This window comes from Saccostrea echinata, unplaced genomic scaffold, assembly GCF_033153115.1.
Source record: "Saccostrea echinata isolate AGI-Se365-2 ecotype Australia unplaced genomic scaffold, CSIRO_AGI_Sech_v1 ptg000002l, whole genome shotgun sequence".
Lineage (NCBI taxonomy): Eukaryota > Metazoa > Mollusca > Bivalvia > Ostreida > Ostreidae > Saccostrea > Saccostrea echinata.
Genome location: NW_026889751.1, coordinates 18,716,235 through 18,788,323, shown reverse-complemented (window position 1 = coordinate 18,788,323; position 72,089 = coordinate 18,716,235). Strand labels below are relative to the sequence as shown.

Below are 72,089 nucleotides of genomic sequence, written 5' to 3'. Positions count from 1 at the left end.
AACAAAATTAAAAAACAAAAAGAAAGCGTCCGCCTAAAAAGGAATGTGATCGTTTATATTTATACACATTTGAAAAATATACGAGATATATGTATGTGATATGCTGCTCAATCAGTTGGAAGACACAAACATGCTGGTCTTAGCTTTGTGTAAAGATGGAGGTCTGCATGGGTTCTGTACTAACCATTGATTTCCTTGTGAGCATCTGCCGCTACACGCTTGTATCATGAATGTATTGATTAGGGCTGAGACGATATATCGAGATATCGATAATATCGATTCTGTGTGAGGACGATACGCATATCGATACATATGAAGAAATATCGAAATATCGCAAAAAAAATTCTGACCTATGTTTTTCTTTATTTACGTAACATTTTGGGTTTAATATATAAAATAAAAATGCTAAATATAAATATTAATATGAGATACGTAATAATTAACACCACTTGTGTAAAACAATTTAGTTTAACAACAGATAAACAAGTAAAACAACTTCTTTGAATAAATCATTCTTATTTGTGATGAAACATTTTGTTCATTTCAATACAAAATAAAAATTTTATAACCAATTAAACATATCGTGATACATATCGTATCCTGGCTCAAATATCGTGATACGTATCGATATAGAAAAAGTTGTATCGTCCCAGCCCTAGTATTGATGAGCAGTTAATTTCAAAAGTTATTGTTTATAGGTCAAATGCAGTTCGGGGCTACAAAAGGACAACTTCTGTCCAAAAACGTGCGTTGAGTGAAGTCATTCAAGGTAATAAAGAAGAAAACAAAAATAGTCCAAAGTGCTCTAAAGCTGATGAACAGATACATGTTCATGCTGTGACCAAGTCAGAACTTACTCTGGACTATCGCTTTATTTATAGTTTGTTTAATACATGTAACATCATTTGAAATATCACTGGAATTGGTAGACGGGGAAAGATACACATTATAATCAGTTCACAGTACTCTTCGGTGATTTAATTTTTATCACATTAAAGATATACAGGACGGGTTTTACCATGAAATGCTGTATAAACAGTACAATAATTGTTGAAATCAACATTTCTTACGCAACCTGACCAAGTATCCCAGAGAACACTAATTAAATAGAAGTGTGAATTCGCTAACTTATCAATGTTTAGTCTAGGTTTTTTTTTAAATTTACTTTCAAGGAAATTTCGTTCAAATTTTACCGTATTTTAATTTTTTCGACTAACCGATTAAGCTTTACTAGCCTATTATCATTATTCGGACCGAGTTACCAGTTTACCGGTTACATGTCATCCTTTAAAATATATTGATTAACATATTAATTCATTTGTTCAAAAATATCCAATGGACATTGTTATCCAAAGAAGTGTGTTTAAGAAAAAAAAAGAACAATAGCAAAAAGAAGAAAATTAAAAACTATCAATGAATCATGTAATTAAAGATTTATTTATTTTGTTTATACATACCTAAAGAACGTTTTATGTCCATGTATCTATTAGAATAATAATAGTGATATCTTGTGTTTCGTCCACAGGCGATAACAGCCACGTTTTCGTCAATATCGGGATGGTTCGCGTATTCTGAAACACAACAAATAAATGAATTATGAAATTCAATCCTTTCAAAATATAACTACAGTCGTTTAACCGACACACATGTATTTTGCGCTAAGAAATAAAGTTTTTTCATACCATCAAGGATTAGACTAAATGTGCTCTTCATTTGTCTGAATCCTTCCTCTCCAATGCTTGAAGAGGTATCAAGGATGAAGATATTACATGGTCCCCTGCCTTGCTGATATCGTGACTCACAATCTTAAATAGTATTGCATTTTTTTGAATAGTTATTACTCAAAAGACTTCGCTATGTAAAAAATAATATAAAAATTTGCTGTATATTACATGGATCTTTGCAATCCCTTCATTTGTTCAGTTGTAAAATTAATCAAAGACAGAGAATTTCAAAGATAAGTCTGCTGACATTTTGCTATTTCTCTGTGTTTTTATCTTGTACTTTCTTCAGCAACAAATCATTTAGCAGGTAAGACTGAGCAATGACTATCAATAAAAAGGAAGAATTTTTGAACATGGTATACTTTTGATATAGATATAAAGTTAGATTGGGATATGCATTTTAGGATATCTTAGCTTATACCCTGTATGAAAGAATCATTGATTGATAAAAATCACATATTTAATGATACGTTGAATAGAGAAACTATCATATATTATATATGTTGCAGTTAAACTGCATTACTGATGTTCAGTGTTTATTGATCAATCCAAAACAAGAATTACAGGCAGTTAAAATTCAGTTCAATACTGGAAATTTCAAAGTCAAGAAACTCTTCATTTACTCTTGAAAAAGTACCATATGCAATCTGGAGTTTATATATTAAGGACTTGATGGGTTAACTGAGCAATCCCTCCCCCTACCCTCCAAAAACAAAACAAAAAAAATAGAAAAACAAACAAAGCAAAAGCAAAAAAAAAAAAAAAAAAGAATAACAAACAAGCCACAAAACCCAAATGACATTTGAAAAAAAGAAAATGAGAACTGGGTTGGGTGATATGTTTATGTTCTGACAAACGTCTATTAGCATAGATGTAGCTTTTTGTTGTATTAAGTGTACACATATCTCGATTAAGTACTATTAATTACAAAAGCTATGTATGTAGTTGATAGACTGAAAATCAAAATTAAGCTTTTAAACATCGTTAGATACAAAAAGGATATATGTATTTTTAACTCACTTTTCTGAGCATCGACAGTTGCTTGTGCAAGCCATATTTCCTGTGCTTTTTTGAATCCCAACTCCATTCAAGAAGTCCCTGCAAAAAAGGTATATAAATAAATTAATTTTCAATTCATTTTTAGCATACCATAATACTATGACTAATCTATTTGCCTATGCATGTATTTCATACAAGACGACCAAACGATTACTGCTTATTATGAAATACAGCACTGGTAGATGTAATATAAGGAAAATAGATCAAGTTTTCTCTGCATAGTTTACCCGTTTTATCCTTAAGTCATCTAAACCGCGATTAAAATTTTATAGAAGAAAAAATATCGTTTAACTATTTTTCAACCATGTTCTTCCTTATTTTTAATTTCCTCCTATCTGTCTCATGCTGGTTATGTGAGTGTAGTTATTTACAGGATATTGCTAATTATGTTTCATAAACACTCCTCCCATGAACACAAATTCTCAAAAAATCATTAAAACAGCTAAGGTCACGTTATGCATAAAATGGCCGGTTTAAGATCGGTAACACAAATGTTACTTTACAAAAAAAAAATATTTTGGTTGACTGTTAAAGTTTCAACATAATGCCTTATGTAAATTAAAAAATAAAATAAAATTGAGACCATGATGTTCTCCTTTAATGACATTCGTAGAATCAGAATCGATAACGGTAATGTAGGAAGGACCGTTGTGCAGAATCTTTACTATATTGCAGAAATCCTCCATTTGCGAGTATATAGCAATTTATCCTGGGTGATTCTTTGCTATGGGGGAAAATGTGACCCTACAACACTGTTAACTGCATTATTGAATTGTTCACCTGTAACAAGAAGTTACCGCACGAGCCCTTCAAATGATAAATTGTCGCCATGTTATGCATATTAAAAATATATCACCATAGTCAGTATATGCGGTCTTTTCGCCTATTCCTTAACAAGCTAAGGCGGGTTTTATATTTTTTGATATCAAGAACTTAAGTTTGTATTTGCACATGTTCAGAAAGTGTTAAACAGCCGCAATGTTTGGCATGCTATAACAGCTGTTACGTATACTTGCAATTTATGATGTGGTGACGCTTCCGTGTGAAAATTTTAATTTGTATGTCCTAGAAAAAGCATAAAATTGCAATTATATCTTTTCACATGCTTATTATATATATTATATAACTGGACATATCAGAATGCCCAGAATTTGTGGACGTGTTTTCACATGCTCAACAGACATTGTCACTTATTGCTTGCCCGGAAAATGCCTGAGCATACTCAGTGCTTAGCGTCACTCAATATATCCATGGAGTAATAAGTTGAAAATAGATTGAACGAGGATATTTTGAATTTAATATAACTAACTGTGGCCTTTGTAATTTTGAAAAATGTTCATTTTCCCTCCATAAATATTATTACACTGTAGATGAAATTTGAACCTCAATGTTGTTGCTTCTTTCGATGATGATGACCAGTAATGTTCTAGAAGAATAATTTTAGTTTGAAATATATGCCAGTGTTGTTGAACCTTAGTGTTGACTATATTGTATACTGGAATGCTTGCTCATTTGAAAAATGGTCCTTCTGTTCTAGATAGATATACTATATGTTGAGAAAAAAATCTTTAAAATACTTTTTGCAAGAACAGTTTTCAAGGTAGATCGATTAATTTGATAGCATCCCAATGTTGTGAAGATTCAATGGCCTCTATGGCTAGTGTTTGTGTCACTGAGAAATTCTTCTACATAAAAAAGAAGACCCTTGCTGTGGCTTTCACATTCAATATTTTCATATCCAATGTATATAAATTAACAAATAAGATTACTTGATTTCAAACAAAGAGTCTGTATTAATTTTTGGACACCTTACTACATACGAATTGGGATACTCAATATGAGGATGCCCCTGCAGAATTTAATTTAGCAAGCAGCAACAATTTTTTTCTGCCTTGAAAATTTTTCAATCAAAAATGCTGTCAATATTAGTGAAATGTCTCCGTTAAAAAAGCAAAAGAAGAGAAAAGCGCTGACTGGTTTGCCAGCAAGAGCGATGGGGACTAAAACTCGGCGTACAAGAATCCTCGCGGTACTGACACAGTCCCCTAAGGAGATTCCACTACCTAATTGCAAGGTTCTTCCTGTTGATGTATACACAACGTTTGGCCCCTTGGTGGACCAGATTTTACGAGATGCACCAGAGACTGGTGGATCACACCACCAGCACACTACATTTGTAATGTTGAGAGAAGGAAGCATCAAGACTGTTTTATAGATCCTTGGATCATAATACTCGCCAGGTTTATAACACTGCACTTACAAAGTTCAAAAAATCTTTCATCTATGCTTTGGCACCAACATGACCTGTTTTTTAATTCGTGACCATCATGATCAGCTGTTACAATTCATTGCTTACATTTCAAAATAACCTCACACACAGGACCATATTTTTAGTGCAATATCTTAGTAAACTATTATAAAATTCATGAGCTTCAAGACAAAACATTTCATTTTTACAAAATCCGTCTCAGGTGTGCGGAGTTTAGTGGGTATAAATAAAGACATTCGACTCACTATACCATTCCAGCTGTTTGTGAAAATTACAGAAGACACTTACATCAGTATATCGCTCACCATTTCTAGCCTTGTGCACTACAGACATACATCTCTCCAAATAAATTTGGTCATTTTTTTTCTTAGAAATAAACTGATCTAAAGCCGATCAAATGGGCAATTTTTTTTTAAATAAAAAAGTTGCTTGACATGCTATTCTGCCCAACATCAAAAATCGAGTTAACTTACATTCAATGCCCCTCAATACAGAATCATTGTTAGTTCAATGGCACAGTTTTGCACGTCTTTCTCATTCCTTCGAGTGGCAGGTCACTGTAGACCCATAAATCGAAGGTCTTTGTAATGCTTGGATCTGTAGCTTTAGTTTGTCTATCGAATTTTCTTAACCAGAGAGCCACAGTTATGCAGCTAAGGTCACTATATGTCTCACAGTGTCCGCACTAGCATGGCCACAGAATTGGCAGATCGGGTTATTCCAGATACAAGTATTCAGAAAATGGAGATACTGAGATCTAACTCCTTCTTTACCTCTCGTCCGCCCGCAATAGATCAAAAGACATATTAGCACGCGATATTGCATTCAACACACTTTAAAGAAACATTATAAGCAACTTATATTATCCCCCATATACAGAATAACCCTCAAGTAAGCTTGCCCTAGCATTTCAGATAAAATGCTGTATTAGGCCAAAAATATGGCAGGTAATTGTCCGGGAGGAACCAAGCCGAACCTCCAGGTACAAAATACCATTCAATGGAAAGTTATTCGAAGACTTGTGTGGGAGACGTTTGAAAAATCACTAACTCCAATGACCAAAAACCAGACAGTCCCGGAATTTCTCCTCATTCTTTTAGTTTGATAATTAATTAATTGAATTTAATTTTTGAAATCAATCATTAAAAACTCAAATTAAAAGGTTAATTAAACTGCATCATATAATACTATAAAATCACATATTTTAGTGGGATCATATTTTCTTGGTTGGAAGAAAAAATACGGTTTCCTGGGGATTTGATTCCGTGGATGAAGAATTGTTGAGTAGTAAATTCGTGGATCTCTTAATAGCTCAAAAACAACGAGAATTAAACCCTCACGAAAATTAGTGATTTTACAGCATATATTATGTAATATAAAATATATGCAATTTATTGTTTACAACGATATGTTTCTAATTCTAGTCCAGTTGACTTATGGATACCCGATGATTTGTGGAACGTTGACATCAAATAAAGATTAAAATATGTTCCTCCTTTGTATTTTTTAAAGAGACTCATGGACAACATGCATACCTAATGGGTGTATTGCTATGGCGTTTTTCTTATTAATATAGAATTCCAACCCTGTTTCCAGGGTAAATTTGAGAAGCCGGTACTAGAACCAAGCACAATAAGCTGCCGTATTAATTTTATAAACTTAAGCTGAAAATGTTGGAACTCTATACTTTCTGGTATTACTGATTTCACTATCAAGGTAATGAAATAGTAAGTTTAAAATCAAAATTTGCTCTCAAATTCATATAATTTGTCAAAAAGTAAAGATCTTAATCTTGTTATTTGCTTTCGTGATAAGGTCATAGACAACTGCCTTTAAAATTTTGACATGGATTGGCTTGCAGATCTTTTATAAACCGTTCTGATCATTTATCGTCCGAATCGCAGGGAAATAGATGTCAGATAGCTGGCCTTGAGGAAAATGAAGAAATTCATAATGTTCAAAACATGCACAGATTAATGGGTTAATTCTTAGATAACTGGCAGATTGTAGACCTGGCAGTTCCTAGTATCTAGCGTAGAATTTTCTGCTCAAATAATTACTTAGTCAGGTCCAGTGTGTAAAGTGTTACACGGAAATACAAAATAGTCTTTGTTAGAAACTTTGGGCGTTTTTAATTAAAAACAAAAACGTTTTGTTGTATCAACAGAAAGCAAACCATTGTTTGATTTTGAAGGTAATGAATTTATTTTTATTGAAAACTCATGTTATCAGACGTTTAAAAATGTTGATATTTAAAGTTTTCAAAATTTTCAAAACTAGATGAAATAGATAGATACTTGCTTCCTTTCGATCCTGCTGGAATCCACTCTAAAATATTTGTGTTTCCAAACGATTTAATTATATTCAAAGTATTTTGATATTACAATGTACATTTAAAATTAGTAGGAAAGAGTACAGATAAACGAAATCTTAATGATAATATTAAAGTATACATCAGCGGTAAATCAGGAGAGCAAATTGCAATACATATTCCAGAGTAACATTTTGAAAGTTGATAATTTAATCATTGTTGTATACTTAATGAAAGGGAATATGGAATTAGGAAGAATATGCATGGTTTTATAAATGTGACAGATGTGATTCAATTGTCTTTCTTCTATAGATTGATGTAAACATGAAGAAGTGACTTTATGATTGTCCAAGTTTGTCAAACTTAATCTCCTTTTAAATTATACATTTACTTATCTATTTTCTGAACAAGAGGCACTTGTAGATTGCTTATTTTACTGGAGTACTTAATATCCCGAAATGATTAGCAGACGTCAATTCACGAGAACTTGAATTCCCTATTGGATTGCTTATTATGTGTTTTTACATGTTTTACAGCAATATAAAAATAAAACTGTCAAATGTTATTTTGCGGATGATGAAATAAGGCGATAACAAATTCCTCGCGTAATTTTAGAAATCTACAATAAGTGAACCCCCCCCCCCACACACACACACACACACGGGTAGACATTACTAGTCCAGAAAATCCTTATCAAAATTAATATCAAGTTTTGTTTCTCCTGGAACCTGGAAGGAAGTTAGTATTCAGGCATATTTATTGATTGTTTTATCGTAAACATTATATATCATCATCAAAGAGGCATTTTACAATCTCATAGCTTAAAAGAGGAAGAAACTCTTATTCACCTTCCATAAGTGTGCAAAAGAAACTTTGACCAGAGTTTAAATTGGATGGAAAGAGGAAACAAAATAAATCATTTAATCTGATAAATAAATATTCTTATCAGACAAATAATTATGGAAATTCCTACTAAGAGAAATGAAAGATTAGAAAAATATCATAGATGGTATGAGAATAATCAAAACACCATTTCAAATGAGAGATTTTGGACAAGACATGCAGGTTTGTTTTCATAAACCTAAGATTTTCTTAGTTGATACTACTTATGAAAAAGAAGTCAAACATTTGCTTTTCTTTTTTTTTCAGAGTTTAATGCTGATTTTAATCTGCAATTTTGCATTTCTCTATGGTCACGATAAACAGTTTAACTGCTCGACAGAAAGAAACTGTCTCTGCATTAGGCGGGGGAAAATCGTGTTAGCTGATTGCAGTAGATTAAATTTGAAAAGATCACCAAACTTTACAAACGATGTTACACGTATAGACCTTGGATACAATCTCTTGGAGGATATACCTTCTAATTTGCCTTTTCGCTTGACACATTTAAATGTTACAAAAAATCTGCCATTGAAAAGAATTCGAAAGGATACATTGAGGGAAAATTTGCATCTTCAGCATCTTGTTCTGTCTTACTGCAATCTTAAAGAAATCGAAAGGGGGACATTTGAGCAAAATGGTCAACTCGAACACCTGGATTTATCGAACAATCCGGAACTTACACTCTCTGTAATGACAAACATTACGTTTGATTTGCAGAATTCCAAAATCAAAACTCTTCTGTTAGATAAGCTTCATTGTACCTATGGTGTGACTAACATTTTTCGCTATGAGTACACAAAGTATCTTTCAAAAACAAATCTGAAAACACTATCTTTGGCGTCCAACAGAATATCTTTCTTTGAAAACCAAATTTTTAAACATTTGCCGGACTCTCTAGAAGTTTTGAATGTTGGAGATAACACTTTAAGTTTTGGGATATATCTATTTTTATTACATGAATTAAAAGGTTTAAAAATTCTTAACGCAAGTTTTCAAGACTCATTTCATTTGCAAGATACCATAATGTACAATTGCAATGATTCTGGGTATAGACAGCAATGCCTCAACATCGATCATGAAATAAATACAACAGTGTCATATGGTAACCTTTGGAACGTGGAAAATTCGCATCACAGTACTTCTAGTGGCGCTTATATTATTGTGTATTTGCCACCAAACATAGAAAAAATATATTTTCATGATAATATGTTTAAAATGGAATTGCACAGATACGATTTCAATGTAACTAACAGAAAACTTACTCACCTATTTCTTCAAAACAACATTTTCTACAAATTTATTGGTCCCCTAAAAGGTCTTCAAAGTGTCCAATATCTAGATCTATCGAACAATTTATGTACAGATATTTCGCCAACATTCTTCGTAGAACTAAACGGAATCTTATACCTCAATGTATCGCAAAATTTGTTAGGTAGCTCACTTCAGAATGATTACAATGGTGATATTTTTCAAAATTTAACTGCTTTGAAAGTTTTGGATTTGTCCGAAAACAGACTGAGAAATCTGCCAAGAAAGATCTTCAGAAATATGTGTTGCTTATCTGTATTGTATCTTAACAATAACGCATTGGAAACATTTATTGTTGAACTATCTCACATGAATAATCTTTCAAAAGTGGATCTGTCGAACAATCAAATTTCCACGATAGGTGCCAGTGTGAGGAGTATTGTAAGTAAAATGGTTGGAAAAAATAGACATTTTGAATTCAATTTGCTACAGAACCCAATCCACTGTACTTGCGAAAATTTGGATTTTCTAGAGTGGATGTTAAAGTCAAAAGTTATTTTCCCCAAATTATCAGAGTATAAATGCGTTTTTGCAAATGCTTCGGACACTACTCTGCAGGACTTAGCAAAAACGGTAAAAAATATGAGAGTCACTTGTGATACATATCTAACGCTTATTGTCATTACGACTCTTGTATTATTCACTGTACTAACTATCATAACAACTGCTATTTTAAACCGGTACCGATGGAGACTTCGGTATCTATTCTATCTTGCTAAAAGACGCTACACGGAGGTCCAGTATGTGTCCAAGGAAGCTGATAAATTATTCAGATATGATGCTTTTATTTCATATGCCGAAGAGGATAAAAAATTCATTTTTTCAAAACTAGACTATCTCGAAAAAGAAAAACATCTTAGACTTTGTTTGCATAGTAGAGACTTTATTCCAGGAACCGACATTGCTGATAATATCGCAAACGCGATACATAACAGCCGACGAACAATGTGTGTTCTAACGTGTGATTTTCTGAAATCCTACTGGTGTATGTATGAACTGAACATGGCAAGAATGGAGTCTATATATTCAAGAGACGGAGAAAGTGTCATTTTAATTATCATACTAAAGAAGAATGTCGTCAAAAGTGCACCATTGAAAATTATTGATTTGTTTGAAAGTCAGTCCTACTTAGAATATCCCGAAAATGAATCAGAAGTTACAGCTTTCTGGACTAAAATCTGCGATACATTATACTCCACGTCTGTTCGTCGATAAGATCAGAGATGCTATTAATATGCAAACCGTCTCATGCATATTAATTTGCATTATATATATATATATATATATATATATATATATATATATATATATATATATAGATATAGATATATATATATATATATATATATATATATGATGTCTTGAATTCCACAGAATTTGTTTCTTTAATGAATGTTGTAAGAGATATGGCATCAGATCATTTGAAAGTTGGTCTTTTTAAGATATTGACAACATTAGTAAATATACGTACATGTATATACGTAAGCGTAAAGGTTGGTAGCACTTAAACACTGTTGGTATACTGTAAGCACAGTGTATTTGTATAAAATTGTAAAAAGCTCATTTGAAACTAAATTGCTTTGAATTCATATCTCACGGATTTTTAATTTTTATGAGTAGTATTTTGACTTGTTTAATTTATTTTTTTTTTCAATCATTGAATCAATTTTGAAATAGATATGTAAATTATTCACAGTATATGTTTTTCCTTTGAAGTTACGTAAACTGTAGAACAGAAATTCTGATGCCTCAACTCAAAGTAAGGACACGATGACTTTATAATGTATGTTGTTACATTATCTTATTTTTTTCATTTTATTGCTATCTTTTTTTATGGAGTTCATATTCATTATTTATTTATCTATTGATAGTGGTATAGATAGGTCGGAAGCAGCAATGTTCAATCTTTATTACCTTTTGTTTATTCTAAATATTCTACGATTATGTAGCTTACATAATTTTTGACAGCACAATTGTCAAAACCACTGAATTTCTTCCTGGAAAACATCGATTGCTAGAACACTTTTCATGATCTGATTAATGCCCCTTTTCTAGTGTGTGTTTTCATTTGAATGTTAACAGCTATCAGTGTGTGTTTTCAATTCTAAACAGCTATCAGAACACTTTCTCCAAAGACAGAGATTGAAAGTATTATATTCAACAACGTTTTCTTAAAATACATTCATTTGATATACAATATCTTATCAATTTATGAGTTTACTTAACAATGCTCTATATCAATTTTCATTATCTAAAGTCATGATGAAATTTATACATCATTTCACAAAATCATAAAATATTGTTTAAGGAATTTGTATTTCCCAATACTCTTTCTAAAGATTAAATATTTGCTTTATGTAATTGATTTGCCGTTTTGAAAATCTTTCCTAATAAAGTAGATAAAAAATGGATGGAAGCAAAATTTATCCCTTTTCCATCAACGTATCTCAATTTATTCAACTACAGGCATATTTTCTATGATAATGGAAATTAGAAATACTCCACAAAGAAGAAGTTTGATTAAGATTTTAAAACACTAGTCAAAATATTTTGATCGGACGTATTATTTCCAAATTATGCTGTTGGTAAATATACACATTGCTTAACAGAAAATGCATCAGATTAGTTCATATGTTTGCAAATTACAATAATAGTTCAGTCAATTTAGCGAAAATATAGACCAAATGTCAAACTAATAGCAGCAATTAGTTGTGAAATGAAACTTGAAAAAAAATGCAGTAGAATCTGAGAAAACCTAATGAGCGGAAAGCATAGTTTTGGTTTGATTTAATTACCTATGGGAATTACTTTTGAAAAGGGACATATCTCTGTAAATCCATTTATTATTTTGCTTACATTATATTAAAAATCATGTTTTACATGAGAGCGTAATCTGATTTAAACCTATTTGATACTGTTCAATAAATTGGATGTCATTATTTCATATAAATAACATGAAATGGATGTTTTGAATTTTTGCTAATTTGAAAACGGCCCTTTTAAAATGAAAATGAATTCATAGTTTATAAAAAAAAAAAAAGAAAAAAAAAAAAAGAAAATGAGTTTCCCTTAGAATAAGATAAAGTAATTTGTATTTAAATCATTTAATATATAAAAACGAAATGTAATGTGAAAAAAAAATCCATAGAAAAAAGATAAATAGACAATGTATGACCTATGTCTTAATATCACTCTATCCTAAAGTTTTATCATAATAAAGCAAGGAAAATCCGGCTGACCACGATTGACTAAATAAACACATCCCAAATTCATTTGTTTTCCTCACAGGTGCTTGTGGACAGGACCCCCCCCCCCCCCGAATATACACACTGGGTCCAAGGATTTTTTTATTCGCCTTTTTCCAAAAATTTATCTTCTAGTGCATGTACACATTTACAATGAATTCCATATGAAAAATCCCCCAAAAATAACATAGAATTAACGTTTTATTTAAAAAAAAAAATCATACAGGCGGTATTATGAAATAGAAAAGGTAAGTCACTTCCATTTGTTAACACTGGACTCTTCCTGGATATCGGGCTTAAAATGTCATATACCTACCCCATGTCACCAAAATATGTCATGATATCTTGTTTCGGTAGATATTTTTGACTTTAATCGATAGTTTTTTTTTCGGTACATTTTCGTATTTGATGACTGCTAAGAGAACAATATGTCTGAGGTTTCAAGGAATAATGTGCCGATAAATCAAGGACTATATTTATCATTGAGTTCCAGATAATAACTGCTACCCAAATGCTTTTGATCTAAAATATATTCATCAAGTATGATATTTTACATTAATCGAATATAATTTATTGTAGCTTTAACATAAGATTGTAGTTTTTCCCTTCTTGGGTAAACAGTCTGGGAAACATAATCATTCATTCTTCACTAATTTTACATCGGTTGTTTCCTTTGTCGTCAAGTTAATCTGAATGCTCCTGGCTAAAAGCACCTTGTATCTGAAAAAAGAATGAGTTCTTTTTTAAACGAGATTTCCTAATGTTTTCCAACTTTAAAGGAAATCACTTGGTTGTTCTAATTGCCTGCAAACCAATTATTTTGAATAGAACCTTGATGAATTCAGATTAAATTTAATGTTTAAAATGATATTTTTTATTGACATTCATAAGAAATAGGGGTATAACACTAGTAGTGATCATGAATAATTATAATTAAAAAAAAAAAATTATTTATTATTTGTAAATATAAAGTTTATCTTACAAATGTTCTTTAAATGAGATCACAACGGTGGAATTAGGATTTCTTTTGAAACACTTCATGATTTTATTATTAATTTTCCTGGGATAATGATTCCATATTCCGTCTTGATCTTTCCATAACCAGTGATCACAATTATGGGACAATATTTCGTCATCGGGACAATCTATATCAATATCTAATTCATCCATCGAGTCATTCTTGAAATATCTGCCTTTTGGTGTTTTTAGTAACAGACCTTCACATTCTACGTCCAGGCATTCAACCTTTCTTCCTTTTTCTGTAACTGAATTATGTGCTTGAAATTCCAAATGGCAATAAAATTCTACAATTCCCGTATCGACACAAAATAAATGCAAGAATAAAATGAATTTAAATAGGCTTTAAGGGGCTTATACCTTCAGATGTAGCATTGCAATAAACGTATTGCAATGCATTTGAAAGTTTGGAGGCAGCACATCTCATCTGTTCTTGTAAATAACTCTTTGCCTCCGGTGAAAAAGGATCACTGAAAAAGAAATAAGAAATGCATGTGAGACTTGCAAAATACATTGCAGTATGCTTAAAGGAGTTCAATATGGAAATGGTAAGAACTTTAAAAAGAGTCTGATATATATATATATATATAGAGAGAGAGAGAGAGAGAGAGAGAGAGAGAGAGATTTATATTGTGCGATTTGATATTTGCTCTATCCATCGAGTTGAAATTGTGTATATTCGCGAGAATAGACACCATTTCAACGAGTTGGATAACGAGAGGGATAAAGCAAATATCAAATCACACTATTATAGATGTTCTATTTATCTCATTACGATTTTCGTTTTTAACAAAACTTTGATAAAGTCCTTATGAAACTATGAATGATTTCATGATGACGCATAAATATTGATGACGTCGAACTGTTGATGTTGACATGTCAAAAGAAAGTAGATAATGTACAAAATATACAATTTTTGATATCTGCATCTTTTAAAACATATTTGACAATCTGTTGGAAATTTATTTCAAACTAACATTTGACTGAAAGTCGTAAGGACCTAGGGATCATGAATTCTACTCTGAAGTTATTCTTTGTACTATGACAGTGTTCATGGTGCTCGGCTACTTGTAGATCATAGTAAGAGACAATGTATATAGTAAAATGTAAGAAAGCATTCTTGAAAGTGGCTAGACTTTTCTGCATGGTCAAACAAATACCAAAGGAATCTTGAACCAACAACTTACCTGCTAGGCCATACGTTTCTCATTGAAACGATTTATGGGGGTGGGGTGGGGGGTTAAATCTGTCTTCGTAGTAGCCAGTGCGGATACATTGTTAAAATTTGACATTTGATTGAAATATCAAGTCTTTTTCTTGCTTTTAACGAAATTTTTGCTCATTATCATTAATTTTGTGAGGCAGGAATTTTCATAAATCAAAGATTCAATAGATTGAAATCATGAAGCGAAGAATTATATCAAAACCGGAGGTGCTATTTATAAAGCAACTACCTGTGGATAAAGCATAGGTTTATCTTATGAAGAAGTATCCTCCCTCCAGATACCGATGTATGATATATATAGGATCTCCCATGATTTGTAGTTGGATATGATTTTTATCCAACGAGTTGTGTGTTTTGTATCCCCGAGCCTTGGCGAGGGGATAAAAACACACAACGAGTTGGATAAAAGTCATATCCAACTACAAATCATGGGAGATTCTTTTTATCCCATGTTTAATACTTCACAACCAATGTTTTACACTGTTTTATATAGGACTCCACTTCATTTTACTTCATCGCGCTAACGCAAAAACCATTGTGACGTCACAACTGTGGATTATGAACAAATTATCCAATGAGTCATATCCACGGGATAAAGGGGTAAACATGGGATATATATATTCTTTGTATAAAGGGGTAAACATGGGATATATATATTCTTTGTATATATATATATATATATATATATATATATATATATATATATATATATATATATATATATATATATATATATATATATATATATATATATATATATATATATATATATATATATATATATAGTCTAATACGCGTATGCTTACACACATGTAATTACCATAAAGTCAATTCAAATTTTCCATCCGATCCGTATTTGTAGCTGCCTCTGTTCCCATTTGACCAGTTGACCTGTTGCGGTAAGATAAATCATCCTATTTTATTTATTTAAAAAAGGAATATTGATAATATAAAAGTAAAGATTCAAATGAAAAAGAAACTAATTAAATTTCGTACTTGAACAACTCCATCTGGATTAACTTTAAACACTACACCAATGCTTCTTGCTCCACCGTCTTGATCGCCGAAATCCCAGTCTGGGCCTATTGCAACAAAATATAGATATCAAGTTTAACAAGATATCCTACTCTTCCTCTCTCTTATGAATTTAAAAATATTTAAATTGTGTGTAGTGAATTTAACAGATATATTTCATTCAGCAGATAATCATTCTGACCGAAACTGCTTTTGACATAGATTTCCCATTAATGCAATTAGTTTTTGCAATTAGTTCTACCTGATGGCACCTGAACCCACCTCTAGCTAAATTTTGAGGTCCGTGTTTTCTCTCCTCCAAATTATTATCGTTTCATTGCACTTTCGAGATTGAATATTTTTCGTTATCTTCACACTTCATTCCAAATATTAAAATACAAAGGAATATGTTCATTGTGAAAATGATACATTTATTTCCCTATTATACATAATGCCCATGTGTGACCTGATTACAGTAAAACACGTTTAGTACGATAATGGATATTAAGTGCTTTTGGATTCGCGACTTAATTCTTTACATTTCCTTGTCAATTTTCACGGGGATAACAACCTATGTAGCACACTGATTTTGTTTTCGATAGAGGTTAAGAATAACAAAGTATAAATCTTTTGTGGCGAATTTTCAAAGATTTCAAAATTTTAATATTACACTGATATCATTTTTGTAAGTGTTACATATATTATTTGCACTCAGTTCATCCGAAAACTTAAGTATTCTAGGGTACTGTTTTGTATTTAATATGTAGTCATACTTCAAGAAAAAAAAATCTTCAATGCTAATTTGCTATATATTCTTTAACGAAACGACTTTGATATAACCGAAAAAGCCAGGTTCTGGGTCGGTTTCCATTTAATCATTTAGCTATATAGATATATTTATTTTGGCAGTCAGAATATTGCAGATTGACAGAGATCTACAGAGCTTAAAGACAAATGTGATATTAAATTAAATGAATGTGACGTTTCAATGCATAATAATCATCAAATATTTTATCATCAGCTTCCTTATTTCAGAACGGAGCACATTCAAAAGTTGAAGTGTTTGAAATATTTTTTTTTCTTCAAATTTTATACTATTTCTTTACATATGTATTTCATTTCTCAACCTATTGATTTTCCCCTCCTTTTTTCTTTGGAAAGAAAACATTAAGCAAAGCTCGCCTGTCAAAATATCGTTTAGAGACTGTATAATTATTCATAAATTAAATCAACGCTGTATCATTTACATGCTTGATTTTTTTTTTAAAAAGTTTATTCCAATTTTACCTACCCCTTCTTACCAAACATCCAATAGCAATGAGCTCATTGTGTAGTATTCGTGGTTCTATGCAAACAACAACATCATATTTATCTTTTTCAACTTTAGTTGTTCCATATCTGTAACCATCTGTAGTACCTGTATCCCAATGCACAATCAACCATCCCGCTTTTTAATATAAGAAAAAAAATAGACATGTACATTTTTCTTTCTCTTAGCGAAATCCTTACCAGCATACTTTAACAATCATACATTCATAGGTCATATTCGGTAATATTCTTATAATGCAATTTTGTACATCAATTACAATTTATTAAAAACAAAATATCTCAATCAGCAATTGCACATACAAAAAGAAAACAAGATGCCCAAGGGCCTTAACGGTCACCTGAGTATAATACAACAATTTAGAAGTTAAATACACTGATAGTTGCAGCTTTGTTGCCCTAAAGCAAGAGAAGTAGGAAGATCAGGATCAACAAAATAATTAGTCTAGTATTCAGTATCAACTCATAAATTAAGATCTAATCTGTCCCCCACTTAACACTATCACATGCAGACTATTAACAAACTATTAGTGCTTCTGTACTATTTTTAAACCCATATTAAGACCTCTAGCATTGACCTTTCTTATGGTCTTTGAAGAACTTTTAATAAGATAAGTTATTTTTGTCTCATTTTTATTTATCTATTACTTACAGATCTACCTGATTATTAAAACTAAGAAAATACTTTTTGAATTATATGATAAACATTCTTGCATAATTATCTTATTCTATTAATCTTTCAAATACATTATTTACAGTGATTTATTATCAAAGGTGAATGGAAAAGGGGAATAACTTCTCTAAGTAGAATACAAATTAATAGAGCCCTGCCCAGGACTAGAATGCTGAGACACATGGTCCAGATGTTCAAAAATCTGGTAGAAATACGCTTACTTATATCATTTAAACTTTTACTCAGTTTTCTTCCGATATGCCAAGAAGCAGAGAAGAATTTCACAGGTACAATGCATTTTCACTACAGATTCAGCAAAGCCTTAACCTAACACCAGAACCCAAGACAAAGGGTCAAGAAATTCACAAATTTGGAAGAGTTACCCTCATCATCATAACTATGGACTTCAAAGAATTAACACTTTTCCACTATATTATCAAAAGCCACCCCCCCCCCTCTCATTATGCCAGAACCCCTGACCCTAGGACCACAAGATTTGAAAATTCTGTTCGAAGCTCCCATTTTCATCAAACCTAAGCAATTTATTCATCAGCTCAACGCTAAGAACAGACAGGATTAAATAACAAAATTAATGCTTTTTCACTATATAATCAATAGAGCCCCCCCCCCCCCTTCCTCAAGAACCCCAAAAACTGAGGCCATATATTTAAAAATTTTGGAAGAGGCATCCTTGCATATCATAATCATGAACTTAGTTTGTAGCAGAGAAGAAGATTTTCAAAGAATTAATGCATTTTCACTATATAATCAATAGAGCCCCGTCCTAACACCAGAACCCCTGACCCTGGGGCCATGAAATTCACAATTTTGGTAGAAGCACTCTTGCTCTTTATAACTATGTACAACTGTTTCCATTAAGAAAGAGGATTTTCTATTCCTGTCCTCTTTTTTTATATTTAAAATGAAAAATGAAGACAGTGCAATTTCAGAAATTGACGATTTTTTTTATTCATTTTCCTGATTGAATAGATTAAGAATTGGTGAGAACACCAATTTTTATGTTAAAACAGATCAATAAGGTATCGGTATTCTATATAAACAGTCAAAGGATTGGTGAATACACCAATTTGAATTATCAAATATCTTCAAATAAAGATTGATCTTGGTGGTTCCACCAAGAAAACAAGAGTGAATTTGACCATTCTACAATCCATTCAAAGAATTGATGAACTTAACAACAAAACAACTAAAATATCTTCATGAGAACTTGGTGATTCCACCAAAATTACAAATAGACAATTTGGCTTAAATTTATAAAAGCGATGTGGTGAAATTCTCAATATTACTTTTAATAATGATGATACTTTTAAAAACCACTTTGGTGAATCCACCAGTTTTAAGACACTGAAACAACCCATTGAAAGAAAATGAGTGGTGAAGCCACCAAAAAAAAAAAACAAAAAAAAAACTAAAATTGTCCTTAATACAGAGTCGGTGGACTCACCAAAATGCAAAAATTCAACTAACAAGACATTCATACTTTCTCTTATAAATACTTGGTGGATCCATCAAAAATACAAACAGGAATACACAAGAATACTTGAATGATATACTGTAAACATTACGCGTGTATTTATCAGTAGTGGGGAGTTTGGTGGATCCACCAAAAGCATTAAAATCAAAAGGCATTCATAAGTTTCCTTTACAATGACTTAGTGACACTTCCTTAATATGTTTATATACACAAGGGCAAAAGCTGGTGGATCCACCAGAAAAGTCAAAAATCTACAAGTAACCCAAAGTTCGATTAAATTGTCCTTAAATACAGAGAGGAGTTTGGTGGACTCACCAAACTGTAAAAAAAAAATCGAATAAGAAAGCATTCTCAATTTCACTTACAAATACTTGGTGGATCCACCAAAATACAAACAGGAATACACAAGGATACCTGAATGATATACTGTCAAAATTGCCTTTGTATTTATTAAAAGTGGGGGTTGGGATGCTTGGTGGATCCACCAAAAGCATTAAAATCAAAAAGCATTCGTAGTTTTCCTTTACAAATGACTAAGTTCCTTTCTATGCATTAGTACAAAAAACTGGTGGATTCACCAGAAAAGTCGAAAATCTACATCTTTACTTTATGTTGATACATTCGAAATTCAACAATAAGTGGACCTATCAACACATGATGAAAATAAATATGAAATACAATGTCAAAGTTCAAAAACAAATGTGCATTATCCAATTAAGGCACAATATTATATAAACAATATATAAAAATAACCCTCCACATGCCTCCATATACTGTTTTATCTGCACGCTAATAAATAGCTGAATGAAACACTTCTTTAACTCATTTTTTATAAACGAAAAAATACTTTGTTTCTTAAACTTCCCTTGCTATTTGAAAAATTTCCGTGCCTGCGCCTACTGCATGTCCTGTAGTGGGATGCGAACCCACGACGTGCGGATTAACAGTTAGCTGCGTGATACTCGAGCAAACGCTCTTACCATTTCGTTATAGGAACCTCAAAAATTATCTTGAGCTAAATATTTCAATTCATACACTCCTCTGATGAAATCTGTGGGTGAAGCAATCAAAATACAATAACTTTCTATTCTCATATAAATATATTGAAAACGTAAGAAATTAATTCTGCACATGTAAAAGGGACAATGAGCTGTGAGGATCATCACCAATTTAAATAATGAACACCGCACACACTTTACGAATAAAAAAAAAAATAGACCATGTATTAGTCTCCTATAGATTATGAAGTCATTCCAAATAGAAGTAAAATTATACATGCAAGCTCAACACAATCACAATATGCAAGAGTAGAAATTATGCATTTTTGTCCTTGTTATCCCTAAGATTGATGGAAATACATTTGTATCCCTTTTCACAACTTTTACATGCTTTGCTAGAGTCAAGGTCCAAGTTACTGACTGTTCCAAAGTCTGTTTGCGAGGTGAGTTTCCTTGTTCCAGTTCGTAGGTAACATTGTGATATAATCCTAGTGGTTGGGCCTTGATCTGTATCATTTGACATCTGATATGAATTTTCATATACACGTTTTTAGCAATCCTTCCACTATGAACTGTTGAGTACTTCCCCTGATGTTTCTTGAATAAAAGGACCACTATTGTTAACCATTTTACGTTAAACCCGTCATCAGAATATTATCATACCGATGATTTCCTGTTTAATACTGTTCTCTTGTCTCTTTATAAATGTATCATTTAGACATCTATGTGTTTTCTGTTTTTACTCCTTAGACATTTTGGTGGCTGCGGTCCTGCTGGGTTGTTTACCTCCATCTTATGCCCTATGATAGAAGTACATGAACAAAGTCTATGAATGGTGCACAAAATTCAAATGATTCTTATTTTCTGTTGTTTTTTTTATATTCTATAGAATTTCAAATTTTGAACAAGTAATTAAATTCATTTTCAGTAAACAGAATTTAAGAAAGTCCCATAGGCCACATCGCTGAAATCAATTAAGTATTGAAAAGTTTAAATACAAAAGTTGTCCCGACATTTGATCTCCAGTGCATTGCCCTACACAAGGCAGATGATTTGAACACATTTGTATCTACACCACCTGAGGATGCTTCTCAATAAATTTTACTTATTATACATTATGTATACATAAATTAACGCATTCAAATCGTACATGTGTGTTTGTTGTGGGAAAGAGGGCTACAAAATTATCTTGACAAAATGACTCTGCTTGAGAACACAGTTTTCACAATTTTGTTATTTGATTTATTTTGTTCTTTTTAATATGAGAACATTAACATGACTACGAAAAATTCTTATAGGCCTGACTGCACCAGGTTTGTTCTCTGCTTTCAAAAATTGAGTTCTGGATTTTAATGTTCTGAAATTTGGGTTATTTGATTTTCACTTTCGAGGAACAAATTGATTTACAATAAATCATCAATTATTTCAATAGAATCTAAGCCAAATTTTATAGCTGGATGAGAATCACTAGCTAGAATTTTATCTTTAATTCTAGCAATTATAGATTTAACAACAGTAGGCTTTGACTCTCAGTACTCATGATTTAAAGTGCATGAACGTACTTTGTTTTTTTTCACAATGCATGCAAATGAAAAAATTTCCAATCCCATTCCCTATAGCCCCAATTAAACAAATAAATACTAGTATATCCTGAATTCTTTGTTTTCTTTGAAAACTTTTTTTTTTCACATTAGAACCCGGAAATCTTTGTGCTTGATATAAAATTTTCAAACATTTCTCTGGACAATGTTGTTTGTTTTAATCATTTTATGAGTGTGTTTGTCACATGTATCGATGTGTTAATTCAAAAAATTATACAGAAAGTTTTCTTATGATTCAAAAGTATTCGAATATAATTTTTAAAAATCAAATGGGCTAAGTAAAGGACGCGCGTATTAACATGACAATTGTGTGTACCAACACTAGTAGATTGAACACACAAATAAAAAAGGAAAGTATATGTAGACCTTCATCAAATTTTAAACCCATTTTGTTTACAAAAATTTCACTTGTCCCATTTTATTTATCCTGATATTTTTTAAATGTTCTTTACTTCTTTATCAACAAAATATCCAACAAGATAGACACACATTCTTCATATTACATTTCTGAGTTTCAAAATAAAGGCGACTTACCATTATAACGCCAACAAATTCCATTAAAAAACAATCAAATTTAAAGCCATGTTTAAAATTCACCAGTATATCAAGTCATTTTTTCTCAAAGTATCGCTCATCTTATTCCATTTAACTGAATTGTCTATAATTGGGTGGATTTAGATAGCTCTTAGCAACCTACATGTACCCAAATATGTCAAGCTTAAGGACGGATGATACAAACTTTTATCAAAAATTTAATTCATGATATGATTAAGATTAAATATTAACCGCATTGAATATTTTTTTTCAAAGTTTCAAAATAATTTAATTTAAAATGACAGAAATTTGTATAGAAAAATAAGGATGGTTGCAGAAAATGGAATTTTGGACATCGTAGAAATTTTACAATTTCTTAATTATAGCATTTTTTTTTTCAAATCATTAACAGCAAAAATGTGTCGACTTCATAAATATATACCAATTTTTTTGTATCATTTCTGTCTTTACGACAAGCAAATATTGAAAAATGAAGATTATGAAGAAATAGACAGATACGGTGTTCAAAACATTTTTTTTTCTAGGACAGTTTAACATTCAAATTAAGATTCGCTATAAAATGTCACTAAAAATAAGACCAATTAATTTAATGAAATAATTTTATCTATGTTTCCTCCTGTGCACACTTTTCCTCTGGGGTCTTAATTAACAATGACGAGTACCACGACATTTAAAAAGAAGAAAAAAAAACTAATACTTTTAGTTAAAAAATACAGCAATAACTCTTTACTCTGCCCTAGAAAGAGGAGAGATACCTACCAACAGGTAAAACTTCTGATTGGATCTTTGGTGAAGATAAATGCTGGTTTAGTTCGTCAACATCTCATTTATCTCCGTACTGCTGACGTTCCGCTTCAGTTGAACATGTAGATTTGGTCTAATTTGAACTTTTCAAAATACTTTTCCACTATCTTCTCTGTCAGAAGCAGCTTTTGATACTTTAAAAGACTATAGTTTTTAGAGTGCTTTAGCATGTTTAGTAAATAGTAAAATATAACGGAGAAGTTGTTTCATCTTCGAAGAATAAGCAATGTTACAGAAATCCTCAAATAAGATGGTGATGATTCAACACAGAAAACGCAGATAAATTATAGCCAAACCACTTATATGTTGCACCACTTGAAATGTAAATCCAAGAATATAATTACATGTTCACTAAAGGATCTACGTGCTCCTTGAAATTCACCATCCTAAGTTCTTGCGTTTTCTTCTGCATTCCCATCTTTGATTTAAATAGAATATTTTCACTCCCTGAAAATAGCGCATTAAACAGAAGTATAGTAAAGTTTTACTTCGAGAAGTTTCTGTTTCAACAAATAAATTGAGTCTAGCATCTTTTAAAAGAATTACCTTTAAATTAGAATTATTTCCATTCTCCTTCTGCGTGGTCCAGTGGGCACATAAAACGTTATTTGTTGCTCTTGGATTTAATAATTAGTAGAAAGTGAAGACAAAGCTGAACATTTGTAAGATCCGTCCTGTGTACATTTCGTACGCCTAGCCCAGTCGAGACTATCACCAGTCACAGCATGTGGCCATTGCATACACAAATTTCCTGTATTGAGTTGTGTTGAACTTATTCCCACATTACCTAGTGACTATTTCAGCTCTCTAATTCTAAATATTTACTCAATCTATATTTTATTTTCAGGGAACAGAATAATTTCAGTTTAATGCAGCGTCATTGATGTGAATTCATTTTAATGGGCTGATCTAAAGGGGGGTCTCCCCTGGAATCTGCAGAGTTACTAAATGTACAGTAAAACTTGTCTAATCCGGTGACCAGTGGTTCCAAAATTTTTCGCCGGATTAGACAACATCCGGATTGGAGAAAATTGAACCGTTATAGCAAGTTAAAAATTACATAGATATAAACAAAGAGTGGTAAATAAATACTTTATCAAATGTGTCATTTTTTAGGTTTCACTTGAAAAAATCGTCTATTTTGTTTGTTTTGAACTTTGTTCTTCAGAATTTTCATTTCTGTTTAAGTTTTATATCTCTTGGTCATTTATTAAATTTGAAAATCGTTAAATGTTTTGAACACGCTCCAAAACCTCATCGTAGCTGTAAATATTATTTTGTTATGGACAGATTCCTTATTAATTTCTTTCTTTTAAAATTGAATATTTAGACACGGTATTTGTTTATTTTAAATGTTATAATGAATATTGGACCAAAATCTTCTGTCGTTATTGTCGTTGTAAACTAGCGACACAAAGGGAAGTAATTCGAATTGCACGTCGAGCACGCAAAACGAAAGTAGAAAGGAGGTCATGAATAAGTCTCCAAGTTTTTCTACAGACATGCTACACGCAACCATCACTATCACTCGTTCTTTTGCGAGTTTCCTCGCCGTACTAGGGCCATCGATGATTTTTTTTAATCACGTTTGTTAAAATCTAAACTGTCGATACAGGATAGATCATTAACGGGACAATAATTACCCCACGCGAGATTTCTCTAATGACCAGCGGGCACAGGTAAAAATAAGTGGCCGGATTAGAGGAGATAATTTGTACTAATTATGAGCAGTTAGTTCTTTAAATAGCGGCCGGTTTACAGAATAGGCAAGATCCGGATTGAACAACATTTATAAAACGTGAATTATAAAGAAAATTCAAGGGACTAAAATATTACGCCGGACTGAACAACATGCCGGAATGCACAACATCCGGATTCAACAAGTTTTACTGTATATTATAAAGCAACTAAAAGTGACCTTGGACACCCCACTCCCTTAGAAACGCAGATCCCTGTTAAGTTGGTTAGAAAACTTATACATATGAAGCATAAGATTTGATCCCCCCCCCCCATGAAATATGTTTTTCACGTATGGAAAGGAGTTCACGTTCTTTGACTTGTCAAGGAATTGTGGTGTTTTTTTTTTTGGGGGGGGGGGGGGGGAGGAGGGACCTCCTTGGAAAAAAAATCCTAGATCCGCACCTGTTTTCCTATTTTTTTTTTATGTATGGAAATATTCATATACTTTTGCAACAAAATTGAAACAATAAATACAATTTGATGCAATCTGAGCAAAGAACGGATTGAATAACAAGATTACAAAAAACCAAAGTCTAAACAATTCCATAAATGAATGAATGGATCTTTACCTTGGAAGTTTTATTAATGAGATTTACTTGTTATCTAATGTCTTGGCGTCAGACATTATAGACTTAATAGGTCTTGTTGGTCAGTTAGTTCAATAGAATTATTGCAATAATCAGTAGCATGAAGATCATAAGGATTAATGACCTAAAGGAAACAGAGCATAAGACCTGATGTCAATATTATCAGATTATATATTAAGTTACATAACATTTGGCCATTTTTGAATGCATCATTCATCATTCAGATCCGCGGCAAAACAGCAGGAATGAAACTGGTCGGGTCAGCACTTGGCGGTATAACTCTAAAAGATGTCTTTTTTGAATGCAAACTACGTTTCTTTAACTTAAGCTTTAGACTTTTAAAAGTCTTCACACAGTAGTAGTCATATCTTTCAGACCTTTGATTTATTCATGATCAAAACTATAATATTCATGTGAAAGATATGGATGTTGATTTTTTGTGTGCTAAAATTCAACCTGAAAGATGTTAATCTACGTACTAGTTACAAGTTTGTAAAAAAAATTATTGCATGTCAATCAAAAACAAAAAAAGTTATAATTCACATGATTAAGAAGACATATCAATATAAATAAGCTGTTTTTTTGTAGTATACTAGACTAAGTATCTTATATCCTGATTATTGGGTGGGGGGGGGGGGGGCACGGTGATCCCCCTCCCGCTCTCACGCCCGGTTTCTACGGCCACGAGAAAAGAAATTACAAGTAACTCTGTATTTAGAATAAATTAATATCTGAGTTTTATTCAATGTTGATGACAATGGAGTTAAACGTTTTCTAGACTCTCTAGATTTAATTTGATTACGCTGGATTCAAGTTTGATTCTTCGTATAATAAAGAATTTGCATTGTTTCATAGCGTTATGTGATACTTTCACATCTGCAGTATCGCTAAGACAGGATTAATGTGAACACTTACAATCGCATCAACCATTCCAAATTGCATAACATTGATCCATTCTATCTCGAGTGAATTATTTTCCATGGTAATGTATTTTTATGTCGAGCAAAACAGCAGGAATGAAGCTGGTCAGGTCAACACGTCCTGATTATCCAAAAAAGATAAATTTATGGCTCCCTGCCTTGAAAATTTCACTTTAACTTGCGTAGAAGTATTAATAGTCCTGTGCTTTCTGTCGGGAGCGATTACTCCCATGTTTTCTTTCTTTTTTAAAAATTCCGTCGAAAAAAATATTTTAAATAAATCAAAATTATCCGTGTTACCTGGTTTGCCAGTTTTATATCACAAGGTGGTTTTCCCTGAATGATATCAGTTTCTACCATGTTTTAAATTCATTTCATTCAACCCCCTCATTTTCTCATTTTCTTTTGTTTTTTTACCCATTTCCTTCACATTTGCTTTTAAAATGACAAATATTGACCATATATGAATATTTCTATTCAGAAAGTAAGTAGATGTAAATAAAATTAATTAAACAATTTACAACACTCTTTCTTCTTCACCTTTCAATAAAATTCATATTTTGAATGTTGATGACAGTTTTATCGTAATTAACATGACTAAGGCCTATGATACAGCGCTACAAAAAATACCAAATACTGCTCAAAATATTAGTCATTTATTAATTATTTTTTTTTTACTAGTTGTATATACACTGATAAAAAAAAAAAAAAGATTTATTCCGTATTGCTGAAAAAGAAAAGTACGGTATAAAAATAAGTGGAAATTCAAAAAAAAAAAAAAAAAAAAAAAAATGATACAGTCGTTACAGTACAAGCCAATCAGAATTCAGCATGAATCTAGCGATAAAGTGAGTAAAAATATAGTTAAAATAAGTATACGAACAACTATGTATTCTAAATCCATGTTTCGTAAACGGAGCCCCTCTCCCAAATATATCTCTTTTACAGGTCATTCACTAGCCTAATAAAATTTATAATAAATTAAACCCATGACAACAATTAATATGTGCCAAACGTTCCTATCCGATTATATTAACATTAAAGCAGAGGTATTAAGATGTCCGACAGTTGAATTTTCAAAATAAAAAAAAAGTTTTCACCCGCAAATTCCCTAGTAAACGTCTCTCTTGTACATGTGTCATTAAACATAGACGGCCATTTACGATGATAAATATTCATGTATGTGTAGACTCCAAATATCCGGTATAAAATAGAAAAATGCACCAAAAAACACATTAAAACGGACTTGCATATATAACACCTCACATTATGATGGTACTAGTACATTCTCGCAACAAATATGACATAACATGATTGAAAGACCAAACTCAATAAAAGACGGAAATCAAAACTGAAAAGAAAAAATGTATCGTGTTAACTTTGTGAAGGGCGGAGAGGTGGTGTATCCTCTGCAAGCGCCAGCGGACAAATTTAATTGTAAAACTAGCATATGTCTGGTATTAATGCAAGCATTTAATCTAGATTATTTGAACCAGTATCTTTCTGTTAAAACAGGTAGATGGAATTGCACTCAAGAAATGAATAATTTGAAATATGCGAAAGTAAACAGATATGAAATGAATTTCATAATAGATTGTTCAGAGAGTAATGATTTGAGTAATATGTAAATAGATTGTTTGAAAACTTTGTTCTGATCTAAAGCCCATGAATTTTTGAAGTTATGTACTCAAAAATACCGAAAATGTTATTTAAAACCGTGTACATTAATTTTATTCCTAAATTAAGAATAATTATGCTTTCGAAAAAATGTTGATCCGTATAACAAACATATAGATATGGCCGACCTTTACCTTCTCTCAAAGTCTCAGGTGTCGTCACGCCGGCTGGCGACGCTAACCCCCCCCCCCCCCTTTTCCACTTTTTTTTTACAGCTGAAAATGATATACTTCTCTTGAAAATTTTACATGTATGTGGTATTTATTCGAGTTTTAGTTTTTCTGTTAAATTAATAGACACACTGTTCTAGTAATTATAAAGCATGTGTATCCAAGAATGTCAGCAAGTCTAATTTACATTAAATTGTACAAAACAAAGCTGTTATTTTATTTAAAAATGGGGTAGTTAAAAGAAATTCCATGTCAATAAATCCTGTCTGATTTAAATTTCGGATGAACTCAATAAAAGCTTGGTTTATGTTTATAACAGATGTTTCCTTAAACATTTCCTTACTGGCAATGTTGGTGCCATTTTACAATTTTAGTACCTGCAGCTGACCAAAACCCATTGGTGATTTCAAACAAAAAGTACTCGCAATATAGGTGTTTTTGGTATTTATAAATGGATAGGTGTTGAATAGACAATTCCAGTCAAAAAGATTGGTGTTGCTATATTGCGGAACGGAAAACGGCACGGAAGGGAAAACGGAAAATATGACTTTAGAATATATCACTTAATACACAAATTATATCAGAAACGATATACATATATATCTTATACAAGGATTTTCACATTTAATCCTTCATTGTTAAATACATGTTGATTTAGTCAAGTTCAGTCTGTTATTGACGAAAATCCCTGACAAAGGCAAAGAATAGGGATTGGAAAAGATATATAAATGTATACCTTACATGTAAATGAACATGAAACATGTCGTTGTTACAGTAGTAAAATATGGAATAGTGCAATAACTTGGGTGTGAACAGTCAACAGGTGATGCTTACTCCTCCTAGGCGCACCTGATCCCACCTCTGGAATTCCCAGGGGTCCGTTTTAACGGCTCTTCAAAGTTTTGTATTGTTGATAGATTTTTTAAAGATCGGTCACTATAGCAGTTCAATATCTCCGCCCTTCTCATTCTTCATTAAAGACCACCAATATATCAACATGAATGGCAAGTATTCGATATCTAGATGAACCATGGTAAAAAAAAAAATGTAAATTAGATGCTGTCATAAGACAGTAATACCCGCACTAATGTGTTTGCCTCTAAATGCAGGCACGTAGCATCGGGGGGGGGGGGCAGAGGTGGCCTGCCCCCCCCCTCACTTTTTTCGAAACATAACTTTTTACTATTGAAAATGTTCATGACAGGGTGGTCCCCCCCCCCCCTACACTTTTTGTTGCATTATAGTCAAATTAAGGAAATGTAGTAGCGTACATATAAAATTGGGGTACTGAAAGAAGTTGGAACCCACCCCAACCCCACCCCACCCCACGAAATAGGATTTTTGAGTTTTGAAAAAAAAATTGGCTTGTCAAGTTTTTACAGGTAAGTTGAATTTTTTTTCTCTGGCTGCCCCCCCCCCCCTTTCAAAAACGTTGCAATGTCCCTAAAATGTGCTCTGACTGCTCTCCTTCAAATTCTGGTAACCAGGGAGGAAGTACACATTTAAATCAAGCATAAAATGCTCAGGTGAACATGCAGCCCATATGGGCATCTTATGTAAATCAGGTGCGGATCCAGGAATTTTTTCCAGGGGGATCCAACCCAGAAATTTCTTGACACGCACAAAAAAATAAATAAATAAAAAATAAATAAAAATAAATAAATAAAAAAAAACACTTAAACTTCTCTCCCATATGTGAAAACCTATTTCATGGTGGTGATGGTGGTGGAGGGGGAAGGAGGGGGGTTTGGCTGCTCACTTGTATAACTTTTCATACCAACTTAACAGAGGTCCGTGTTTTCTAAGGGGGAGGGGGTCCAAGGCCACTTTTAGTTGCTTTCGTAGATGGGTTTTGTATATAGGTTCCGGACCCCCCCTCCCTCCCCCTCTAGATCCGCGCATATAAATATTTCACTACCAGTCTGATATTACCTAATAAAGTAAATTCTGATAAAGAGAGAATTTTTGCAAGATTTGTGTAAAAAAAAGGGGGGGGGGGACTGGTTAATTTTCTACCCATAGTTGGAACTTCTTGAATTTATTGTCAAAACAACAAATATTGTTATTATTTTAGTGCATAGCTTTTTTGATGAACTTAAAAAAAATGACAACTTGTGCAAATTTTTATCAGTATTTGGGTAGGACTCTGAGAACCCCTTTCCAAATCTTGACCCAATCAACTTTGTCAAAAATAAACCCCCATCCACTATTCACCCGTTTTCCTGTCATATTTAGAATAGATAGCACAAACTTATGAAAAAAAATTGTATGTAATTATAATATAAATTTTACAAATGTACACCTTTTTAGAAAATTTCTAGACTCTTGCGTGGAATCACACAGCGAGCACTACTTTTACCGTTATCATTATTGTTTTGCACATGGTGTATGTACATCATTATTACCACTGGGATTATTGATATTTAGTGTGTGTTTCAACTGGATTTACATGTATTATTCTAGTTATTATTCAAGTTAACAGTACCTATAACAGGCGGTAAGTACATTATGAATATATTATTTTAAACGTTTAGTATAGAAGGGGGTTTGTTTGCTGTTTAACGTCCTTCTCGAGAATTTTTCACTCATATGGAGACGCCACCACTTGCCGGTGGAGGGCTGCAGATTTTAACCTATGGTCGACGTTAAGGCCATTGAGCAGTGAGGGATCTTTTTTTTGTGCCAACAACTACTGCACCAAGGGATCTCGGTTTATACAGTCTCATCCGAAGAATTGGTCTCCAAGTCCCGCAGAGGATTCGAACCCACGACCTAATATTCTTATGCGATGATTATCATTTGCCAAGGAATTTAAGTGGGAGTCTTTTCAATATTAATCCTTAAGAATGAAAATCAGAACGCCATTTTTTTTTATTTTATTATTTTTTTTTTTAAATAATTTTCATGCTCTTCTTTACTCTCGCGTCGCACTGCGTTGATTTCTGGCCTTGATTATATATATATATCAAGCTGCTATTATTTTAATTGAACAAACGGAAGCTTAACTTCTATAAAATAAAGACTTTTAAAAAATTTCTTTAGGTACGTCTTATCTAACAGTCATAGTTAGATAATTGCAACTTGTAGTACGTAACTTATTGCCTGGGTTGTACAACCATTCATCAACCGCTCAATTGTTTTTCTTCAACACTATAACTTGTAATGACGTGCACAGCCCCCGTCCCCAAATTAATCAATATTGATTATACATGTAGCGAATTCATAACAAATGAAAAAAAAAATTGTACAGTTTTAAATAATCACATTTCTGTCTTTACTTATTTTTAAAACTAGTTTATCATTCTAAAATTATATTTACTACCGCATTAATTTAACGGCTATCCACCTTTCCGCAGACACAATTTAATAAAAATTCCATGTCCACGCAGAAGGGGAAGGTGGCCGAGGTGGAGGGGGTGGGGTTTACAAGTCAAGATGATAATGTTTAAGCGATTTTTAAACCTCTATTTGGTATCAGTGATAACATCCTTTAAAGGGAATATTGACGACTACCCTCGCTCATCTCGAAAATCTTAAGCAGAATTTAATTCTAATGAATCAATTTCGACTTCTTTATCAAAATTTTCCCGAACTTTTTTTTCGTAGACCTCTGACTTTTCCCTTAATTCTTTAACACTCGCAACTCGTGAGTTACACGCTAGGTGTCGTTTTTGCATCACTTCCGTAATTTCTACTTTGACATTTCCAATCTTGTAGCACGTTTCACGTTTGACGATGAATACTCGGATTATTCTGGAGTGCCTGGGCAATTGAATATCACGATTAAAGACAAAAATATCTGCCGAAACAAGATATCATGACACATTTTGGTGACATGCATTAGGTAAATGATATCCAAGAGGGGTCCAGTGTAAGCAAATGGAAGTGACATACTTCTCTATTTTATAATACCGCGGGTATGATTTTTTATTAAAACGTTAATTCTGCGTTATTTTTTGGATTTTTCTTATGGAATACATTGTAAATGTGTACTAGAAGAATAATTTATAAAAAAAAAAAAATACACAAAAATATTTTTGACCCGTGGGGTATATTCGGTTGGGGAGGGGGGGTCCTGTCCACAAGTACCTGTACGTGTTGCAAGTGGATAGATAGAGTCTTGAGTCTTTTCTGTGGTAAAATTAATTTATTGTAGTATGTACACCTTTAATGAACAGGCCCGTAGGAAGCAATTTCAGTTAGGGTGGGGGGGGGGGGGGTACAGGCATACATTTTCTGTTCTCAACTACCAAAAATTTCTTGACGAGCAAAAAAAGGTCATCAGACGTTTTTATTTAGGGGGGCACAAGCATATGGTAGCTATGTTTTCTATTGTATTCTATATATCGGCAAAATAATTGGGTGGGGGAATGGGGGCTTAAGGAAGCTCTAAACACTGCACACTAAAGAGTACTATTTGTAAGGTAGTTTTATTGAGTTAGAGTGATCTGCCCTTAGAAGAATAATAGAATAAATGGGAATCTACAGTTAATGACACAAATTGTTATGAATTAAAGTATTCTTAATGTTATGTTAGACTAAGATTAAGTAATTAAATACATGATTTCCATTAATTTTTCCGATGTAAGTAAACAACAGCGATTTCTGTTCACAGATAGTTCATTGTCTTTGAACATTTTTCCTGCAGAAATAGGACAGGCACCCTATGTTGAAAATGAACTAGATACACTGAATATGTGCACCTTTATCATGTTTATATGATATATTTTTCTGAAAGTCCAAAAAGCATTTTTGATTAGTGTTTAGAGCTTCCTTAAGTAGTCTATATATCGGCAAAATTATGGGGGGGGGGGGGGGCATGGCAACATAATGAAGCGCTGCTTTTGAAATCAGAATATCACATTGTTTTCTGTGCTTGTAAAATAAAATGTATCCATCCACAAAAGTTATCTTTCCATTATTATTTTTAGTGAAAAAAAGATAGTTATTTGATTATAGAAATTCTGCATCTGAAATTTCTGTAACAATTACAAGACTTGTATGTTAAGAGATAGACAAATCTCAATTTTCACAGTATAAATGTTTTAGGTAAACTATTATAAGTAATTAATAAAAAATATTGGCAATAGCAATTATAGTTGCAGATTTTTTTTTTTTTTTTTTTTTTTTTTTTTTTTTTTTTTTTTTTTTTGCGGAGAGCTACAGTTCTGCAACTATAGAAAATAGAAATCATTACTGTACGACAGAACAGATTTGAATGAGTTGGTCTTCATTATTAAATTCAGGGGATTGCTTGGAATAATTTCCATGGTAAGTTTTCTCTCTTATCAGAGGATTTACACCTTAAAACAACTGATATCCCCTCGCAACGGAGTTGGAGGGGTTAAGTAACGCAAACGTGTGTGTTCGTTTGTGAGTGAGTAAGCGCTGTCCGAAACGGAGGTAAAGTTATTTGCATCGGGATCGATGTCAAATGCTGTTTTTTGATTTTTTTAAACCTTGTGATTACATTTTATTTGTAACATTTATAACTTTATTCTCTCTCAGCGGACTACCGCTGCCCCACCCCTCCCACTGGATTTTTAGAGTTAAAAATTCCTATGCAAAATTGCGTAAAAGTATGGAGCTCCGACAACTTTAAGAATTACATGTACAAATGTAAATGGTCTTCCCCATAGCAGGTGTTAATAATGATCCTTAAATTCTGAGCAAGGGCAAAAAACAATTAAGAAAAATACTTTTATTTACCCTCATTTAGAGGTATCAGTCTTGTATTGCCGGTTTGCCACTTAATTTTTGAGCAGGGGGTATATAGTGATGGGGGTGTCCGTCCGTTCGTCTGTGCCCTACAATGGACTTAACTACAAACCAGAGGTACTGTGACCACCGAGCTCACTAAATGATACCCCCCGCCTCCCATATGAGTTGTATAAGAGGAGTTGCAAATAAGAAATTGGTCTCCTTCAATATTATAGAAAGAATGGCAGTGTCCATGTTTTGCTATGGGAAACCCAAAATATGTGTCCTGATCAAAAAGTAAACCTGGAGGTATACAATGGCACTATGTAACAAAGATTCTGTGAAAGTCTCATCATATTTCATTCAGTGGTTTAGTTCTATCTAATTTCGAAACTGACAAAATGAGTATTGATACTAAAAATCTTATAGAACAACCTTTACGGACTTCATATTTTTTTCATTTACGAAATATGATAAGAGTCTTTTGCAGCGCAGACAAACATCCACAATAAATACAGGTACGTTTGCTTAATTATGTTAATTTTAATAAATTACTCCTTCTAATAATACATGTAATTGGCAAGAATTATCAGACATGTGTGTAATGCTCAACTTGTCCGAGCTATACAGTGAGTTTTGCTAGTCTTTTTTACTGACAAACAATTCTATAAAAAATGTAGTGTGTAATGGCATGTCTTTATTGCCAGACCTACAGCTAATACGTAGAATTCACATTTGGCAGTACAAGCATCCAGGTACGAAGTGTCGTTTTGGAGAGGGTGGGGATGGGGGGGGGGGGCTGTCTCAAGTTAAAAAAGGAAAAATGGTAAAATGTCAAAAATATTATTATATATTATATTATTTATCATTATAATTAGATGTAGTAATATCGTGTATGTATTGTGCCTTAACGTAGCCATTTGCACTAGTACCGCATGTAGCTGTGTCTAATCCTTCAAAATCGTGGAAAGATCTAGCCCGTTCGCGAAGTAAATGTCTCAGTCGGTACTTAAATCGGATCAGTTCGTCCTTCTATCGTATTTTGTGGAACAGAATCGTAGTATCACGCTCCAGCAAAAAATACCACACCCTATGGAAAAATCGTAAGACTGACCTGGCGAATAACGGCAATCATGGGTAATCGTGGCATAAATCGTGACAATGTAACAGGGTCTAAAGAAAATAATAACTTCTGCGGAAATTTGTAGTCCTAACGACACTGCAAGAACCCACGATATAATGCAAGTGTCCTTTAAACCAACAAAATGTTTACAATAAAAAGATACGGAAAAAAGCCGTGCGATTGGATCAAGTAGGTCTATATCGATGCATACTTATACTCTAGAACGTATCGTATAAGTAAATTTGGCGTGCGATCTGCTGGAATAATGCATTTTTTACAAATGCATTTTAGGTTGTTTTTTTTTAAGTAAAATGCAAACATATGACGTTTCAAAATCATGAAGAGATGACCCAGAGATAGCAAATTTTTAGAAAAACATTTTAAAAATGTAACTTTTTGTACCAAATGACTCATCTACCCAATTTTCAAGTTCATTTTTGGCAATTCAAAATTCAATATCGGGAAAATATTTCCCTTTCCTACTTGACAGGAACCCGATACATAAAAAATACTAACATTTCATTTAACAAATTATATATAACTCGGTCTGGCAAAATCAAAGGTATGGAACGTTTGATTGAATAAATGATTAAAAATATTAAACTTGAAGCCTATGCCTATGGCAAGGACATTTAACAGTTTAAGTACCGTACGGTGCAGACCGTCTCTAGGTTTCTACTTTTTAGGAAAGGGAATGGTGGGAGGGGTCTTGACAGCTATCCCTTGAGCCAGGGAATTTTAAATAAATTGGTACAATTTTTATGGGTTCTTTAAGTTATCCTTTCCATTTAGAATCCATGATTAAAATCTAGAAGTGTTGATTTAAACAAATGAATAATCAATTTAATTTAGTTTGTGAATGTTATTTTCGAAAACTACATAGACAGACAAATAAATTACACAAGATGACTATTATAACTTACTAAACTGATGCTGTGTTTTCCTTAACATGGGGGAGGGTGTGCAGATCGGTAGCTGCATGTTAAATAACTACGAAAAGAGAAAAAACAAAATGGAAAGAGGAATAAAAAAAACAATAGATGTATACTTTTTCGTCCCTTATCGATTAAAACGAAGGCACTGTAGGTTTCATCCAAGTCTGTTCGTCTGTCTAGTCTGTCTAGCTGTCCCTTTGTCTGTCTGTTAGTCTGTCTCACTGAGTTTTCCGCACTGTTTCCTTACACGCTGGCAGATATTAAGGTGATTGTCTATTTTACGAAGTTACACGTACATATAAGATGAGGTTTAGATTTTTTCCACTTGGATGACTTTTGACGGAATTATGACCTTGTTGAGTTCTAAGATTTTATGTTACATCTTCCGGTAGAGGACTAGTATTGCTCAAGGCAATTCTCAGAAGAATATTTGTTTTTTTAGAACTAAATGCATCACTATCAATTTCAAGGGCCGTTTGAAATCACTAAAAATACAGTCAGTCTTCGAAAGTAAAATATAAGTGTGGTGTTTGTGTGTGAGAGATATGGAGTATTACTTCGTTGTGGCAAAGGGGCGGTGGGGAAGTGGAAGGGGGGGGGGGCAAGGTCCTTATTAAATAATGTTTTGCGATCAGAGGATTTAGGAGCTGCAAACCCCTCCTAGACCTCCCATCCCACTGTTGTTCCAACGTCAATGCATATTCACAATGTTTTTGACACATTTATTGGACAATCTGATATGTTTTTTTTTTTTTTTTTTTTTTTTTTTTTTTTTTTTTTTTTTTAAATGGCAGGGTCATATTGGTTTAACATTTACATCAATAACTAACTAAGATCTGTATTCAGTACAATCAACATTAATTAAATATTGCATATTAGAATAAATCTATTCATTTAACTAAATAGCGAAACTTCGAGTAAATATCACATCAAGATAAGTCAAAATGCATGTTCTATATAGTGAAATTCAAATGTTAATTAACATATTTTATTTGTGAAGAAGTTTATAACTCGAAATTTTTAATCGATAGGAAAAAAAAATGTTTAATTACTAGTATCTGTACATGTACATGTATTACCTATAAAGTGTGATACAGAAATTGTGGTATAACATACGTGTACATGTACACGTATGTATCGAAAGTTAAAAATTTACGTATTAAATCGTTCAAAATTTTCAAACAAAAAACATTTTTTGTTACATTTTCACCACATTTCTGTGAGTTTTTTATGTACCCTAACAATTTAGAGCGAGGAGATTCAGGATTTAAGAAATATGTTGTTCACAATTGTTTAAAAGCGTAAAAAAGACCCACGAAGACTTTGAAAATAATTAAACAAGAAGGAAAAATATTAGACGTTTCATCAGTAGCGCTTAAATTAATATCAGAGAGAGAGAGAGAGAGAGAGAGATTTCCTCTACTAATTGCTTGGATTCAGTTACGATGAAAGTAACACTCACTCATTCGTGCGTGGGAGAAACTCCACGACGCTGGTGATCTAATCATACAATCTTACAATTTACACACACTATCGGTCATGTATCGTCGTCTGTGCGCATTGGGTGGTCAGTGAATTCAAAGTGACCATAACCGCGCAGAATGTAGTAAAGTGGGTTTTTTTAACGAACTAGACCAAATTTACTTTTCATTGACAAAACCGAAATTCTCTGTTTCACAAGTTACCGGAACGATGCAGATTGATGCACATTGACGTGCCACGCATTAAATACGTGCACTCTCTACCTTTAGCAAAAATGATAACTTTACTGGGTCAAAATGTCAAGCTTCATTGGCTGCTTAAAAAGTCTGCCAATTTGAACCTGCATATCGACTAATTTATGCTTTGGATGCTGCTTTTTGTCGTTTTTGCAATTTATTGTCATTGCCCTATAAACTTTTTTTCCCTAATACACGACTTTTGATGCACTAGATCTTTTTAACATAAATAAGCTATAAAAATCGAGGAAAGAAGTAAATTAAAAGGCATATTACATTGTATTTAATAATTTAATTCTTTGGAACATATCTTTGTAAGTTTTTTTTTTTTTTTGAATGTTTTGAAAGAAAGGAAACGAATTAAAAATCAATATTGAAATTATATATATTTAAGGAGTTACCCATTTTATATGGTACATGTATAAAGTGGTTTGGGGCAGTTTACGCTTTAGAAACCGCTAAGCGGTTCATAAAAAAAGCGTAAACTGTTCCAACCCAGTTAATACCGTATAAGTTGGGTTCATTCCTCATAATTTAATTTTCATTCATTTGGTGCAAGAAAAAAAGATGATTGTCCTTAAAAAATGACTTCAATTTGTACAAAATTTGAATGTAACGTCAGGAGGATCGATACGTTTTTGACGCAAGTCATTGTGACGTACTCGTAGGCAACCCATTTTATACGATATAAAGTCAATTTTTTATCCAATCAAATACAGCGTTACAACCATTACAACCACAATATATATATATATATATATATATATATATATATATATATATATATATATATATATATATATATATATATATATATATATTGATCTATTTTGCTTTTTTTTCTGTTGAATGCAGTTTCACCTCAAGCTAGGGTAAGGCTTGGAATTTTAAGGAAAAAAATTAATATTTAAGATTCACAGTTTGATTCATAATAAGTTTCTAGGAGGTGTAATTAAAGAAAAGCACAATAGTAAAAAATCTCATTTATAAACACACAAGTACATTACTTTTTTTTTTAATGTTATGCTCCATCTAAGCGAGGAATGTGTTGCGCCCATCTATTAATTAACACACTGGTCATTTAGACGAAATTAACATCTTGTATTATATAATTATATAGTCGGTGTGGAAATAAAATGAATGTGCAGACTTTTCCAGTGCTGACGCCAGCTTCAAGCTAGGAGCATTAAAACCACCTGTAAGAATAATTTCTGTGAGACCATATCCTATCGCTGTCATTAGGTCTTTTTCACCAACAGGAGAGTTCACTGGTTGCCGATGTGCGGACAAATTAGAACTAAATGCGTGTTACCTAACTCAAAGAAATTTCTTTACACACTCCAAAGTATCTGTACATTATTGTGTATTCACTAATAATATATTTTTTGGAGTGTTTTATGTTACTTTTTACTTTTTATAAAGTTATTATGTTACATTTTAAAACCATTTAAAACCAACATTTCAGAATGAGAAACACAAAAAGCATGTATCCTCTTCGTAATCAAGATAAGTCGATCTCTGATGCATGCACTAAAGATTTGGCGGATTCTATAAGTATACTTTATTTTGCTTGATGAATTGAAATTTATCACAATAAGTGTGTTTTCTTTTGCTGTACGATTATAAAAACATATAGTTAGATCACCAACATGACAAATTAAATGATTTTTTGTACGTCATTCCAGAACAACCTAAATGTGATCATTATTAGCTCTTCAAATGCAAAGACTCCAGGAGTTAATGCAATGACCTGGCGTGCTTGCGTAAGCCCCCTGCTTTGTAATAATCATTATAAAGCTTATGTTAACAAATCCTGATCAGTAAAACTACGGATTGTGTGTTTATGATATCATTAGACTTAGAATTGAATATCTCCTTTAAAACCATTTAAGATGTGATTTAAAAGACATTAGAAATACATTTCATTCTTATTATTCTTACAGGCAGCCTAGCTTAATTAGCTATTTATCCAAGTCAACCCAGTTTACTTTACATTCATTAGCGAGAATAAGGAAATACAAGATCCACATCAGTTTATAGCAATTCCAACTTCTTGCTCCTCGCAATACATATGACTATTTTTTGTGATAATGAATACTTGAAACTTAAGGTACAAGTTCATTTACTACACTCACATCAAAAATCAGTGGATGGAACATGAGGTATCGTATTCTAGAAAAGAAATGCTCATGATATTACCTCTTAAAATACTTTTAAATAAATTCTGATACATGTTTTTTTTATTGTTCAGAAAATAGACTGATTTTGTTTAGGGATCAGTTAATATAACGTTAGGGGTGTTGAAGCAGGGAATATCTTTTTGAATGCGAAAGCGTATTATATATTTTTGAAGATGGATTGGAAAAAAGTTAAAATTCAATATTCAAATACCACATTTAACGCAATGTATGATATAGTATAAGGTGGATAATTTTTTTCCCCTAAATCGGAGGGAGAGGGGGATCAAGAGGTCCTGAATGTATCCATACGACATCAATGACTTCGCGGCGCAGTTATATGATCGCTGGAATGTAAAAATTGTGATTGCAAGTTCGAGCCCCACATTTTTTTCTATCTATGTGTTTTGATTTTTTTTTCTTTGTGCATCTTTTCTATGCTTTTCTTTATTATGTTTTATAAATGATTACATACATGTATGTCTTGAATTGAAAAAGTACATTTATCTATAAATAGAAACAGGTGATTTCCTTTTAAATGCTTGAGTCGGCCGTGTCGTCGGTGAGGCAGCTATGGCTCTTTTAGCTATTTTGTTCAAGTTTATTTGCTTCTACCCCCTCCCCGTGTGAGACGCAAAAAGGTTTTATCTAAGCAGAAAGAAAAGGTTTTATCTAAGCAGTAAATCCGCCGAAACATGGCTGAAATATTGCCCACGGCGTTAAAAAATAAACAATCAATCTAAGCGGTGAATGTATAAACCGCCTTTATTGTTCAAATTTCTATAATAAGACCTCAAATATTGTGTTATGCGAAAAATGCACCGTGAAATAAACAAGACTCGCATCTAACTTTTAGCAACTTTGATCCAATCTGATTTCCTGTTTATATTATAAGAGTGGTATGAAAATGTCTTACAGCTGCTATGTCGCTTGTTTTCTTCATGTTTATCTTTCACACTAAGTTACTGAAACAGTTGACCGGAAAGTTTGTTGAAGATTTTTTTTTCTCCCAAAGTTATCTTAAATATCCAATTAATAGATAAGTAAAAAGATATACTAATATTTTTCAAATAAAAAATATCATTTGTAACATTTTTTATTCTTACATATACTTATTCTTTTTATTTTTATTCTTACATATACACCTTATAGAACATAATATAAATGTACAAAAGTTATACATGTTATAGAAAAAGAATTTTTTTTTGAGAGAGAGTGAGAATGAGAGAGATATTGAGTGAGAGTTAAGTTATTTACATGTTCCAACAAAAGTTGTTATACTGGAGAAGGGGGCTGAAACTAATAGCAATCTCTGTTGACCATCAGAGCCCGCACGTGTTACAACATCATAATTTGAATCGAATGAGAGTTGGAATTACGCATGTAACAGGAAGTAAGGCTGCGCATTGCATTGTTTATAGTAGACATGGAAGATAAAGTTTATATCTAAGCTTTTTGAATGGAATATACGAAAAACACTCAATGACAACTACCTGAATGATGGCAGAGTTACTGTATACATTGGATCATAATGCATGCAGATGAAAAGGACTCATTTAACATGTTTAAAAAGATGAAGGCATTTGGAAGAATCAAAGAATTTGTTGTTGTTATAATGGTAAGTCGCATTTATTTGGAAAGTTAGAAACGTAATATGAAGAATGTGTTTCTATCTTGTTGGATATTTTGTTGATAAAGAAGTGAAGAACATTTTAAAAAATATCAAGATAAATGGAACAAGTGAAATTTGTGTAAACGAAATGGGTTTATATTTGATGAAGGTCTACATGTACTTTCCTTTTTTTATTTGTGTGCTCCCTCTACTAGTGTTGGTACACACAATTGTCATGTTAGTACAACGTGCATCCTTAACTTTGCTCATTTGATTTTTTAAAATTATATATTTGAATACTTTTGAATCATAACAACACATTCTGTATAATTTTTTGAATTAACGCATTGATACATGTGACAAAAACACTTATAAAATGATTAAAACAATCCTCATTTCCGATAGAAATGTCTGTATATTTTTTTTTTTATTATTATTGTTATTTATTATTATTTTATATTTATTATTATATTTTGAGATAGGATGTACTACTATTTATTTGTTTACTGGGGCTATAGGGAATAAGAATGGCAACCTTTCAATTTCATGTATTGTGAAAAAACAAAGTACGATCACTTTAGATCATGAGTACTGAGAGTCAAAGTCTACTGTTGTTTAATCTGTAATTGCTAGAATTTAGGACAAAATTCTGGCAAGTGATTCTCATCAAACTATAAAATTTGGCTTCTATTCTGTTGAAATAATTGAAGATTTATTGTAAATCAATTTGTTCACAGGTCCTCGGGAGTGAAAATTAAATAACCCAAATTTTAGAACATTAAAATCCAGAACTCAGGTTTTTTAAGGGATACGTTTAAAAAAATCAAGAATAAGAAAGCCATAATAAGTAAAATTAATTGAGAAGCATCCTCAGGTGATGTAGATACAAATGTGTTCAATGCATCTGCCTGGGGGTAGGGCAATACAGTGGATATTAAATGTCGGGACATTTTTTTTTATTTAAACTCTTCAATAATTAACCGATTTAGCGATGTGGCCTATCGGCCTCTATTTTAAATTCTGTTTACTTGTTTAAATTTAAGATTCTATAGAATATATATATATATATATATATATATATATATATATATATATATATATATATATATATATATATATATATATATATATATAACAGAAAATAAGAGTCATTTAAATTTTGTGCACCATTCATAGACTTTGTACATGTACTTCTATCACAGGGCATAAGATGGAGGTAAACAACCCAGCAGGACAGTAACCACCAAGATGTCTGAGGAGTAAAAACAGAAAACACATAGATGTGTAAAGGATACGTTTATATAGAGACCACAGAAAAGTATTAAACAAGAAATCACCGGTATAATATTCTGATGACGCTTTTAAAGTAAATTGGATATATAAACAATAGTGGTTCTTTTATTCAAGAAACATCAGGGAGAATTACTCAACAGTTCATAGTGGAAGGATTGCTAAAACGTGTAAGTGAAATTTCATATCAGATGTCAATTGATACAGATCAAGGCCCAACCACTAGGATTTTACCACAATGTTACCCACGAGCTGGAACTAGGAAACCCACCTCACAAACAGAATTTGGAACAGTCAGTAATTTGGACCTTGACTCTCGCAAAGTAATGTCAAAGTTGTGAAAAGGGATACAAATATATTTTCATCAATCTTAGGAGTAAAAAATGCATAATATCAACTCTTGCATATTGCATGCATCATTTTAATTCTATTTGGAATGACTACATAATCTATAGAAGACTAATACATGATCTATTTTTTTTTATTCTTAAAGTGTGTGCTGTGTTCATTATTTAAATGGTGATGATCCTCTCAGCTCATTGTTCCCTTTTACATATGCAGTATGAATTCCGAATGTTTTCTATATCTGTATATGAGAATACTTAGTTAATGTATTTTGATTGCTTCACCCAAAGATTTCATCAGGGGAGTGTATGAATTGAAATGTTTAGCTCAAGATGATTTTTCGAGCTCCTATGTCAAAGTATTAGAGCGTTTGCTCGAGAGTCACGCAGTTAAGTGTTAATCCTTACGTCGTGGTTTCCCACCCACTGCAGGACATGCAGACTAGGTGCAGGGAAGGAAAAATTCTCCGATTACAAAGGGACGTTAAAGAAACAAAGAAAAGTATTTTTTCGTTTGAAAAAATGAGTTTAAAGAAGTGTTTCATTCAGCTGTGTATTGGGGTGCAGATAAAACAGTACATGGAGGGTTATTTTTATATATTGTTTATATACTACTGTGCCTTATTGGAGGAAGCACATTTGTTTTTTAAATTGTATACACTTTTTTGACATTGTATTTCATATTAATTTTGATCACATGTTGATAGGTCCACTTATTGTTGAATTGCGAACCTATCAATATAAAGAGGGGGTAAGATGTAAATTTTCGACTTTTCTGGTGAATCCACCAGCTTTCTGTCCTTGTGTATAGAAACGAACTTAGTCATTGTAAAGGAAAACTACGAATGCTTTTTGATTTTAATACTTTTGGTGGATCCACCAAACTCCCCACTTTTAATAAATGCACAGGCAATGTTTACAATATATCATTTAAGTATTCTTGAGTATTCCTATTTGCATTTTGGTGGATCCACTAAGTATTTGTAAGTGAAATCGAGAATGCCTTGTTATTTGATTTTTTTTTACAGTTTGGTGAGTCCACCAAACTCCTCTCTGTATTTAAGGACAATTTAGTTGAACTTTGGGTTACATGTAGATTTTTGACTTTTCTGGTGGATCCACCAGCTTTTTGTCCTTGTGTACATAAATGTATTAAGGAAGTGTCACTAGGTAATTGTAAAGGAAAATTATGAATGCCTTTTGATTTTTAGCTTTTGGTGGATCCACCAAACAGCCCACTATAGATAATTACACGGATAATGTTGACAGTATATCATTCAAGTATTCTTGTGTATTCCTGTTTGTATTTTTGGTGGATCCACCAAGTATTTGTGAGTAAAATTGAGAATGTCTTGTTAGTTGATTTTTTGCATTTTGGTGAGTCCACCGACTCTGTATTAAGGACAATTTTAGTTATACTTTCTTTTTTAGTTTTTGGTGGTTCCTCCACTCAGTTTCTCTCAATGGGTTGTTTCAGTGTCTTAACACTGGTGGATTCACCAACGTCGTTTTTAAAGTATCATCATTATCAAAAGTAATTGAGAATTTCACCAGATTGCTTTTATAAATTTGAGCTGAATTGTCTATTTGTATTTTTGGTAGAATCACCAAGTTTTCTTGAAGATATTTCAGTTGTTTTGTTGGTAAGTTCTCCAATTCTTTTAATGAATTGTAGAATTATGTATGGTCAAATTCACTCTTGTTTTCTTGGTGGAACCACCAAGATCAATCTTTATTTGAAGATATTTGATAATTCAAATTGGTGGATTCACCAATCCTTTGACTGTGAATACGGAATACCGATACATTATTGATCTGTTTTAACATAAATATTGGTGACCACACCAATTCTTAACTTATTCAATAACGAAAATGAATAAAAAAAATTGTCGATTTCTGAAATTGCATTGTCTTCATTTTTCATTTTGAATTAAAAAAAGAGGACACGAATAGAAAATCCTCTTTCTTAATGGAAACAGTTGTACTTAGTTACTTTATTTAATACCCAGGAGCAGAGAAGAAGAGTTTCAAAGAAATAATGCACTTTCACTATATGATCTATATAGCCCCACCCTGGGGCCAGAACCCCTGACCCAGGGGCCATGAATTTCACAATTTTGGAAGAGGCACTCTTGCTCATCATAACTATATACTTAGTTACTTTATTTAATACCCAGGAGCAGAGAAGAAGATTTTCAAAGAATTAATGCATTTTCATTATATAATCAATAGAGCCCTGTCCTAACACCAGAACCCCTGACCCTGGGGCCATGAAATTCACAATTTTTGAATAGGCATCCTTACGCATCATAACCATGCACTTAGTTTGTTTAAATAATCTCCAATAGCACAGAAGATTTTCAAAGAATCAATGCATTTTCAATATATAATCAATAGAGCCCCGCCCTAACACCAGAACCCCTGACCCTGGGGCCATGAAATTCACAATTTTTTAAAAAGCATCCTTATGCATCATAACTATGCACTTAGTTTGTTTAAATAATACCCAGGAGCAGAGGAGAAGATTTTCAAAGAATTAATGCATTTTCACGATATAGTCGATAGAGCCCCGCCCTAACACCAGAACCCCTGACCCTGGGGTGATGAATTTCACAATTTTGGAAGAGATACTCTTGCTCATCATAACTATGTACTTAGTTTATCACCTTAATGCCCAGGAGCAGAGGAGAAGATTTCCAAAGAATTAATGCATTTTCACTATATAATCAATAGAGCCCCGTCCTAACACCAGAACCCCTGACGCTGGGGCCATGAATTTCACAATTTTGGTAGAAGCACTCTTGCTCTTTATAACTATGTACTTAGTTACTTTATTTAATACCCAGGAGCAGAGAAGAAGATTTTCAAAGAATTAATGCATTTTCACTATATGATCTATATAGCCCCACCCTGGGGCCAGAACTCCTGACCCTGGGGTGATGAATTTCACAATTTTGGAAGAGATACTCTTGCTCATCATAACTATGTACTTAGTTTATCACCTTAATGCCCAGGAGCAGAGGAGAAGATTTTCAAAGAATTAATGCATTTTCACTATATAATCAATAGGGCCCCGCCCTAACACCAGAACCCCTGACCCTGGGGCCATGAATTTCCCAATTTTGGAAGAGGCACTCTTGCTCTTCATAACTATGTACCTAGTTACTTTATTTAATACCCAGGAGCAGAGAAGAAGATTTTCAAAGAAATAATGCACTTTCACTATATGATCTATATACCCCCACCCTGAGACCAAAACCCCTGACCCAGGGGCCATGAATTTCACAATTTTGGTAGAGGGCTCAATGCTTATTACAATGATGCCAACAGTTCGACTGCTTGATGTCCTGGAGTAAAGAAGAAGATTTTTAAAGATTGCATTATTTTTGGTGGTTTTAGCCCCACCCCTCAGGCCCCAGGGGGGCAGGGACCATGAAATTCACAATTTTTGTTCCCCTTTACCCATAGATGCTATATGCCAAATTTGGTTGAAATTGGTTTAGCGGTTTCAGAGAAGAAGCTAAAAATGTTCAAATGTTAACACACGACGCACGCCGACGGACGAGAATGGATAGCAATAGGTCACCTGAGTGACTCAGGTGACATTATAATGATAATGTTGAAAGAAAATAGTTTTTAACGAACCAAAGTCATATTTTAAGTTGCATATCCATAAAACATCGTCATAAACTTATAAAATTACATACCACATCTCTTTAACTTCCCATCAAACTCATACAGAAAGAGTATATTTAAATTGCTACTTAGAACATTTATTTGTAATTTGATTGCAGTGAGTCTACATTTGGCATTTTCGTGGTTTGAAAGTTGATGTACTTATATGACATTGGTTTCAGTCATGAAAAGTATATTGTGAAAAAACACTTAAGCCATATCAAATCATAAAAATCATTTTTTGCCCTGCTTTCTTTATAAGAATTTCCCTCTATTCCTATTTAAAACTTTCGCGTCTGCGATAAGGCTGTCCGTAAAATATCAAACTGTTCCAACTGTAGTAACTTCTCTGAACTACCTAGATATGACGTCATAATAGCATATGACTTCAAGTCACTGCATGCTTGAGCTGAAATGACGGGGAAGGTGTCATAACTTTTACATTTCTTTCACATGACAAGTAAAGATTTTTTAGCGTTAGATAGATGTTTAAAAATGATACATTATTACTTATATTTACATTTATGACTTATTCTTATTTTATTATTTCCTGATTACAATCTTTAACGCGTGAAATGGTTTATTTTTTCAAACCCAACGGCACGTATTTAATCCATTGATTGCGCGTCGACCCTTTATGACGTCACTGAGAAATTACGTCGAACGTTTATGACGCGAGGAACCCTTGTTTATACGGATATAGATACACGTTGTTTTTAATAGTGTTATATAAAAAAAACATTTGCAAATGTATATATATATATATATATATATATATATATATATATATATATATATATATATATATATATATATATATATATATATATATATAACTAATCATGGCCTTACTGTATATTCAAAGAATTTTTCTTCTCTATATCCCTGTGTAAACTTTAATCGCCCATTGTGCCCCCATTATACCCCACAGTTCATGATTTAAACAAACTTGAATCTACTCTACCTCAGGGTGCTTCCACACCAACAATCATATATATATTATGACCTGAAACATTGGTTCAGGTAGCGTAAAAAAAGTCAGCCTGCCGTATTTTGAATGTGCAACTACTGTTCCAGGGCCATGCTGATCTTGATTTTTCCACATCCAGTCTGGACCTCTTTTCACCCTACTGCCTAATGGAGGCATATTCGGATCCAGATCTCGGGAATGCGTGTCCGTCTCATATTTGTCATTCTCTGCTCGGATCTCATCCATGGATATAAAAACTGATTTCATTGAACAAATGTCGAAAATATCGTCCTGCAATGATTCATTGTAAAGTTTACTTTCAGTTAATTTTTTGAGTAAAACATTGCCTTATAGGGTTTAATGATTCCCACAATATTAGCAAACAAATTATAGCAAAACATGAAGGCTAAATTAATATATATATATATATATATATATATATATATATATATATATATATATATATATATATAAAACTTGTTAAAACCTTATCCATTTCAGTGAACTCCCTGGTGGGCATAACTTGAGACACCAGATCTGCAATTGTCCTTCTGTCTAATCTATCGATAGTTGTTGAAAATGTAAGCAATGCTGCAACTTCCTGAAATGGATAAGAATGATATTGTATTTTAACATATTTTTCCAATTAAATACACGCAACTGTTTTGATTGTAGAGTATGTCATCGGTATGCTACTCTTAAAATATAATGTCATAAAATACTCATAAAATCTTTAACATTATAAATGCATTTCATGGAAAAATTTGATTTTGTTTTACCATATTTTCAGTAAATTTTGCAAATTGTTTGGCCTCATGTGGACGAACAATCTTTCCTCCTCTGGAAAGAGCAGATATAAATCCTAAATTCGCCTGTTGAAAAAGTCTATATATATATATATATATATATATATATATATATATATATATATATATATATATATATATATATATATATATATATATATATATATATATATATATATATATATACTTTAATTGTTTAAATATCATAACATTTCACTCCTTATAAATGTATCACAATATCTTCCTGTTACGTATTAAAACAGTCTAAATGGTTTAATGACGTTTATATTGAAAAATTCCATTCTTTCTTACTTGAATCATTTCAATCATACAATTGTGAAAAATACCGTATAAATAATTGTTTTTTAAATCAAGAACACTCTTAGGCAATCCTACCAGGTCTGGATTATTACCGACTGGAATACAAAAAATTGGATGAACCCGTCCAATATTTCTTGCCATCTGATGCCAATGGTCTCTCACCTGAATGTATAATGCCAAATTATCTCTAACTGAATCAAAATTACTTTGCACAATTATAACAATATTACTTACTGAAAAAAATTCCGCTTGAATGTGTGCACAAATAAAATTTGTTGGATGAAAAAGTAATAAATCTCTATCATGTTTAGTCAAACTTTAGTTTGATTAAATATAAAATATTTAAACCTCAGCGGGTCTTCGTATCGACAAGTTTTTTGTGTCTTTCATGGTGGTAAAATCCGTAGGTCTCCCTGTAGAAATAACAATGAGCCGTGGATGTGCATGAAAATCCCCCATCCTCCTTTAAAAACCTACAACATGTAATAAAATGTATTTTTAAAATGACCTTTATCTTCTTTTTGAAAATAAAAAGTTTGATTACATGTGTCTTTACTTTTATTAAAATGTGTTTTAATACTTCCCCTGAAAAATACTTCCCTTGTAATTTTTTAAGAGAGGCAAAGTCAATAAAATCTTAAGATTTTCGGGAGACAAAGGGAGTATTTGATATCATAAAGTAATAATTAGAATACATACCTGCACCATTGACAATTCCTCCCTCTGATAAAATAAAAGCTGCAGTAAGAGGACAGGGTACACCATACTCGATATCATCTGTAAAAAAAAATGTTGTCCTTAAAACCTTAATTTTCAAGTAGATGACGGGAATGCACTGCAAAGTTTAATAGGATGCAGTATATATTTGAAACTTCAAATAGTAAATCTGAAGAAATACTAAAGACCTAGTGGATATTGGCTGTATGATAAAAAAAATTAAAGACAATTTTAGTAAATCAATAAAAGAACATGAATGATCTTGTTCTTCTATTTCATGGATAAATCAACAAGTATTTTGGCAAAATAAAAACTTTAAAGACAACAAAAGAACATGAAAACTTCAGACAAAGTACTTCAAATACTGTATATCTATTTTTTTTTTTTATTAACAAAAACTTTATTTTCGCGTAATTGAACGAGGCATTCTGATTTCGAAAATTTCATTCTCGCGAGTATTTTTTTTTTTATTTTATATGGATTATATAGCGAGGACCAGAATTCGTGATTTTTTTTCCCCGATTATGAAAAGCTAATACCTATCTCGCAAAAATAACGTGTCACCAAAATTTGGTGATGTACACTATCGGAAAAAAAATCATAAAACCACACACTAGTTTGATAAAAAAAATTCTTTATGGTGTAACTTTTTCAAAAGATTTACCGATACAATGCTTTAATCGAGAGTATCGATTAGAGTAGTAATGCTTGAATGCTGTTATTTTCCCGCAAATCACCACCGCAACATTTTCATCAATGCCTGGATGTTTTGCATATTCTGAAACACATAATTCATACATACAAGAAATTATATACATAAGAGATAATGTATTACACTTTTTAATTGATAGAAAAGAGCTTATTTGGGCTGAGCGGAGTTTCAAGCTTAAAATTTCCTATTAATGTGTGAGCTGCACAAAGAAATTGTTTCCTCGTTGTTCACCTGTTTATGGATTTTACGTCTCCCAACTTATTCAATACTCATGAGCATGATTTGAGCACGATCAATTTTAAACCGAGGCGAGCTACTGAAAAATAAGTTAATCTTACAGATATTTCCCAACATCATTTAAAGTCAGCATTTTTATCGTCGCTATTATGACCTTGCTAACAAATATAACAAATCACTGGGTCGCATTTTGACCTACGTGTTTCATACCAATTGTAAGGTTTTTGTTTTTATACTTAATTTTACTACGGAATGTTCCGTCTAGCTGATCAATATATAGGGCTCACAGGGGGTGTCGCCGGTCAACAGGGGATGCTTTCTCCCCCAAAGCACCTGATCCCACCTCTGGAATTTCCGCGGGTCCGTTTTTATGCCATGTTCACAATTTTTATTGTTTATAGATTTTGTTTTTAATCACTGTCCGTTATCTTCACCTTTTGCATCATTTAATCCTCAAGTAAGAATATATCAACCATACATCAATCCCTATGAGGTGGCAGGGGGGATGTAGTTAAAGTTTAGACATGTTCTTGACCATTATGGTTTCAGAGCTCCTTCGTCACAAAACCCTGGGCAACACGGGACCAGTGATTAAGAAAATGAACTAAATCATTGTATCAAATGTACCATCCATGATAGTGAAGAAAGTTTCTTTCATTTGTATGAACCCCTCTTCTCCCACATTGGAGGACGTGTCTAGTATAAATATATTGCATGCCCCTCTCCCTTGTTGATACCTTCGTTCACGATCTACAACAAATTATTTCAGATTATGTCATTATCTACATCACAAAAAAGTAAATTAAAGAGGTTTTTATCTAATGTTGTTTTGAACATACTTTTTATCGCATCGATATATGATTGCTGTCGCCAAAATTGTTGTGCACTCTCCAAAGCGTAGTCCATGATTGTGAAGAAACATGTATTTGATACGCAGGATAAACAGTTATAAGTAATCTAGAGATTTATTGCTATCGTTTCCCATATACCTATCTGAACATACATTGATAAATGGATTTTCAGAATAAACACAAGTACAACAAGGACGGATAATATATCTTTCCGGCATAATTCTAATATGATTATTTTTAGCCTTATTTCCTGTTCCTTCATATTTTAGGGAGGGGGTTAACTGTTTAATTACTATTATTACCTAAATGTTGTTTTGTTTGTTTGCTTGCGTTTCTTCGAGAATTTTACACATAAGGAAGGCACCATTTGCCATTGGACGGCTCATACGACCTTTGAGCAGTTAGGGGTCATTTTTGTGCCAGCACCTACTGCGACACAGAATCTCGGTTTACGCGGTCTATTCCGAAGAAACAGTCTCCACATCATACAGTGGATTCGAACCCGCGACATGTTATTTTATTAGTGGTGGAATATGCATTTCAAAATAAAAACCACATTGCAAATTGAAATAATGCTCAGAGTTGATTTGTCTGTCCTATATAATATTTGTCACAGGTTGGGCATGTTGCATAGTAAATTAAAATTTGAAGATTTACAATTCATAGTGGTATTTGGTTTTAATCTTTCCCGTTTTTAAATGTAACCTGTTGGTCCTCCTGAATAAACTCACACGTGAAGCCAAATACCAGTATGAATTGTAAATCTACAAATTTGATTTATTGTGCATCATGCCCAACCTGTGGCAAATGTTATATAGGACAAACAAATCAACTCAACGCACGAGTGAGGGTTCACAAACACCATATCAGGGGCGAAACTGTCAGATTCACCCCCATGTTCAGAACATTTCCATGAGCGTGGTAAAGGAACATTTAAAATTTTCCCGTTTTTTATACATTTATAATTTTATTGTTTTTTAAAAATTTTTATTTTATAAACATAGAACTTTTCTTTTTATAAATTTTCAAATTAGTAAATATATCAATTTTATATTATTTCTAAATGTTAATATGCATTGTATTTTAACTGCATTGAAAAAGTGCAGTCGCTACCACAAACTTTGTTATGACTTCTTAATGCCTAATATTATCATGACGTCATTAGCATCACTGTTTGAAGAACCAAAATGGCTGAAAGCGCTAACAGTAGAAATTTTATTTCATTTGTCAAACTCCTGAAGATGAAAATCAAACCCGTAGAGCTTATTTCTGATTTGTGATTTGTTTGATACACGACTACGTGACTGTGTGGATTTATACTATCTATCTATTTTCCGTATATACTCGCCTATAAGTCGAATGTTTTGGGAGTTAAACTTTTGTCCAAAACTCTTTATCCGACTTATACTCGAGTTATACAAAGATTGGTTTTTAGTGGGTCAATCCTTCTAAATTAAAAAATACAACGGACTTAAAGGCGGACCGATCCTCTAATAAAACTAATGTCCAAATAACTGTATCTCACTTCCATTCTCAATGACCGTGTAGTGTAGGGCAGCGCCGCGAGAATCCCATCGGCTATCGAAAGCAAGTTTTTCGACTTGCCTAGATAGCCGAGCGGTCTAGCGCGCTGTTCCTGTACTGCTAGGAGACAGATTCCGAAGGTCGAGAGTTCAACCCCGGGCTGGGGCGGAAGTGGGTATCCTTATAAAAGTGAATTTCTTTGTGCTTTCTATATTAATATTTTCTTCACTTAGGGCAGTTATGTTAGTTTAAGAGTTGTTGTAAAAAGTGCTTTATAAATAAAAATTAATTTCATTACAACGTGTATTGGTAACGATCCTCTAATAAAACTAATGTCCAAATAACTGTGTCTCACTTCCATTCTCAATGACCGTGTAGTGTAGGGCAGCGCCGCGAGAATTCCATCGGCATCAAAAGCAAGTTTTTCGACTTGCCTAGATAGCCGAGCGGTCTAGCGCGCTGTTCCTGTACTGCTAGGAGACAGATTCCGTAGGTCGAGAGTTCAACCCCGGGCTGGGGCGGAAGTGGGTATCCTTATAAAAGTGAAATTCTTTGTGCTTTCTATATATATATATATATATATATATGTGTGTGTGTGTGTGTGTGAGGGTGTGTGTGTGTGTGTTAGGGTGTGTGTGTGTGTGTGTGTGTGTGTGTGTGAACTAGAATCATGTGATTCATGCAGAATAAAATATGATGATTATAAATCAATTCCAGGGTAACTCAGTAGATCTGCTTACAATGTTAGGCGTTACAGCGGAATGTTGACTTTTCGTCAATTAAAGATTCGTATATTCTTGATTGCTGTTTTTAAAGAGACTCAAGAATTATATGTATACCTATAGGCTGTATTCAAATGAATTTTTTGTGCCCCCCCCCCCGAAAAAAAATACTCTAGTAAATCAAAGATTCACAAATTATGAAAATTATCACAAAGTTTGCAAAACTATCACCGAAGTATAATAGTTATCACAATGGTTTCATCGCTGTCACTATAGTAAATCACTACCCATATAGTATCCAGTTTTGCAGATTTCTCTTATTTTCGCAAAGATATCTGTTGCTTTTTTTTATTTGTACTTTGTATGCAATGCTTTTTAAATTGATTTTTCATACTTTTAATGACTGCAAAGATATTCTATACGGAAGCATATTAGTGTCAGGTAATATTTTTTTAACGTTGGTATAATTTTTACTTTAAAGTTAGCTTTTCCAACCTTAAAGTTGGTAATTCCAACTTTAAAGTCTGAATAACCAACTTAAAAAAAATTACATGGCACTAAAACGCTTCCGTAATTCTAGAGTGAAAAATCTCTCATTCGAGGGTTATTTTGAGTAGAGTTTTAAAAAAAAAAATGGGCACAAGAAGCTGTTCCAAAATATATTAATAACAACGGCGCAATAAAGAATGTTGTAACTCAGCATCTTATTGTAGTTATAATTTCATGGTCCATGCATAATATACATGTATAATATAATTTTAAAAAAGCTCTAATTAATGAGCAATATTACATAAGTTGTCAGAAAGAAAAATTACTCGCTGAAATTTTAGTCCAAAATCAAAGATAGTAAGGTTGAATAAAACTTTTATTATACATGTAGTTGAAAATGATGCCGTAGTAATAAAGAAAGCAAATTATGGAAATAGTTGTGAAGATAAAATCATGATACTGTAGTATATATATTGATTTTTTCGTGGCAGTAAACAACAAAAATTAAACCCCAACTTCTTGTTACTGCAAAAGAGACCTAATGATTTAGGACAAAAAGGTGAAAAATCATGTTCCATCCTTTTCTTTCTTCAGTCATCCAATTTTTTCTTTGTCCTTAAGTGGGGAATGTACATGTAAATTTCTTGAGTTCGCTATCTTGCCTGAGGTGCAGATCTTTTATGAACTATTCTTACACTAATTATTTGAACTAGGGGGATACGTACATTGAAAAAAAAATCAGGAAATTCATAAGTTTTACAATCTATGAGTTAATTCAGCAATAATGTGTAGTCTGTATATTGGGCAGTTACTAAAATTTAGCCTACACTTTTCGTACCCAAACAGATACTCTGTCAGGTACTGTTTGAAAACGGTTATCAGGGAATACCAAATAACAGTATTTAGAGACATAACGAATGATGTGTAGAGGATTGGATTTTGGAAAGAAAACATCTCCGCATTAGACAGGAAAAACTCGTGTTAACTGATGTTAGTAGATCTAAATAAAAGGACCATCGAATCTTAAGATTGATGTTACAAAGATTTACCCCTTGGACGATATACCATCTAATCTGTTTTACCTCCTGACACATTTGAATGCCCACTTTGAACCCACTGCTGAAAAGAATTCGAAAGGATACATTATGGAGAACAGTGGCATAGTTGAATTTTAATGAACACACGCGCATGCATGTGTACTTCGTTCTAACGTTCTAATTTGTTAGAACAATAATCCCTGGCCTATAACTTCTTTATATTTTGACATTTTTTTAAAAATTAAATATAAAATCAAACATTATAAAATCCTACAATGTGATCGATATTGAAATTCTAAATTTGTGAAAACAAGTGCATGCATGTCTGCTGTGATTTAATTGTCTGAAATTTTACATTGCTCTAACTTCCTTATATTTCAACAAAGTAGGATGATTTTTCTAATTTATTTTTAAACCATTAAGAAATTAAAATGTCTATATTTACTACTGGAAGGCAACTGTATTACTAAAAAATTGATTTTGAAATTGACCAGCCATTCCGTTGCCATGGAAACCGTCTTCAAACACTTTGACCTGCAGGCCTGTAATCTGCCTTTTACTGTCATTTAATGAAAAAGTTAAAGATAATGAGCAGTAATCGTTCTAAAAGAAACCCTACAAACAAAACAAATCTGTGAACAGGGCATAAAACACTTTACTCCGGAAATTCCAGAGATTGAATTAGGTACCTAGAAGAAATTAGCATCCCATGTTGACCGATACCTTTGTATTGATTGGGCAGACGGAATATTTCTTTGTCAAATTTAGTATAAAGGTCTATCAATTGTTATAAAATATGTTAGTTCAAAATACAACCTATCGATAGGTTATATTTGCTAACAATGTCGTTATAACGATCATAGAGATCATAGAATTAACAAAATGCTGACCTAAAATTGTTGAAATCCCTGTATCATCAATTTATCTGTCAATAGCCTGTTTCTGTTTAAAAATTGATCGTACTCAGAGCCTGCCATTAAGGACATACGCAACATAGTTTGATCTTTATTGTCTTTTTCCTTGGAGTTGAAGAGTTCCAATACTTAAGGAACTGTGTGCAACATTTTAATGTCTATATATGCTGTTGTACACTTCTTCTGAAACAGGTTTTGATAAACATAACATTAAGAATATATGTTTAGTAATTTTTGTATATTTTTCTTTGAATTATACAAGAATTTCCATCAATTGATATCTTTTCTAAACCCCTGGTAATGCATGCTGATTTTTTGTCTATGAACATCTGATGGCACCATAATCTTAAATTAAGAATATCTTGAAAAATTATCATTAGGTAAAGTACGTTGCGTACGTCCTTAATTATCGAATAGGATTGGAGACGTAAACGCCATATGAATATTGCTAAAAAAATAAGGAAAGCTGACTTTAAAAAAAAGCTGAAGTCCTCTCGTATGTCATGCAGTTAAGTTGTATGTTTACTATTATCGTCTTTTTAGCCTGATTCAGTAAAACATCCAAATATGAAACAGATGGGACAGAGTCGTGGTGTCTTTTAATTCATGTTCACAGGGATATATCGAGTCATAATATGAATGGAAGAAACTATAATTATTATTTGATAAAACGTTGTCGACATATCTCAATTTCGAGATGAAGGCGGCCATAGCAAGTGTTTTCTTCTTCTCATGTTGAAGATTTTTAATAAATTCTGCTTCATAGGAATATAAAACTGGTAATAAAGGAGCAAAATTAGTTTGTTGGAAGACTTGGTCTTAGATGTTGTCAACAGGGGACTCCAGCAACCTTTTAATGTCAATTACTGAGTACTTGTAGAATCCGGTTAATTTCAAACAGGGTAACTAACAGATGACCGATCAAAAGATATGAACATTTCGAGTTCCATTTTTTGGTGAAGCAGTTGCCTATGATGTCAAAAAGCCTGATCTTTAATTTATCGTGAGGAATGGTTGTATAAAGAGCAGAAAAGTCATGTTTTGTTGCTATTGATGTTTGAAAGGCTTTAATTTTTTTAATTTTCAAAAGTCCGTTGTGAGTTGTTTTAGAATCCACATTTGATTTAAGCCATTTCTTGAATTTGTTGCACCAAAATTTTATGCAAAATTTACATAAATGACAAGAGTAATGCCCCTTTTCTGTAGTAGTTTTCGTAGGAAAATAATGCATTCATTCCACTCATCCGAATTTAAACGTTTGATAATGTCCGAATCCGTCTGATTCTCCGCGTAGTGTTCTTTTTTCTATGCATATTCCTGCATTAGGAATGCATTAGCCTTCATCCACAGGAGCCCTCCATCTTATACATGTAAATGCATAATTACAAAGAAACAACAGGTATTTCCACTCTGCCACTATTGTGACTTTATTAATTAATTCCAATTTAGATTACGTATAGTGATGTAGATCACAATAAATGATTATGTTACAATTACCTTATTAAATAATTGATATACAATTATGCATCTCTGATTATGTATATTATGTAACCCTTAATATTTAATTTTTTTTATCTTTGATGTGATTACATAATTTCAACAACACCTAATCCTTCTAGTCTAAAACCGCCATGTTCTTGATTAAGTCTAATTACTCAAGTTTAGACCTCAAGGAGAAAATAAATACAGCACTGGTAAAAAAAACTTAAAATTGTGAAATTGCAGATATACCAAACAAGACTTACTTTTGCAGGGAAAGGCATATGCCCTGCAAACCTCAGTCTTGTATCAAAACATTACTCATGATCGTTAAGAATACACATATGCCCCACCTAAAACGTACATGTGTCCTTGAAAGAAAAATGATTTTAAAGAAAGAAGTTAGCTTAAAATAAGTCCCCGTAACTACAGAATGCAATTGACGTCACAATCACTGTTACTATGATATTGTTGTGTATACATTTTTGTACAGCTTCTGAAGATTGAAAATGAAAGCGCTAAAGCTTTACGGTGTTTTCTTTTCCTATTATATATATATATATATATATATATATATATATATATATATATATATATATATATATATATATATATATATATATATATATATATATATATACATGTGTATATATATAGATATATATATATATATATATATATATATATATATATATATATATATATATATATATATATATATATATATATATATATATATATATATATATATATATATATATATATATATATATATATATATATATATATATATATATATATATATATATATATATATATATATATATATATACGAGGGTTGTCCAAAAAGTTCGTGAACAACGGCGTTTTTGTCAAAATGAATGGTTCAAGATGCACTTATTGTATACCAAAATATTAGTTATGAAAATAAAAGTCAGAGTAGTTTGGTCTTTATTGTTTGAACTTAATGTTTTTGTAAAAATCGCGGTCATTTAAGGTCGCAGATAGTGCGCACGGACCAAGGTTAAAATGCCATACACTTTTAAATGAAGTGTCTGATTAAAATGATTGTTTTTTTTTATAAAACAAGTCAAATCTTAATAAAAAATAAGTATATCGCACACAAAGCGGTTATCGTCATTTTTTGATATCTTTAGTATCGCTTACTAATTAGACAGTGAGAATATTAAGCGAAAACCTCAAGAAATGTGTTTCAAAAATTGACAGAAAAAGCGACGTCGGCAATCCGAACGGAACAGCGCTCAGTCATACAATTATGTTTAATATGGTTGAAACGACGTCAGACACAAAATATTTATACAACTTGAAATTAATGGAATATATTTAGTTCATTGATTTGTAATTGGTATATACGATTTTTCAACGGTGTGTTAAATTTCGGAGACACTACAAGAAGAGGAAAACCACTGTTATTTGATGAAAAAAAAAGATATCCCTATTAATGACGTTGTTATAAATCTAGCGCCGTCGGACTGGACTGTGCAGCCTGTGTATACGAAGTTTTTATATTGGTTACGCTCGTAAATTATTGAATTGTTTTGAACTTCAAAAATTAAATCAATTATGGTCTATACATAAATATGATTGCACACACTTGGCAGTGTGGCATAATAAAGAAAATTAGCGTGTGTCCATGAACATGTGATAAAAATTCAATCACATAAATCCATATTTTTGACGTTATCATGAAATTAACGTTACGTCAGACTTGGCCGTGCTGGTTGCATATACAAAGTATTTACACCTATAACGTTCATAAAATAGTATGCATTGTTTTAATTTTTTATATATTTACTAAATCATGGTCTATACATGTATTAAGATATTATCGTACACGTTTGCCATTACGGACTTTATTAAGAAAATTAAGCATTTGTCCACAAACTTCTGGACAACCCTCCTACATATATATAAGAGATAACAGACTTTATTTAAAAATATTATTTTTATAAATGTATACTTTATATCACATCATAATTCGTCATAGTTATCTTGTACACAATATTCATTCAGTCCCATTTCCATGACACTTCATTTATCTCCTTGGATCGAATGTTGATTTGCTTGTTTTTGGACATCACCACTCTGTATCTAATTGTGAGGAGAACACAAAAGAACAAATTTTATTTAAAAAAGACACAAAAGTTTTCAAAAAATTGTCATTCTGCATTTAAAATAACTAGGAATTACCAAGCATGACCTAAAACCTTACGTTTGACCTGCCATTTTTATGAGAACCGTGCAGTGTTGATTTCTATCATAATTCCTGTTAATTGTATCGTTGACCTGATCAGAATATGGATTCCACTTTCCAGAAGCATCTTTCCATATCCAAATCCGCTTTAAACCATCTACATGTAGATTCTTCCTACATCTCGATTCTGTCCTGCATGCGTATGGTTCTGAGGTGTGTTCAGCTGATTTTAGGAAATTTTCGATGGAAATATTTTATTTTACCCCATGTATCCAACACAATATCAGAGTTGAGTGTAATTATTCGTTTTCAAATATTGATATCACAATCTTTATACTTTTTTGAAGCACAGAACAATGGTAAGCTTTGTCTTTATAATTACACAATGTATTGTGATCAAAGAGACAACTTACTTCTGAAAGATTTTTTTCCATCTGTATAGGGATCACTGAATGATTAAAAAAAGAAAGAAGATACAATACATGTATCTATTCACATGAAAGGTTTGATACCTTGACCTAGCCTTATATTTCCAGAATAGAGACTTACCAAAGTTGTACATCGTACTTTCCTTCATAACCAAACCTGTAATTACTTCTTACTGAATTGGGCCATCTCACCTTAAAGAAGAAATATGCTGTTTGGATGATTAATAATAGATATGCTGTTTGAATGATTAATAATAGAATTTAACTGCATATTTGAATTGACATACTTCAAATGTTTAGACTAATGCTTAGAAAAATTTAATCAACGATCTAACTTTAGAATATTGAAAGCATAGTAAAAAAAATAGCTTGATTTATCCCTTCAAGAATTTTTAACTCATATTGAGACGTCACCAATTGCTTATGGATGGATGCGAATTTAGACATGACCATTAAGCAGTGAGGAATCTTTCTTGTCCCCATGAAGCAAGGATCATATATCTTTACTCTGAGACTTCGAGAGCGTAACGCTTAAAACCACTGTGCCACGAAGGCGACTGTAATAACTTTGCAAAACATGCAGGGCGAACGGCAAACTGAAAACTGCATATTCGACAAGAAAACCTTCCCAGAATTCCTTCACTTTTACAATCCTATGCGATAATGGCGAATAGCAGCTGTGCTATATATAGTTTCGTGAAGATTTTGTTTTTAACGGAAACAAATAATACTTGCATCTGCTGTTAAAAAGTCGATGCCTTTCGTTGAAAAAAGCTATTTTTTAAAACTTCGTTATGGAAAAACTAACGCATGACGAAAAGTGTAGACAGAATACATCCAGTCCCTACCTTCCTGTGTATCTAGTGCTGAAAAGGCTGATAGAAAGAACCAGCATAATTGTAGATCTTAAACATAATTGCTTTCGCCCAAACGAATAATAAATTATTGCAAGAGCATAAATCATTGTTAATATTTACATAAATAGTTGAGTTGTTTGTCACTCTATACACCATGCCAACGGTACCGGACCCTCCATCTTGATTGCCCCATTTCCAGTCAGGTCCTATATATGAGAATAAATGTAATGATCATCAGCATAAACTAAAGAATAAAATGCCTTTTATGTTTGTCAGTACGGGAATTTATGTTGCAGAAAAAAATGCATAACCGCGTAAGCTTTATGTACGTTTCATTGATGGAAGAGCCACTGCTCAGGAAATTTGATATGCTGAGTGGTGTTTACAGACTAATAATCGACTATGGTCTTCTTAAGGAATAAAGGAGATATATTAAGTGGGTGTAAATGTATGTATAAAGGAAAATCTTGAAAATTACTTTTATTTAAAAAAAAATGGTGTACCTCTCTGAACAAGACACCCCGGAGCAATTATTTCGTTGCCGCATAAAATTCTTGGTTCATCGCAAACCTCTACGTCAGAAAATCTGTCCCCATATCGATAATTAAATGTCAGACCGTGATCCCAGCAAACGTACAACCAACCAGCTAAATTAGTGAAGTGGTATGCTTTTATATGGTAAGATGTTCCTTAATTGTTAAAATATTCGTAGGAAGTAGAAAAGCAATATTTTTAAATCTTGACCTCTTCAATTAATAAATTTGTTTTCGTAGCGTTTGCCTTGGGGAAAACTGATTAGATCAACTTATACAATCATACAAAACATTAACAGGATCAAAATAATTAATGGATTAAAATATTTTGCTTTTTGAATTTCATAATAAAATTAAAGAGTTTTGAGAGAGAGAGAGAAGCCAATGCGCTTTTCCTTTGTTTTATACAGGTTACATGTAGATGCTATAGGCTAGTTCCTCTTCAGTTATCAAGGAGGTTAACTGATCAAATAAACGTAAAAGCCATGCACTGGATGTATCACTTTTTGTTTCAAGAGGGCTGGGTGGTTGTGGCCATTTTCAGACTATATTGATCTCCTTTAGAAGAAGAGCTCCATATAAAGATATACAAAAATGATCAAATTTTAAAACTGAAATGTATTAAATTTTTGTTTGCCAAATGATAGTTGACAGCTTAAGATATCATTTCTAAAAAAAAATAAGTTATATCTGATGAATAATTTGTTGACCCCCCCCCCCCCAGCCTCCTTAAAAACTATCATTGGAATACGTAAAACGTAGTCTCTCAAAGAAAACATGAAAAGATCATTCTCCTTATATCACGGATGTGTTTGTTGTTTATTTGCCAAAGAATGTCTTCTTTAATCTGTTTAAACTTAACAAAAATAAAATAAGTCACGATACCATGGACAGAGTTTGCCCTACAGTGTATAAATAAAGGCAAGATTTTCTAAGTTGTGCTTTTCAATACATGTTAAACTATTTTTATCATAATAACCATTCAACAATGAATGCCCAGTTACAGTGCCTGGTCCCATTGCGTCTTGGTTCTTCCAAATCCAAGTTAGACCTCTCTTAACTCGGGTTCCCAAGGGAGGCATACTGGCGTCTAGCTCTTGGTAATGTTCCTCGTCATCAATGTCGTCATCGGAGGCAATTTCTAATATGTCTGATATGAAAGTGTGTCTACGACGAAAAATTTCTAACATCTGATCCTATAATACAAACACGTTTATTGAACAAACGAAGAGAATATACGGAAGCGCATTAGTGCCACGTAATATTTTTTTCTAAAACTGGTAATTCCAACCTTAATTTTGGCTTCTCAAATTTTAAAGTTGGCTTTACCAACTTTAAAGTTGGTAATTCTAACTTTAAAATTGTTCACCTTTAATATAGGGGATGAATCAACACTATATTACATGCTACAAATACAACAGAACTAAATGTATCAATTCTGTAACTATGTAAAAACACAATGAAATAATTCCCTCTTTTCATCATAATTTCACAATAACTTTGGTAGTTCCAACCTAAAAGTAAAAATTACCAACTTAAAAAAAAATATTAGGCACTAATACGATTCCGTAAGAATATTATTTAACTGTAGATAAATTTGTTTTCGAGTTAACTTTTTTTTGCTAGATAGTTATTTAGTACTTATAAGCGAGACAATTATTCACAAATTTGGATTAGGTTGTATATATATTTCATTTAATACTACTTATATACGCGGGGATAATTTTTTTTTCTGAGCGATTTTGCTAATGATGCGAAAATAAAGTTCTCGCGAATAAAAAAAAAACATTACACGAAACTATCGTTCATTAAGGTATAAACTTAAAATCAATTTTTCATTATCTTGCATTTTACAATAAATTTAAAAAATCACCAATGATTTTCTATGAACATATTATATTGTTTAATAACTCTTCGTGACGATATTATGTAGCAGATATTATTAATGATGCTTTATTTATTCCATTTTTTCCTACTATGTCAGTGTCATCAAAGCGTTTAAAAGCCCTCCTTCTTGATATGAAATGCAGAATCATTTCCTTTGTCATATTCTCTACGTCAGGGTAAATGACCGTAAGAAATGCCACTTCATTCTAAATTGCAAATATTTGAAATAAATTACAGTACATATTTAGGAAATTTAAAAACATCTTTATATATGATATGTCTAAGTAACCAGACAATGTCTGTAACATTACCACATATGTGCTGTAACGTGCAAACCGTCGGGCTTCGTGAGGATAAACAACTTTTCCACCATTTGATCTTGCTGACAAAGCTTCTAAAAATGTCTACGAGAAAAACTTGTAAAGTAGATATCTTGCTCTTTTGATTCATATTTTCCTCCATAATAGCATCTAATATCAAATAAAATATAAAGAATATTTTACCATATCTGGCCTTACGCCAATTGGGATGCAAAAAATTGGATGGACATGGCCAAGTTTAATTCCCACCTGCAAAGCTTGACATTTTGCCTGAATTTTATAATAAGTGAAAAAATATCATACTTCAACATGTAAAGCAAACATCTTTTACTCTTAATAATCTTAATTTTTTTTTAAAAGTTGTCATAAAACCTTACTATTTCTGTTTCAAAAAGCTCTGAATCATCAATTTCTCCCTTCATCCTCATGTCTGTGGGTCTTCCATCAGACATAACTACAATCCGGGCTCTTAAATGAAACTCGTGAATGACCCGAGTGTGACCTAGTATAGAAAAAAAAGAACCAAATATTGACTAATATACTATATTACCGTCACCATACATGTAGATGTGTGTGCCCATCATAATAAACCGGTCAATCAATTAAGGCTGATCGTTTTTATTATATGGATTTAGCTTTTTATTGAAATAATGAATGTTTTCCTTAATTTCAGACAAGTGAATATAGAATATCTCCAGAACCTCATGTATATACACGTAACATAAACTTGTATGCATTGAATACTTACTAGCACCCCCTTCGATGGCTCCTATAGAAAGCAGAAGTCCTGCAGCTAAGGGCGATAATCCTTCACACTCAACTCCATCTTCAAAATAATTTAAATAACGATTTTCATGACATACTAGTAATAGATTTAAGGTATCCGGTCTGTAGAAATCTCTGTTTTATTTCATACGAATACAATTAATCATGCATGAATATACAAGTGCACAAGTGCAAATTTAATATTTGAAGGTCTAAATGGAGAGTTAAAAAAATCTAATATAAATTTTGAAATATGGTGCATTAAGTTTTGTTTTGAAAGCCATGGGTGTTACCGAGAATTTGATTTGCAAAACAAAATGATAGTTTTATACATGTATTTGTTTATAAAATGATTAATATTTGTTATCGTATTTAGACATTAACCAATATAAAATGTTACTGGAGCTTAATTTCTCACGCCTCACTTTTCATCACTGTGACATCACATATAGATACATGTAAGATTGACAAGTTCACTCATCTCAGTAATTTTATACTTCAGCAATTGCATGTTACATAAATGTATCAATCTTTTTATAGCTATGACTGACAGTGTGGGTGGCCCTCAGAAGATGAACAACTTGTTGTATGTTGAAACACTACATGTAAGTCTACCATCGATAAATGAAAGGCGTTTAAAGGTATGAACAGTCTTATTAAATTATTTGGTACTTATATGTATATCAAATCTTGTGGTTTTAAAATCATTTATTTGTCAATTCGCTCGAGAAACAGTGTAAGAGAAATATTTGACTTTATGCAGTAGACGATGTTATCATGTTGGACAGAATTATCTCTGCTGCAAACTTTAATTTAAACATTAAGATGTAAAATGTATGTATGAAGCAATCACACAATAGTTTTTTTTTTTTCATTTTGAACATGAAATGTTCTATGCTGAAAAATCTAAGAATAATGGGTAATTGCTGGTGCTGATTTGTAAAGGTTTTATGAAGATGAGTCTGGCAGAGAACATTGCTGTGTCAGGGTCTACACTTTCTCATCTAGAGCTGATCTAACAGGGATGGGGGAAAATGGATTAACTTGTGTGTTTCTCCAAAAACCAGTGATGGCAAACCTAGAGTGACTGGAACATCTAAAGTTAAACAAAATGTTGTCCCAAAGTTGTGTGAATTTTTTGCTGCCACATGAACATGATGAATTTATCAATTTAACCTAAATTAATTAGTCTGTATTAAGGACCATCTACTAGTATCATACATACCAAATGAGATTAATCTACATTTATATTATTACAAGTATTATTTATCATGTAATTAAAATCATGTAATTTATTTTCTAAGTTATTTTGTATCATAGATTGTTTATCACTCTGCTTTGATACAATTATTGTCCCTTTTACTGTCAATTAATGTCTATTATTAAACCTGAATATTTATTTATTCTCCTGTGTTCATTTTAAAATTCTAGACATTACAAATTCAAAGAAACAAAACTTCAAGCGATTTCCATTTATATAAATCAATTTTGTACATTGAGTAATGAGATTCGTACATTTTTTTACTCCAAAAAATAATTAGTCTTGAAATATTTTAAGACATCTCTAATGCATCTATAAATAATTTCGTTTCAAAATGTTAATGGTCCATGTTAAAAGCATGTCTCAAGTGACATTTTGAACATAAAGATTTACTTTTACAAAAAAGGACTATTTTGTCACATGTTAAATAATTTTTTTCAATAACACTCATGCTATGGTTCTTTATCTAATATTCTTTAGTCTAATATAAAGATTACAATCAAAAAGTAATTCGTGTGTCATTATGCTGGAATTAAATTATTAGTCTAAGATAACAAATTCTGTAATTTTCTTTACATTTTAGTTTCCGTCAAGAGTTATCTTCCTCAAATGAGTCGTTGCCCATGATGACCTAATTTTTTTTATTTGGTATGACCCATATGTTAATTATAGAACTTAAAATCGTAGGGTTTCCAGGCATTAATTTTTATTTGTGCAACGGATACCTTTAATGCAATCGGTAAAATGCTTCAAAAAACATGAAACACATTACACATGCGCATTTACGACTCTATAAAAATATTTGATTCTACAGATTCTGTAGTTACTACATAAATGTATATATCACTACACTGGACCACTTACCCAAGCAATGAATAAGTTCATGATACTGATTCGTATAATAGTTTTGAAACTTCGTAGTCTGACCACACACAATAACTGCTACATTTTCATCTATATCAGGATGACGTGAATACTCTGAAAATATGTTACAGTAAGTAAACAACAATCAAATATTGCTTTATTTGCTGAAATTACACAGGAATACAACATATGATAGCAAAATGTAACAACGACTTTGAAGGGTCTAATTTTTTTTTTTATCAATGACAAAATATAGATACCCTCGATGATTGTTTTAAAAACATCTTTAAGTTCGTGGAAACCTTGCCCTTGAATGCTTGCAGATGTATCCAGAATAAAAATAACACAGGGCCCAACACCATACTGGGGCCTTAGCTGTCTATCTGGAATATATGAGTATATATCAATGTGAAGATCCTCAATATACACTATATTTTTGAATGTTTTGTCTCACACTGTTCAGCATTTCATGTAAATACCAAGACTATGAAGAACAAGCATGCTCCTAAAAAGATCTTCCTTTTTGTATCTTTTGATTTTTTTTCCAACAAGATCAGCCGAATGGAAGTCATTTAGGAGTTCCATACATAACGATGCAGGACAAGAAATGATAAGTTCCAGACTGACATGGAAATAAACATGAAAGGACGTCATTTTATGAGCACATCATATATGTACATTCAGTTTGTCCTAGAAATTAATGCGTGAAAGTTTGTGAAAATTGTTATTTGTTTACATTTTGGTTCGGAAACGTCAATAGCGATATATTTTCATGCAATTTTCACTTACCTTAATCTATTCATTGACGATAAACTAGCTTTAAAAAGCCAGATTTCTTAAGTATCATTAATCAATGAATCATACCATGATATGTAGATCATGAATACAGTGTACAATACTTTTCCTTTTTAACTCTACTTTAAACGATTATTTATACAGACATTAATATAAAATGTCTTAACATTCGGCTGCGCATACAATGTGTTTTTTCTGCAATCTAGGCAACAGTGAATTCCTGCATTAACAAATAAAGCATTTTTTGTGTTACACAATAAAGGCATAATGCTATTCTTTAAAGGAAATTTTATAAAAATCATGCAAATGCAACCAAAAAGTAAAACAGAATGTTGAATGTACAGTTTGTTACACGTACATCGGGAAGCCTTATGTTTTTTTTTTTTAATTTATTCTCAAATCTTTAAGGTACACTGTAGCTGGCTGATTTTTTGACGTCAAAATAGAATTTGATATTAAAAGCTTACCGTGTTTACAATATCAAAATACAAACCAATAACAAAATTATTTAGCAGTATAAAATGGAATATTAATTAAAGGTTGTAGTAATCTGTACATATATTTATTCAAATGTTATTAAAAGCAAGCTATTGACTTTTGAATTAATTAAGAGCTTCCTTTGTGCTGGAAAATGTGAGGCTAAAATGAATACAGTTCTTCAAAGTAAAATGCAACTATGTTGTCATTTTTCGCAAATACAATAGCTTGTATTATTAGTCAATTTGGCGGAGTTTTGAAATTGGCGCTGCAGAAATTCAGGAAAGCTGAAATCTGTTAATACAGTGAAAGACAGAGTCATTTCTTTCAGTGAGTTGAAATTGTGTATATACGATATAATACAAATATTATATACACGATATAAATATCTTTTATTTATTCTCATAAATTTAACAAAAACTGGTTGTTTCAGATTTCTTGACATTTTTGTATATGGACAGTTTTAAAAGAGGACAATCTTCACACATATTGTTTTTGCTTTAACACTGTAAGACATAGTGTATCTCCCGCCAATCTGATTAAAATAAAAAAAAAAATCGCAATGAAATTCTGATTGTCGCTTTAAGGGTACGGAACAAAGAACTTATTTCGATACGATAGTGTTTTCGCTAATTTCAGCCTAGTTTCATTTAATTTATTTGCTAACTGTAAATTCCCTTATTTAGGGGGTCATTTTTTCGGTTTGAGGTAAAATTTATGGTTCGAGGGGATTTGATTTCGTTGTTAAAGGAGAAAAAAATCACATTGAACTATGAAAAGTTAGCATTTCATGGAGGATATGAATTAGTGGGTACTCTTCATACCACGAAACCAACGAAAATAACCCCCCAGGACATTAGCGATTACACAGTATATGTCAAAGAAAAATGTTCACACAAATGACTACAAGCTTGTGGGATCAGAACAATTATTGAGGGAGAGGGCGTAGTAAGTTTTCAGAACTTGTGCTCAATCCCTTTGTAATTATAAATTACAATAAAATATGTTCAAATCTAAATCAACACTTACTGATTTGTGACTCTTGTTTAGCTTGAGCAAGCCAGTGTTCCTCTTCAATCAATCGTCCATTACAAAAAGTCATGATCAATTTTCTCCTATTTCTAAATATCTAGTCTCCTTCAATCTGTGAGGATTGTGATGATTTAACATTGTATGTATATTTTTGTGTTGTTATTTAATTAAATACTTTGTGTTCCTGATGCGAAGGAAGTATTTATAAAAATCGGATGTCTGAAGGAAGTATCAACACAGCCACGTTAATTTCCTAATAGTCCTTACTTGTTTAAAATACTTAATTATCCTTTTCATAATTTTGAAAATTCATGAACTGACACTAAGCATTGCTTATATACATATATATAAACTTGTTTAGCCATATTATTATTATTATTATTATTTTTTTTTTTTTTTGAAATAATGGCCTGCGCCATACTCCTCTTATATGCACAATATTAAAAGGGAAGTAAAGATGTTTGATAAATAAATTCTATTTCAACCCGAAATCTCACCGTGAAAATTTCTTGCTCTTTTAATAAGAGTCGAATAATTAAAATGGATAGTTAGTAAATGCATTGTTATCGATGATAAAAATAATTTAATTTTCAAGAAATAATTATTTCTTACATTATAAAAGGTGAAATTTAAATCAATGAAGTTACAAATAAAAAAAAAAGTCTTATTTTCGAAATTATTTCAAATCCAACTAAAGACATTAAACTTTCATTTTGAATCACTCTAACCTTTATCAGCCTGTTCTGTCTTTTGACTATGCAACCAAAACTATATATAACAAAATATATAATCTTTTTTGCAAGTACCGATCTGTTCATTTTGTTCAAACATCAGTAGGAAATCTCCTTAATTGTATTTTGTTTAACTTATAAAGTATATCATCCTATGAAATAGGTCCACGGTACTACTTTTTTATATTTAAAAGAAAACAATGTACAATGATTTGAAGCCTTGAAGCAATAGGTAATAACTTGAAGAGGGTTGTCTTCGAGCTTTTGAGCAGATTTTTTTGTCTGAACCTTTATTCAGTTAAAACTATTGACTATATTCAGTTAAAACCCTATGATTAAATTCAATACAAAAAGCTTGAGGACCTATATTTTGTGGGGGAAGATTTTTAGAAGAAAATGACAAAATTTTCTCTTTCGAAGTATTTACAGTATTAAGTTTGGATTCTTATTTTTCCATGCAGCCTCCACAGAAAGTTATATTTTCTTAAGTGAACTATTTATGCTGGTCCCAAATTATATATTAAATTAACTGTCATGAATTCTATCATCATATAAGACAAATATAGTGAATATATTGTGAAAGTCCAGAAAAAAATAACCTCAATTTAAGCATAAAATCAAACTTTATTAGTAATATCTAAAAATTAACATCACAAACCTCTACTTTTAATTTTCTTTTCTGGATAAAAGAGAAATTTTAACCATTCTGGTTAAATTCAGTAACATGAAATTACTATCAAATGATTTTATTGCTTGTTAAATTTTAATGCCAGAAAAAATGACATTTTTTAGTGCAGAATGGTCAAATAATTGATCATGCAAAGTAATTTGAAACTTTTTGCTGTCATAAAATTATTAACGTGTCTATTCAAGATAAAATAAGACTATATTTGTTCCAATAACTTATTTGAATAAAAAAAAGATTCAAATGTAGGTGAAAAAATTGATTTATGTGTAAGACATAATTATAGTGCAAAAATGTCATATTAAATGCTTCGTTCCACCAAAAGAAGACCCATTTTTTTTGTTTTGATAAGCAATAGCAAGATTGACATATACATGATAATATTACGTAAAACATCCGTACTAAAGCAATGCATTGGTGACGTGAATGAAAGTTGAAGCAACGATACATTACTGTCACCGTTCGGTATTTAGTATCTACCTTGAGTGGACTGTAGATCACCTAAGCAATTTTTAAATAGGAGGAGGGGCTATCCATCATGCAGTGTCAATCTGGGCATTTTCTTCTCTCTCTCTCTCTCTCTAGAAAGTCGAATATATGTACAATGTATGATATCATTTTACAACAATTACAGCGAATTTAGAGACATATCAAGTAAATATTGTGAGGTCACACAAAAGAATATAAACAGATCTAAGTTGCTCAATTCTACAAATGGCAGACCAACCGAAAATTGTCTTAGACCTGGATTAAATTGATCTCACGATTTAGAACTATTTTATTCACAAGTATATACTTGGACTGACACCGCTTGATGAATGTAAATAATATACAAAATATAAAAAAAATAAATAAATAATAGTACCGATTTTGATGCATCAGATGCGCATTTTGACAAATTACATCTCTTCAGTGATGCTCGTGCCGAAACGTTGGAAATCCAAAAAATTTAAATAAAAAAGACTTAAAAGAGCTGAAAAAAGGTGCCAATGACTGGAGTCAAATATGTGGATTTATATATGAATCTTAATATTAACAGATCAATTGAGGTCAAATCAAGGTTAAAAAAGTCATAACAATGGAAACGATTTTTGTAAAATTCACTATGAGCGCGTGTTTGTCGGCTCATCTTGTAATATGACGTGAGTTTGTTTAATATACAACTACAGTTTTCTTAAAAATAGCCGACACACATGCACTGACTTTGTATTAAGACGTTGAAAAAAGCATTACCCTAATTATCTATTCATATTCCCAAAAAAATCATGTTCCATGCCTTAGACTTT

At 32.1% G+C, this 72,089-nt stretch overlaps 3 protein-coding genes and 2 long non-coding RNA genes across 5 annotated transcripts in view; 2 read left to right on the top strand and 3 right to left on the bottom strand.

Moving 5' to 3' along the window:
• LOC133201061 (uncharacterized) overlaps positions 1–2,822 on the bottom strand; it is an 11,599-nt gene extending 8,777 nt beyond the window's left edge. The window contains exons 1-3 of the mRNA XM_061336865.1: positions 2,745–2,822; positions 1,683–1,805; positions 1,458–1,571 (exon numbers count right to left, since the gene is read on the bottom strand). Of these exons, the coding sequence (XP_061192849.1) occupies positions 1,458–1,571; positions 1,683–1,805; positions 2,745–2,811 (304 nt within the window). The 5' untranslated portion in view covers positions 2,812–2,822. The remainder of the gene's footprint in view (positions 1–1,457; positions 1,572–1,682; positions 1,806–2,744) is intronic.
• Positions 2,823–8,374: 5,552 nt separating this feature from the next.
• LOC133178098 (toll-like receptor 4) lies at positions 8,375–10,768 on the top strand. The gene is made up of 2 exons (XM_061312858.1): positions 8,375–8,428; positions 8,513–10,768. Exons 1-2 carry the CDS (start codon positions 8,375–8,377, stop codon positions 10,766–10,768), a joined length of 2,310 nt encoding a protein of 769 aa, XP_061168842.1.
• A 30,918-nt stretch (positions 10,769–41,686) lies between these two features.
• On the top strand, positions 41,687–45,401 carry LOC133173872 (uncharacterized). The gene is made up of 2 exons (XR_009719075.1): positions 41,687–41,871; positions 43,068–45,401. It is a non-coding gene; the product is annotated as an uncharacterized LOC133173872 (long non-coding RNA).
• A 3,522-nt stretch (positions 45,402–48,923) lies between these two features.
• On the bottom strand, positions 48,924–49,672 carry LOC133173880 (uncharacterized). The gene is made up of 3 exons (XR_009719076.1): positions 49,620–49,672; positions 49,347–49,433; positions 48,924–49,016 (listed from the first exon to the last, which is right to left on the bottom strand). It is a non-coding gene; the product is annotated as an uncharacterized LOC133173880 (long non-coding RNA).
• Positions 49,673–49,736: 64 nt separating this feature from the next.
• On the bottom strand, positions 49,737–69,457 carry LOC133178097 (uncharacterized). The gene is made up of 15 exons (XM_061312857.1): positions 69,385–69,457; positions 67,344–67,466; positions 67,084–67,197; positions 64,942–65,019; positions 64,571–64,695; positions 64,185–64,277; positions 62,966–63,182; positions 61,957–62,100; positions 61,574–61,659; positions 60,718–60,788; positions 60,582–60,616; positions 51,565–51,687; positions 50,653–50,766; positions 49,971–50,048; positions 49,737–49,744 (listed from the first exon to the last, which is right to left on the bottom strand). The coding sequence occupies exons 1-15, from the start codon at positions 69,455–69,457 to the stop codon at positions 49,737–49,739; spliced, it is 1,482 nt and encodes a 493-aa protein (XP_061168841.1).
• Positions 69,458–72,089: the final 2,632 nt, after the last annotated feature.

What these genes read in the sequence shown, in the direction of transcription:
- LOC133178098 (XM_061312858.1), top strand. Translation starts at nt 8,375, where the DNA reads ATGAGAATAATCAAAACACCATTTCAAATGAGAGATTTTGGACAAGAC. An exon ending in ATTTTGGACAAGACATGCAG is followed by an intron (nt 8,429 to 8,512) that starts GTTTGTTTTCAT and finishes TTTTTTTTTCAG; the next exon opens with AGTTTAATGCTGATTTTAAT.
- LOC133178097 (XM_061312857.1), bottom strand. Translation starts at nt 69,457, where the DNA reads ATGACTTTTTGTAATGGACGATTGATTGAAGAGGAACACTGGCTTGCT. An exon ending in AGCTTTTTGAAACAGAAATA is followed by an intron (nt 64,278 to 64,570) that starts GTAAGGTTTTAT and finishes TTTTTCTCGTAG; the next exon opens with ACATTTTTAGAAGCTTTGTC. An exon ending in TGGAAAAAAATCTTTCAGAA is followed by an intron (nt 51,688 to 60,581) that starts GTAAGTTGTCTC and finishes AATTTGTTGTAG; the next exon opens with ATCGTGAACGAAGGTATCAA.